The following is a 72,089-nucleotide window of genomic DNA, read 5'->3' as shown; positions in this document are numbered from 1 at the left end:
ATAAATCCATAAAAAGTTTTGGTTTACAATTTAATTGAATTAAAAGTATAATTATTAAATTTGACCACATAGTATTTTAAAAGTGTAAAATACACCCTATACTATATATATAACTTTAAAAGTCTAACATTATATATATATATATATATATATATATATATATATATATATATGTATGTATGAGTAAAATTCAGTCTTACCGTTAGTAGGCCTCATTCACGAAGCTAGTCTATAAGGGGTGTTTAAGGAAATTGCCTATAAAATGGTGATTGAACGGGTATCCACTCTTACACACCGCACTCTTGACTAGTGGAGGGTCGTTAGCCGAACGGGTTGGATAGGACAGAACCTTCCATTATAAGTATAATGAAGTACAAAGTAACCAAATGTTTTACACAATTCCCAATCTTAGTTACTTAGGCAAAAGTGGATTGATGCAATTCCATGAAATTACACTTTGTGCCCTTGCGAAGACGTTAGTGGAGCGTGTGTGGTTTACCGGCACACTAAATGGTTCTAAGAAAAGGTAGCAAAGGGTGACTCAATGTTTGTCATAGTTCGGTGGAGCGTGTGTGGTTTACCGGCACATCGAATAGGTGAATGTAACATGTGAGGGCAGCATGTAGATTTTCATGGTTATTCACACCTGCTTTGTGATCCTCGGCATCCCAGTCACAAACTAGAGGGGCATATCGAGATTTAAACATGCCATTGAAAAGTTCAATGAATCTCAAAGGAACTAGGAGTTTTCATAAATTTAAAACTTAAATTTCTTTTTCGTTTTTCATGGTGGAAATTAGTGAATCGTCATTCACTTACCTTTAAATGTTCTGCAATTTGGGTTACGGCATCCCTCTCCTGAGTTGTAGAATATTGTGTTGGGTCCTAGCCTTAATATCTCATTTGGGTGATTTATTAAGGACTCAATCAATCAACTAACTTGAATTTGTTTTCTCCTGTTTTGTAGGTGTCAAAGTACGACAACTATGGTCTTCCTAAATCCCGTGAACAAGCTTTCCACATGAAGATGATATTCCACGATTCGATCGAGGAACAAGAGATCATGCTTCACTACCTCCACATCCTCCAATTATTCTCCCTAACCCACAAGTTCAAAGGCTTGAAAAGTTCAAGCTCACTCAAGCCCTTTTGGCAAGTAAACATGAAGAAGGAAAGTTGGTGTGTGCACATGTCCTAGAGATGAAGTCACACATTGATAGGTTAAGAATGTTGGGATCCATTGTCTGTGAGGAGCTGGCTATTGACTGGGTTCTTCAGTGACTTCGTAACTCGTATAGTGAGTTCGTAAGAGAGTACTATATGATGAACCACAACATGAACCTTATAGATCTCACCTACATGCTTATTGTTGCTGAATCAGCAATGATTTGGCGCACTGGAAAAGCAAAGTTGATTGGTGAATCTGCCTTCCAGACCTCTATGGATATAGGCAATGGCAACGAAAGGCACGCCATGATCGAAAAGTTTGATCATAAGAGACAGGAAATGTCTGAAGTAGTTCCATGTTATGTTCCAAAAGAGTCAATTTGCTTTTGCCAAGAGAAGGGGCATTGGAGACGAAGCCGCCCTATTTACCTAAGAGATCTAAGAGATGGGAGAGTCAAAACGTATGGCTCTGCTTTAGGTAAAATCCATTGACTAACTCTTTTAAGCTCCTATTCTAGATTCTTAATACATAATGTGATAAGATTACAATTGACGTTTTGTAGGATCGAAGAAAAGAGAGGAAGCTTAAGGGAAGAAATGAGCAGAATCTAACCGTGAAGAAATGGATTTCGATCGCATTACTTAAAGATTAGATTCTTAATCTACTACTTAGAGTTAGAATAAGATTGCTAAGAAATATGTATTAGCATAGTTTTTCAATGAATTGCATTGTAAGGACAAATTTTTCCGCAATAAAATAAATTTTGATTTTATATTATTTATTTATCCTTGCAATCGCGTGTATGAAAAATTGATGTTTGAATGTTTCTATTATTAGCAATAATGGATTTAATTCTTAATTATGTTATTTGTGGAAATGTCGAGAATTTATCAAATAGGGAGAGTTTCTCATCGCCCAAATTTCAATTGGACAGAAACTTGGAATCATGCAACTTGGTTGCACGATGAATGAGAAATTTCATATTTGGAAATTAGACTAATTCGTTGACAAAGTGTCAAGTGAAGGACTAGGAGATAATGTACACAAAGTTGTGTGTTGATCAAGTCCACCACAAGAGTAACAAAGATATTTGTCATGATTTACTAAAAGTTTAGTAAATATGATTATACTTATAAGATTAAGTGTAATTTTGAATTGATTGAAAGAGTTTAAATCAATAGCAGAACGAATAAGAAGAATTAAGTAGGCGGAAAGATAAAAGTTTATCTATTCTAAGAAGAAGGGAGAGTACCTTTTATTATGTTTTATGATAAGTCTTAATGATTAAGAACCATATCTCAATTGATCCTCTAAGTGAGTCTTAGTACAATTGTATGTCTGAGAAGAGGAATCAAGAATTGAAAAAAATGGTTAAATCAAGAAGTCAATCATACTTCGTTCCAAAAACCAGTCTTAGAGTTAAGATTGTGACATTGAGTGACAAGTCTTAAGAAGGTTTATAACATTCATCAAATGTGGAAAGTTGTGATGTCTTGGATTAGACAAAGACCAACTAGGACCAAATTTTATGAAGTGTTTTGTCTTGATAAAAGCTACACTAACTCTTGAATATTTGTTTGTCGAGAAATGTTTATTGACAAGAGAATCTTATATGTAAAGGAGTCAGTGGGAGTCTTAATGGTCTTGAAAGGTTTCAAGAACAAATCAAGAATAAACCTTATCGATCATCACTAGCACACGACTTGAGGTTTATAACCTATCATGTTGACGTTATTTTGTTTCTGTGCCATTCCAGTTAAGTTAATTATGCATGTGAGTTCTATGAGTTCTCATTTGAAAGCATAAAAGGCAAGGACCTTGATCAATGAAAAGTACATTAATAGGAAAGGGTGAGCTACTTAACTGCTTGGAATACATGGTGGGCACTCGTGTTACCATAAGGCAAGAAATTAAGATTAAGAGTTCGGTCCATACGAGTTTGGATTTGTCGCAAACTTTGGTTTTGACAAATTCACATGGATAGGAACACATACATGATTAAAATCTAAGTGTCATAAGATTCCCTCCTTCATGAAAATGACTGTGAGGAAATACTTTCACTAAGAGAGATTTTAAGAAGATAGTGATTGTGAAAATTGGATTCTCGAATTTGATTATGGTTACGGTATCCCTTTCCAAGATTCGAATTGTGAGATTTAGTACTTAGTCTGAATTGTTTAGACACACATATGAGCTATGTAAGGCAAAAGTGTATAAGCTTAGATAAAGGATTATCAAAGCATTAGGTATTAGAAATATGAACTTAAGAAATTCAATTGGTATTGTTTTTCTGGAAGTTAAGCTGGTTTCTGAATACATGTCAAAGCTAGTAGGAGCATAAGAGTTATGCTTATATGATAATAATCATCATGATAGTGGGAGCTTAAAAGTTGTGCTTGTATGATTATTATGGCAAGTATTGCAAGTTAGCAATATTAATTATAGAAAACAAGAGTTATACTTTGCAAAGTCACAAGGGTTGAAAAGTTGTTTTGCTATAATTAAGGGAGAGAATATTATGCTTCATTTCATATCTAAAGGCTTAGGTTGTGGAAAGTTAATAAATTTAGTCAAGGATACATAGTGCGTTCTCAAAATTTCGATTATGAATATGGCATCCCTCTTCATAAATCGAATTGTGAGAATGTGACACATAAAATATTATGGCAAAAGATTGATAAAGTATCAGATCTTTATGTAAGACATTATGCATCGTGTCCTATACGTCATGGGTATAGGATCGATTGCAAATGCTATAATATTCGACCATTCTAAAATTTTCCAAATGTCTAGCGCATTAAGAGGGAAAAAGGACAATAATCGGTTTTGACTGAGATAATTAAACAACTATCAAAGGACGATCCAAAGCTCGCTGAGGATTGGTCACTTGTGAGTAGTTGGAAGTATGGTATTTGATGGACCATATCGACATTATTATGAATAGATAAGATTCTATTAAGAATGAGTTGTCATATGGAAAATATGGAAATGTTTCCATATTGGGAGTTGGATATTGAGAATCTATATCTAGATTAGAAACTTTTATGCAAGAAAGGATGTTCAAAGGAATGTACTTTGAGTGAGAGACATCATATCTATAGAATTGTTTCTTATAGAGATTGACTTTACAAAAGAATCATTGCATAAAATGTTAGAATCTAGCATAAGTAAAAAGAATTTGATATTCTTACAGTTGTGATAGGGATTAGGAGTTGTGAAATGAGTATGATTGGAAATGTGTTCATTTGATCTATTTCACAAAGTAAGGACCATAGGTAAACATTGTGTGCATGCTAAGAGCATAGGACAAGTGTAGTAAAAAAAATTCACATTGTGTGCATGCTAAGAGCATGGGACAAGTGTAGTAAAAATTCAAGTAAGAAGTTGATTACCCGAAACAACAAATAATGAGTAATCGATATGGTGATAAATAAAAGGTGTTTTATTTATACTCAAGGGTTTGGGACCATATATGATTAGTATCATTCTTGTGTTTCACTTTGCATGTTTTGACTTCCTGAATAATTAATTATTTCAGAATAATCGAATTATTCGAACCGACCACAGCCGTTCATATGTTGGAAGTAGGTATGAATGAAGACTGTCGTGATTGGTGAAACGATAATATCTTATATTCTTGAAACCGAGATGTGTGAGTTGTATCTTGAAAGTTGGTTGCACATTGATAATATGTAAACGCACCAGTAACTTGGTGTTATAAAACATATTATTGTGTGTAATTTGGTAAGTAAGTGAAAGTGAGCATTGAGTCAAAGTTTATCTGTTCTTTTTATTCAAAGTAGGATAAAAGCAATATTTGTGGGCCCCTCGATGATTTAGTGATGGCACCTAAGCACTTGGCCAAGCCAGGACTAAATTGATGTGTTCAATTGTAGTCTGTTGTCAGTCGTCATAAATCTGAATTCAGGAAACAGCACATAGACAGAGAGAATGATTTAGATCCATGTCTCAGTCTATACGATATCAAGAATGGAGGAATATATGATCCCTTATCTAAAGGACACACGTATCTGATAAGATCAGAGTTGACAGCGGCTTTAGAAAGCTACGATTGCAGATCAGGATCGGAAGTTATGCGCAGAATAGTTATTAGACTTATCCAAGTGGGAGACTGTCGGATTAGTGTCTAAGTCCATAACTATTTTGGCATGTACTTGACCCGATAGTGCATGGTACTTTTGGGTTGCCTTCACCAAAGCAACTTGATAGGATGAATTATGGAGAGAAAGGATTAATTATGATTTATTAATATATTATGAGAATAATATATTAAAGGAGAAATCATATTGTTTAATTAATATTAGTCAGGAATTAATTGATAATTAATTTTGTGGCTAAAAGAGATTAATTAAACTTAAGGGACTGGAATTGTAATTATAAGATAATTGCAATTGGGCTATGGATTACCTTATAATATAAGGTTGGACGAATTCTATGTAGAAACCCATTAGAAATCATCCAAGGCTTATTAAGGAAGGAGTCCATGGGTTGCTTAGGGCTTAAGCATCCAAATTAGGGTTTCCTTGTTAGATAACCCTAATAGCCTCACTATTTAAGGACCCCTTGGGCACCAAAAACGTGGGCAACTGAATCCTTAGGGTTTCTACACGTTTTTGGTTGTTTCTTCTCTTCTCCTATTCACCCTCTTGCTCTTGGTGTTTGTGAACCATTAGAGGAGTGACATTTGTGACTCTAAGCTTTCTAAAGTCATTATAAAGGACGATTTGAGATTGTTAATGCTACATAACAATCAAGGTATGATCTAAACCCTAATTCATATGTTATATTGATTATCATATACTAGATCTAGGGTTTATAGTCTTGGATGAATTGCATGTACAATAGAGAAACCTAGATCCAAGCATTAGGGTTTGTATGAGCACATAGGATGTTCTTATGGCTAAAACCCATCAATAGCATCATCCTATATACCAAGATACCGACCTAAAACGGGTCACTAACATAATACTGTCCCAATTACCAGGACGCCGATCTAACAGATCAATAAGCACATCAATAGTACAAGTACAGATATCAGATATAACTATCTCACCGATCATCGATCATAGCAATCTCTCATGACCAAGGCATCGACCTAACCAGGTCACCAACATACTAATCCTAACGGATCACATGAGCATAACAACATACTGTCTATTCTGATACCAATCTAACAGATCATAACCATATGTAGCATACTGTAACCAAGATAACAACTAAAAGGGTCGGCCTTGGTGCCTTAGACCCAATTGATATAGTGAGGATAACTCACCTAAAGTTGCTGACTGAAAAGATAAGACCAAGCTGCTCTGACCTCCGACACGATCGCCGCCATTGAACACTACCAAATAACCAATTCCATAAATACCAATATTACCAAAGTACCCTTGGAAGTCAAACCAGTCAACTCTTGGTCAAGGTCCAAGTCCTCAGTCAAAGTCAACCTTCCTGGTTGACTCTACTCGCCGAGTCACCTCGTCGACTTGCCGAGTTCCCCTTACCCAGAAAACTATCATGACACAACTTAACTCACCGAGTCGCCCCAAGACTCACCGAGTCCAACGATCTTTGAGTCCCATCCTGTCCAACTCACTGAGTCGCCAGCCGACTCACTAATCCAAGGCTTTAACCAAAAGAGGTTGGCGTTCTGCGACCTTACTCGCCGAGTCCAAGAACAGACTCGCCGAGTCCAAGGCAGTCTTCAACAGACTCGCCGAGTTGTTCTTCCAACTCGTCGAGTCCATGCACGTGTTCTTATAACTCATTGAGTACACCCATGTGACTCTCCGAGTCTCTCCAGTTCTTAATCCATTCAGAGGCTTTTCGAGCCATGATGAGGCTCCAATCCGTAGATCCACCCTTCTACAATCTATCCCTCACATAAAGTTGCAAACTGTACGTGAAACCAAAGAGATATAGGCCCAAAACACACTATGGCTTGGGTTTTAGACAAAAGGGCTTCACCAACAATTCAATAACTGATGCTTTATGAATTTCTAGACCAATACAAGTTTAGATCTAAAGTAGAAACCTCAGATCTAGACTCCAAACCCGAAGTGGATCTCAATCATACCAAAATGGCTCCAAATCTCATTCAAGAATAAATCTAGAAGCAACAAAGGAAAGGTAACAGCTCATTACTACCAAGATGTGCCCAAAACTGCAGTAGATTCTGGATCTACACTACTTTCTTGATGCAAACCCTTTTTGATCTTCAAGTTTCTTCCACTAGAACACCTCTCAAAGCTTCAATCTCCCTCTAATGGCCTTATACACATGAGCTAGGGTTTACTGGATCTCAAAGGGGCTAAGGGATCTGAGGGGAGGACATTAAGTCCTTTAAATAGGGTGCAAACCCTAAGATTAGGGTTTTTCTCATCCCAGCACCAACTCGTCGAGTCCAGCTTCCGACTCGGTGAGTTGGTCACTTAATTCGCGACCCAAACCCGCTTCGACTCGGCGAGTAAGCGTACCTACTCGTCGAGTCCCTTCTTTTGAATTACACTTTAAACTCTTAAATCGTACTTCTGAAATTCAGGATGTTACAACTCTCCCCCACTTAAATTAGGCTTCGTCCTCGAAGCCTACTGCAACACAACCTCCAGATGATATTCCCACAATGCATCCACTGATCTCAAACCGACCCAGATTCCTTCAAACACTGATATCGAATCCCTAAAATCCACCTCTTCCCTTGCAGGGTCCTAATAATTGCTTCAAGCTGGCCACCGACTACCTTTCTCTGATAATAACACTCATCACTAAGTGCCACCAGAAGAAACTACCTTACTTTCATCTTACGTATTCATCTGCCACCTGCGAAAACTAGATACCATTCTAAACCACCGGGTCTTGACCCAGTATTATCCTGCTATCTCTCGCCCATCTGGTGCCACTTCTATTAACTTGCACCGATGGAAACTCATACTGTTTCCTCCCTGGATCAAATCCCTTACTGCACTGACATGATGGAACATTTCACAGCTTCCGAGCAACCCTCCTGAACATCCAGCCATTACGTTCATACACATCGTACCTGGCCCACTCAGCCTCGGGCTGGAAGACCAGGCACGCCTATGATGGTCCAACCATCCCTAGGATGAAACACCACTACACACATAACTCATGACCACAACCATAATTCGGGATCCAAGGATCTACCCGTGCATCACTTCCGATCTCCCCTAACTCCGCATCAGTTCTAACCGTCCTACAATCTCAACGGGCATCCAACCCGTATGTGCTTCCACACATCTGGTACAATCTCAGTGGTTATCACCATCAACTGGAGCACTTTCGATCATCCATTTACTTTGCTGCCTTCCTTTTAGAGGACTCACACTCCTTTCGGAGCTACATACATTTCCTTTCCAGGAAGTCTACTTAACAACTTTTACCGCACCTATAAGTGCCACTGAGCTAAACTCCACTTTACATTATCCATGTAGAGCAACTACTATTCGCGAACTCCCATATACCGCGAATCCGATCACATAACCAACAAGGCCCACGCACGGCCTCCAGCCAACTCCATCATCATGACCAATACTTAGGGGCGGACCATATCGATTGCTATTGCATGGCGACATATCCACTCATTCTCCGCATACAGATCCACTTAACACATATAGAGTCTTCAGCATGACTGGACCGCCTTACCAGGCCTTCAACCTATCTGGACCACTCTCAGAACCTTCAGCATGTCTGGACTGCCCTCCCGTGCCGTCAGCCTGTCTGGACTGATCCCTGAGCCTTCGGGCTGACTGGTACGCCTTCCGGCCTTCAGTCTATCCGGACCGCTCAAAACTGTCGTACGTCACCCTGAACCATCCTTCCCGGGGATCTCTCCCAAGCAGTCTGTTCTAGCCCTCTTGGGGTTCCGAACTCCAGTTCCATTCCCAGAATCCTTTCCATGGCCTAAGCCCAAGCCTCACATCGACCAACTACCTTTCCTGAAACCATGGTATGTTCCCTGATCCACTTGTCTATCACTTGCTCCAATCATGCCACACTCTCGGCTAACAACACCGTTGGATCCAACATTTTAATTAAAACACCCATTCAGATCCATTCTCGGTCCCCAACTGGAGTATGAAGATGAAACCTCGGAGACACTTCGAACGGATGAGATCACCAAGATTCTTTAAACTCTGTCTGACCCCTAATAATAACTTCCGATCAACCAAGATACACCGGAGTCCTCAGCCTACTCTAGCAGCATGCTCAAAACGTGGAACAAACCTATTGAGTGCTAAAGCGTAGCAGCCTACTCAATACCCGAACATAGATCTACAAACATAAACAGAGTCTTCAGCATGACTCGACCGCCCTACCAGGCCTTCAGTCAATCTCCCACCTTCTCGGAAATCCGAGGTTTGTTCCCTGGCCCGCGTGTCTACCATACACGCTAACTAACCCGCACTCTCGTGCTGAATGCACTGCTGAGCCCTGACATCTAACAAAACCCTCAACCTATCAATCCAAAACCCTCAGAGTCGAGCACACCCTCGACTGAAAACTCGAACTGAACCCGATTCTTGACTAGGACCCCAACATGGTTACCCGACTTCTGCTATCAAGCATCCAGAAGACGTGTTCTTATGTTGGAGAGTTTTGCCGACCCCCAAACAACACGACCCTTAACTAGGCAGCCAATAAGGCCTCTGTTCTCCCTGTCGGATTGTGAAACTTATCCCCGTTTCAAAACCTTTCCACTTCAACATCTCAGGGTAACACTCCCCCACTTAGATTCAACTAAGCCTTCATAATACATGAAGATTGGAGGATTCTCAATCCTCCTCACTTCCCAACGAATTATTCGATGACAACCAACTCTTTCCCACTAGTGTTCCATTGCTAGCTAGACCCGACTCATCACACACTTCTAAGAATCATATGATCACTTCCTCAATCCTAGTGAAACCGACAGCCACTAATGCGTGAATGACTCCACGCTCATTTCCTAAAGACTACCATATAGATGCTCCAACTAATACCTCGGCAACGAGTTACTTCTCTTGGCGCTTTTAATCTGTCAACCACTAATGGTTGCTAACCACTGAATCCTGATAATGATGAATAACCCTATTGTGGGACTCCACCCGTAGTCCTCCCACATAAAACCCTTTTTCCAAAGGTGTTCCAAACAAGCTTCCCGCTTTCGGGCTTTAGAAATCATTCTCTTCAGGGTTCACACCCTGACTCACTCACTAACTCAAACGCCCACAATTGAAACAACCTCTGCCCTAAACCGGGCTACAAACCACTCCCAAGACATAGTCTACAGTCCCAAAAGTGCACTAGGTTGCACAATCAATCATTTCCATCTGATACAAGAGATCCAAGGAAAACTGGACCTAACAACACTTATGCCACGTCGATCGTCCTGAGCTCACCGACACTGAAATAATGTTGCCTATTCCTGTAACCAACTGACCCCAAGCTAGAATACACCTGATCCTGGGGTCACAAGCCTGCTTAATCCTTCGAGCTCGGAAACTGAGAGGGTGCAATCCTTTCCCTACCAAACGACGGTCCAATTCATCAATCAACCATTTCACTTCCAGCTGCAAAACCCCAGCTGAACATAATCATCACTTCTTTCCGGAGTTCCCACAACCCATAACCCGGCCTTGAGCAAACCCCTGAGCCTCAAATCTATAAATCCACAAGATAGACTCTCCCACTCAACCCGCGGAAATATAACGAGTACATGTCATCATCCTGCTCCCAGATAATTGTATCCTTCTACTCATCAGATTATGTACCGATAACATGTCCTAGTCCTGGAAAGCTCGTCCAGCTCCTCTCCCTGCCATCGTTACAGCTGCCAAAGCTGCCGCGACAACCGTCTCAGCAATGTCTGCATGACGCTCGACAAAATACTCAACTATGGTGGTCTTGAAAGACCCAATCATCTTCGGAATTTATCCCCGAACAATCTCGATCATCTCCTCCCAGAGGATCTCCCTGACACGATCCCCTGACAATGCTGGCCTATCCTGGCTGCCAGCTCCCGATCCTAACCTGGATCCGGTCACAAGACGTCTTGTGACCACCATTCTGGTAATACACCAAAAGGTCTCTAATAACCTATATAATGACAGGGAAATAACTCAAAAACCCAACCCTAAGGGTTGTGACTTCCTTGCCACGCGTATAGGTCCTATGCTTTCAGTAGTACGGGCCCATACTACCTTCCACACCTACCCATATTTGTCTCAAGTATCATCACAACACTCTAACAATATACATAATTGTAGCGAGCGATTAAATCCTTACTCCTAGAGGAATGCTAAACATCTCATATCTGGCCTCCCAGCCTCTCACTACCCACCCAATCCATGAAACTTCCACCGACCTTGCAGCATTGGTGTATACTAGCCACACATAACGCTGGACCTGATAGACTTTCGAATATCCAATTCTACCCTAAGGTCGAATCAAACATTATCAGGCTATAAGATCTTGATTATACATAGCCATGATGCATACGCTAAAAAACTACAGTAAGGATGTCAATTTCATATAAGGAAAACCCTAGGCTAATAGGCATCATGAAATCAGGCAATTCTATCATGCAATTCCTGAAGATCCCTAGCCTAGTACTAGCATGCTGTTCTAACATATCACATAATCAAATAACTTGTGTGGTATTTTGGGGCCTACTTACTGGCTCTGGCTGATCGTACCCTCCGCATCCTCCTTTACTTATTTCGAAACCTTTTGAAAACCATTTTATAAATCCCTCCTTGATTTGAGACTGTATTCACATGAATGTTCCCCCAATTCACTCAAACCAAGGCTTTGATACCAACTTGTAACGACCAAAAATTTGGGCCAATTTAAAACATTTTATTTCATTCAAAAACCATTAAGTTCATACATCTTATTTTCAAAATAGTATAAACATCAGAGTATCCCCCAGAACCATATCACATGAATCATAAAACATGAGGAGCGCTACGATCACGACTTCGTCTTGCCACAATCTCCTAAAGTACCTGAAACAATACACTGAACTGTAAGCCTGTAAGCTTAGTGAGTTACCCCCAAAATACTAACCACATACAACCATAATCATAACATATTGTATCACAATATAGAACAACCATGCCTCTCAAGTCTGCAGCGTGACTGGTCCACCCTCAACAGGCCTTCAGTTCACCTGGTCCACTCTCTGATTCTACAATATGACTGGACCACCCGCACCGGGCCTTCAGTCTATCTGGATCTATCCGAGCCTTCGGTATGACTGGACCGCCATACGGGCCTACAATCTATCCGGACCGCTCGTAGGGTATATTGGCCTTTAGCACAAAGCAGGACTGCCTCAACCCAAACATCAAGCAAATAACCATATGTACATATAATAGGAAATCACATAGCAGTCCATAGGCAAACAAATCGATCTAGCAGATCATAAAGCATAACATCATCCTCACCAGGATATTGACCTAACCGGTCACTAACATAGCACCATCCTATATACCAGGATACTGACCTAAACAAGGTCACTAACATAGCACCATCCTATATACCAGGATACCAACCTAAACTAGGTCACTAACATAGCATCATCCTATATACCAAGATACCGACCTAAACCAGGTCGCTAATATAATACTGTCCTAATTACCAGGACGCCGATCTAACAGATCAATAAGCACATCAACAGTACAAGTACAAATATCAGATATAACTATCTCACCGATCATCAATCATAGCAATCTCTCATGACCAAGGCATCGACCTAACCAGGTCACTAACATACTAATCCTAACGGATGACATGAGCATAACAACATATTGTCTATTTTGATACCAATCTAACAGATCATAACCACATGTAGCATACTCTAACCAAGATGACAACTAAAAGGGCCGACCTTGGTGCCTTAGACCCTATTGATATAGTGAGGATAACTCACCTGAAGTTGCTGACTGAAAAGATAAGACCAAGCTACTCCGACCTCCGACACGATCGCCGCCACCGAACACTACCAAAGAACCAATTCCATAAATACCAATATTACCAAAGTACCTTTGGAAGTCAAACTGGTCAACTCTTGGTCAAGGTCAAAGTCCTCACTCAAAGTCAACCTTCCTGGTTGACTCAACTCGCCGAGTCACCCCATCGACTTGCCGAGTTCCCCTTACCCAAAAAACTCTCATGACACAACTTAACTCGCCGAGTCCAACGATCTCTGAGTCCCATCCTGTCCAACTCACTGAGTCGGCAACCGACTCACTAATCCAAGGCTTTAACCAAAAGAGGTTGGGGTTCTGCGACCAGACTCGCCGAGTCCAAGGCAGTCTTCATTAGACTCGCCGAGTCCAAGGCAGTCTTCAACAGACTCGCTGAGTTGTTCTTCCAACTCGTCGAGTCCATGCACGTGTTCATACAACTCGTCGAGTACACCCATATGACTTGTCGAGTCTCTCTAGTTCTCAATCAATTCAGAGGCTTTTCGAGCCATGCTGAGGCTCCAATCCGTAGATCCACCCTGCTACAATCTATCCCTCACATAAAGTTGCAAACTTTACATGAAACCAAAGAGATATAGGCCCAAAACACACTAGGGCTTGGGTTTTAGACAAAAGGGCTTCACCAACAATTCAATAACTGATGCTTTATGACTTTCTAGACCAATACAAGTTTAGATTTGAAGTAGCAACCTCAGATATGGACTCCAAACCCAAAGTGGATCTCAATCATACCAAAATGGCCCCAAATCTCATTCAAGAATAAATCTAGAAGCAACAAAGGAAAGGTAACAGCTCATTACCTCCAAGATGTGCCCAAAACTGCAGTAGATTATGGATCTACACTACTTTCTTGATGCAAACACTTTTTGATCTTCAAGTTTCTTCCACTAGAACACCTCTCAAAGCTTCAATCTCCCTCTAATGGCCTTATACACACGAGTGATATTGCCATATTTATACTTATTTTTAGGCAATATTTAAGTACATTTTTATTAATAAATTGGTAATATGTTTAGAATAATGATACTTATGACTTTAAATTGTTATTTTCAGTCAATATAAAGGATTCTCGAAGAGAGGGACCAAAAGTGACAAAATGGGGAACATGGGAGGCTTGAAAGACAAGAAAATACTAAATTCACGATAAACACTTAATTCACGACGTGGCAATGAAGTCCACGACGTGGCACGGGTGTTCCAGAAGATAGACATCGCAGCGCGGAGGATTTCCTTGGAGGATACGGATTGCTTGAAGCCCACGACGTGACACATCTGGCCACGACGTGGCGCGGGTTTTTGAAGATTATATAAGTGCTCCTGATTATTACGAAAGAGAGAAGCTTTTGGCAGAAGAAAAGAGTTCCAGTAGACGATTTAGAGCGAAAGAAAGGTTTTGGAAGAGGGTTTTCAACACCAAAAGGAGTAAAGGTTTATATTTTAGTTAAATAAGAACATGTCTTTCATTATTTTTAGTTGTGTTGGTTTAGTTGCTATGATGAGCAGCTAAATCTAGCTACTCTTGTTTAGCTAGATGAAGCTTTAAACTTATGAATAGTTATATGCTTATGGATTAAGTTTAGTTGGTAAAAATTTCTTGTTTTTTATTTGAATAACCTAGCATGCTATTATTTGTTTATCTAATTTGTGACATCCCCATTTTCACGGCCAGAAAAGACCGATTTTGTTTATGATTTATAAAAATCAGAGTACTTCTTTTAATAAAAATGTTGCGGAATTTGTTCCCAAAAAAACATGATAATCGTGTTATCAAAGCATTTCTAAAGAAATATATTTTTATTCACTTTTAAAAACATTTGGGATGTCATCGTCAATACAGAAACATAAGCATAAACAGAACTTACATTTATTTACACTAGTGATCTACATCTCTTTTAAATCTCTCAGTGTAATGTGACTTCATATCGACACCTGTGATACAAATAAACTGAGTGGGTCAGGTTGGGAAACCTGGTGAGTACATAGGGTGTTCAACCCACAATAATATAATTATTATGTTTTAACAATCAAACAATCAACCAAATTACCCATCCCCATTATCTTCTTTATTCTTAAGGATCTACCCTAAGAACCAGCTATTTCTCATTCATTCATTCCTAAGGATCACCCTAAGGAAACAACATGAAGTCCATTGTTGCCAATGACACTTTGGTCAAGCGCAGCTGCTAATCTTGTCACTTAGGCGCAGCTGCCAGAATTGGGACATTTCCTATGAGGCGCTTCTGCCAGTATTGACCTTTTAACGCCACTGTCATGGTCATAAGGCTCCTTATTAGGCGCAGTTGCCGATACTGTCCTTAGAGCGCAGCTGCTAGGACGTTTACCGTAGATCTAAAACATCTACGAGTTGTGGCGCAGCTGCCAGTGCCCATCTATAGGGTACTAGGTCCACCGCTGCCAATGTATACCTATAGGGCACTAGGTCCATGCTACCAATGTTCCTATATTTCAGCTTTTATCCCTCATCATTCATCTACCCATGTTCTACCCAACATATTTTGTAGATATAAAATACATATACAATTTAAATCATTGAAAACATGTATAAAACGTTCATCCAGCATAGATAGCAAGTATTCAGATAATATGCACACATAGCACGTAATTTATATAAAATACTTCATATCTATGTGTAAGCTGAAAGTAACTATGCACTCACGTGAGAAGGTGGTGACTTGGTACTCGGACAACGCTTCGTTTACTTTAAAATAATTTCCTTTGACGAAACCTAGTATTATCACCACTAGATTTTAGTCTAATATTACCGTGACTAATTATTAGTCTTATTATTATTATTATTATTATTATTATTATTATTATTATTATTATTATTATTATTATTATATAAGCGTTTAAACAATACTTTCCAACTACTATGTACAGACAGGGGCCAGACATAAAACACCGGAGGGCAGGACCATTTTGGCGTATAGCACTTTTGAAATCCAACAACCCTATGCGGCCCTTTAAACCAGATTCCCCGTACCGCGAGTAGTTAAAAGATATTATAACGACACTTATATAAGTCATAATAATAGCTCAAATATTTATTATAAATTTATAATAACAATACTAATTTTAAATATAAACTATATTTAAAATAGGGTAAGCATAACTTACTTTCAAGGGATTTTAGCTAGGAGTCGGGCTCTGCAGGGGCAGAACTTCGTCGCTGAATCTTTCTAAGAAAGATTCGTGCAGCGCTTCAGCGCTCACCTTACTATACTAAAACTACAGAAAGAGAAGTCGAATCACGAGGGACCGAAATGCTCGGAGGATAAGGAGAGAAAGACTCTTGAATCAAGAGAATGGTGCAAGAAATATGAGAGCCCAAGGCTCTTATTTATACTAATTGAATTTTCAAAAACTACCCTCCATAATTACTTAATGACCTTTTAGTTATATAAACAACTAAACACCCCTCTATAATACTATTTTAAATGGATTTAATGATATTTGTACTAAACTAATGTCGAAAGAACTCAACATTAGTCTTATAATGACCGCATCGTCGATACATTTCTAATGATATATACATATGTATATATATGTGTACGTATACATGATTTATACTTTATTTTAATACGTAAATATGCTATTATAATTTGTAACTCGTTCATAAAAACTCTGTTTTTGACGTTCTTTATATCCACGCGTAGGTGGAGACGTACTCTACAACTTTCGTTTAGACTCCGTCGGCTAATTTTGACTTTATTTTTAAAGTTATATTTTTAACAGGCCGGGACATGATTGGTCCGTTAAAATCTCATAACTTCTTTATATGATGTCCATTTTTGTCTGTCTTTTTATCGTTATGCTACTAATAACGAGATCTTTGATTCTCGTTTAGGTTGTGTCGGCTAAAAATCAATCGATCTAAAATTCAAATTTCGGGCTGTACACCGCTAATCCGAAACTTCGAAAAATCATAACATCTTCATACGAAGTCAGATTTGGGGGTTCTTTTTATCGATGTTCTTAGTTTAACATATTCTACGACTTTCGTTTAGAGCACTAAGGCTAAATCTCGCTCTATCATAAATTTACTATTTACGCTTCCCGGCGCCGTGCCGGTTCCGACGCGAAACTTCGACAGGTCATAACTTCTTCGTTATAACTCGGATTTCGGCGCTTTATATGTACGGAAACCTTGTGACATATTCTAAAACTTGGTTAAGATTATTTATTCTAAATAATCTTTTTGTCGAAAAGTCGTTTTCGACCCCTATTGCCTCTAAATTGACTAGCCCGGATCTGTGGGCGTTACATAATTGCTTGATTGCATGTTCTGTGTAGCTTAGTGACCAATTAACTGCATGAACCTGTTTACCTAATGATTTAGTGAACATTGAATTGTTAGAGCTAGGATTGACCAATCTTAGTTACTAATTAGAATAAATAAAGCTTAGTTGTGCTAGAGAACGTGTATTGTGATCATAATTGCGTTTATACAACAAATCTTACATAGCATATTTACATTCATAATTAGTTCTGTGTTTAATTATGTGTGAACATACATGGTTTGACATGAATTAGTTAATTATTGGTAAGTTAGAACTAAATTACTAATACAACTAAAAACCAACTTAATAATCCGTAATCATTAGCTAACCATAAGGGAGAAGTGGATTCAAACTAAACAAGAGTGTGTTTTTATTGAATTTGATTTAAGTTCATCTGATCTTGTAAAACCAGATAAAACCCCTTTTAAACTTGTTAATAAATTAGGTTAATTTAATAGTAAGTAAATTAATTAAAACACTGTTCCCTGTGATCGACACCCGACTTACCCAAGCTATACTGTAATCTGACTAGGTACACTGCCTATAAGTGCATAGTTAGTTAAGTTTGTTAGGATATAAATATTAAAATTAGTGAGTACTTTTGTGCACATCAACGAGCTAGGGTTTACTGGATCTCAAAGGGGCTAAGGGAGCTGAGGGGAGGACATTAAATCCTTTAAATAGGGTGCAAACTCTAATATTAGGGTTTTTCTCATCCCAACACCAACTCGTCAAGTCCAGCTTCCGACTCGGTGAGTTGTTCACTTAATTCGCGACCCAAACCCGCTCCGACTCGGCGATTATGCGTACCTACTCGTCGAGTCCCTTCTTTGAAATTACACTTTAAACTCTTAAATCGTACTTTTGAAATTCGGAATGTTACTCACTTACAGCGGGTTTTATAGAAAATTGGGCTTTGCTTGGAGCAACGTTCCCGAGCCGAAAAACTCTTCTTCTCGGAGCTGTCAAGCACTCTGAGGCTTCCGCCTCATGCTAGGGAGGTTCCCTAGGCTTTTCGGGGGGTTTCGTGGCTAGAGAGAGGTTCTAGAGAGAGAGGGTAAAGAGAAGAAAGATGAAGAAAATGAGGGTGGGAGAGGTTTTGTTTATAGGGTGCAAAATGGTTGAACTTGGTGCCTCATGTCACCATCTAGTGGCAAGACTTGGGGAGAAAGCAATGGCCAAGATTGTGCCACATCACCCATTTTCGCACAGCACACTTCCGAATTCTAAAATCCGTAACTTTCACATACGACCTCCGTTTTTGACGTTCTCTATATCCATGCGTAGGTAAAAATAAGATCTACAACTTTCATTTTGACTTCGCTGGCTAATTCTCGACTGATCTTGAATTTAACAGTACGAGGAGATTATAATGTTAAATGTCCGCGTAAAATTCATAACTTCTACATACCGACTCTGTTTTCGTCTGTCCTTTTACCGTTAAGTTCCTACTAATGAGATCTTCAATTCTCATTTAGGTCGCGTAGGCCAAAAACTGCTCGATCTAAAATTCGAGTTTCGGGTTGTGTAGTGCAAAGCCAAATCTTAGAAAATTCATAACTTCCTCATACGAAGTCAAATTTGGGCGTTCTTTTTTGTATGTTCTTGGTTTAACGTATACTACAAATTTTGTTTAGATTTCTAAGGCTAAAAAGTCCTCCATCGTAAATGATGGGTTTTGGTCATAAGAACATCCTATGTGCTCATACAAACCCTAATGCTTGGATCTAGGTTTCTCTATTGTACATGTAAGTTATCCAAGACTATAACCCCTAGATCTAGAATATGATAACCAATATAACATATAATTAGGGTTTAGATCATACCTTGATTGTTATATAGCAATAACAATCCCAATTCCTCCTTGTATTGACTTTAGAAAGCTTAGAGTCACAAATGTCACTCCTCTAATGGTTCACAAACACCAAGAGCAACAGGATGAAGAGGAGAGAGGATGGAGGCTGCCCTAAAACGTGTGAAACCCTAGAAGGATGCTTAGCCACGTTTTTGGGTCATAAGGGATATATATATATATATATATATATATATATATATATATATATATATATATATATATAGTTAGGCTATTAGGGTTATCTAACAAGGAAACCCTAATTTGGATGCTTAAGCCCTAAGCAACCCATGGATTCCTTTCCTTAAGGGCTTGGACGATTTCCTCATGGCTTTCCCCATAGAATTCGTCCACTCCTTAATACAAGGCAATCCATGGCCCAAATTGCAATTATCTTATTATTACAATTCCAGTTCCTTAAGTTTAATTAATCTCTTTAAGTCACAAAACTAATTACCAATTAATTATTGATTAATATTAATTAAACAATATGATTTCTCCTTTAATATATTATTCTCATAATACATTAATAAATCATATTTAATCATTTCTCTCCATAATTCATCCTATCAAGTTGCTTTGGTGAAGGCAACCCAAAAGGACTATGCACCATCGGGTCAAGTACATACCAAAATAGTTATGGACTTAGACACTAATCCAACAGTAAATTCACCATTTACGTCTCCCAGTGTCGTGCCCGTTTTGCCGTAAAACTTCGACGGACCATAACTTCTTTGTTATAACTTGGATTTCAATGTTCTTTATATGTACGGAACCCTTGAGACGTATTCTAAAACTTGGTTAAGATTATTTATTCTAAATAATATTTTGTCAAAAATTCATTTTCGACTCCTATTATCTCTAAATTGACTAGCCCGGATCTACGGGCGTTACAATATCCCCGACCTAGAATTCTAGGTCTGAACGACACTTGTCGGCATAGCTTTTCTGCGGACTCTATACAGTCTGGAGCCTACTCCTAACCTATTGGATCCTCTCTATCGTCTTGAGCACCACTTTGGTGCTCCCCATGACCCTCTGGCCAACCTCACCCCAACATATCGGGGTCCTGCACTTTCATCCGTATAACATCTCAAAGGGAGGACGATTGATACTTGCGTGGTAACTGTTGTTGTAGGAGAATTCAGCCAATGAGAGATAAGTATCCCAGCTACCACCGAAGTCTAGCACACATGCTCGCAGCATATCCTCCAGAGTCTGGATGGTCCGCTCGCTCTGACCATCCGTCTGCGGATGAAAAGCGGTGCTAAAGTGGAGATGAGTACCTAAATCATCGTGGAATTTCTTCCAGAACCTGGAAGTAAACCGTATGTCCCTGTCTGAAATCACTGACACTGGTACCCCGTGCCGCACCACCACCTCTCGAATGTAGATGTCGACCAACTTCTCGGCCGATATACTCTTCTGAATCGATATAAAATCTTTAGGGCAAAAACAACCGCCCCCAACTCCAAATCATGTGTCGGGTAATTCGCCTCGTGAGGCTTTAGCTGCCTCGAAGCTTTAGCAATAACATGCCCTCTCTACATCAATACCGCACCCAAACCCGAGATGGACGCATCGCAGTACACCACAAAATCCTCCATGCCCTCCGGCAGGGCTAAGATTGGCGCCTCGCACAATCTTTGTCTCAATGTCTGAAACGCAGCCTGCTGCTCAGGCCCCCAACGAAAGACCACGGTTTTCCTTGTCAGCCTGGTCAGAGGTACAACTATCTTGGAGAAGTCCTGAATGAATCTCCGATTGTAGCCTGCCAGCCCTAGGAAGCTCCGAATCTCAGATGGAGACCTCAGGACCTCCCACCTCATCACAGCCTCCACCTTGACCGGATCCACTGAAATCCTGTCCTGATTGACAAGGTGCTCAAGAAACTGCACCTCGCGCAACCAAAACTCATACTTTGAGAACTTAGCATACAAGTTCTCACTCCTTAAAGTATCCAAAACCTCCCACAAATGCTCCTCATGCTGCTCTCACGTCCGGGGCTCCCAATGAGTCACCAACCCACTCCCACCGATCTATAGCTCGGTCTCTCAAACATCCCGCCGCAAAGCTGACCTTCGACCCTTCCGGGCAGAAGCTTGTCAACTGCGCAGACTCAATGCTTGCGATCCATCTACTGGCAGCGATGGGGTCGTTCACCCCGTGGAAATCTGGCGCACCACTCCCTCTAAAGTCCTTGAATGCTCGGAGGCGATCCTCCATCAGCTCGATGATCCTTTCCTTGATCGACCCGAAAATGACCGGGGTCGCCTCAAGGATGCCTCTCATAATCTCAAACGCGATGAACTCGCGTAACCCATCATCAACCTGCTCGGATCCCGCGCCCGAGCCCGATCCCGGTCCTGACCCAGATCCTGAGCCTCCTTCTCCATGTCGCGTGGTCACCATACTGAAAATAAACACATAAATGTCAGGATCAAAACATCCACTGAGAGGTCTCATGCATTATCCAAGATCCCTGGTTCCATCTCGACCCTCCTTGACTCGAGTACGGATCCTCTGCTTCCAGTAGTACGGGCCCATACTACCTTCCACATCTATCCGTACTTTCCTCAAGGATTGCTTCGACTTCACCAAGTCCCTTAACCAATATCCCTTTCCAACTATTCTCATCCTAGGCTTTCCTAGGGTACTCTCCGACCTACTCTTCGCCATCAGCTTCACCAGGAGTCCTACCATCCTCCCCTAACTAGCTTGCGGATACTGTTACATATCCACTCACGAGTTAGTTAAAGTTAGTCAGGACCACTATAGCACAAAGCAAGCAGCATTCGTGCATCGAGTAACCATATCAAGCATTACCTAACCAGACCATCCTACTGCTGACTAGGTAGTCCTAGCATGCAACTCACACAACAGGCATGTAAGGCATCCTTCCTAGATCCTCAGCCCTAATCTAGCATGCAGTTCTCAGAAACATATATCAGGCATAAAAGGCATCCTCCTAGATCCTTAGCCCTAATCTAGCATGCAGTTCTCAGAAACATATATCATATAACATAACATAATGAGTATGGGTATCTTGGGGAAAACTTACTTGAGCTCGCCCGGTCGCACGCATCACACACCTTGTTCTTTCTCAAACTCCTTTTCTTAGATTTAGAAAAAAAAAATTCTTTGTAAAAATCCTTTAGCCCCACAGTTTGAGTCCAGACACTCTCGAGGGTGTGTTCGAATCCCTCAAACCAGGGCTCTGATACCAACTTGTAACATCCCAAAACTTAAGGCCTAAAATTTCTTTTTTTTAAAATAAATTATAACATAAAACCATCGGTATAAAAACATTCATGATGATATCTCATGTTGTGACATCCCCAAAATCTCGGTCAGAAAAGACCGATTTTCATTTATGCTTTTAGATAATTTCAGAGTAAATCCTTTTGATTTGAAAGAGTTGCGGAATTTGTTCCCAAAACAAAACATGATAAAATAATATTTATCAAAGCATTTCATCAAGAGATGCATTTTCATTATATAATCAAAACTCGGGATGTCATGTTCCGATACAGACCATAAAGCATAAACGTTAACATTACAAGTCATTCAACAAATATATACATATACAGACTTGTAAACAAAACAACAAGATGATCCAACCATCTTATGCCCTCGCGCCACTACCTGTAATACAAATAAAACTGAGTGGGTCAGGCTTGGGAGCCTGGTGAGCATATAGGGTTTTCAACCCACAATAAATAAGTTATATTTAATTTCACCAACCAATCACTATCCCGATTACCCATTCCCGTTATCCTCACTTTACGTCCCTAAAATAACATCTATCTCAAGGGACCTAATCTAGGATTTTCATCGGGACGGACATTACTGCGAAGGGTTTTCCTCAACAATAGATATCCTAAAGGCAACCATGAGGGGGATAGAGTACACCGGTGAACACATCGTTCACAACACCTACAGGTTATGAACCTGCTAGCGTTCCACTGGACTGTCTCGAAGGAGTCCGTGGTCGTTATCCATACTCCGCTGAATAACTAGATCAACAACAACAACAACAACAACATCGAGGCCTCTCATCTGTTTATTACACACCAACTATCTACCCATGTTCTACCCAACATATTAGTAGATAAAAATATATATTCTCATACATAGTTTAAACCTGTATATCATTTTCATTCAATATATATTCCACATAACAGATGAGGCATACCACATAACACGTATTTCATAGAAAACAATTCAGATCTATGAGATGGAATAAAGTGAATATCCATTCACGCATACAATCACAAAATATACACATAACAAGTATATTGCATAAAATACTTCATAGTTACTTGTTAGAAGAAAGTAATTGCTCCCTTACACATATAAACCACAATTTACTTAATACACTCGAACCATACTTGTATTATTATCGTGTTTATGAAAGGTAGTATACACTCACTTGATCAGAAGATGATCGGACAGCACTACGACTTGTAGAAGTAGTAATCCTCAGTAGATCTGGAAGATCTTCACAAAAATCGAACTTCTCGCGGGCAGAGCTTCGACTCGGAAACCGCACTTCTCGAGATCTTCAGGATCTCGGGACTTGCCTCGGGGCTCGAGAATAATACCGGGGCTTCGGGGTATTTCTGGCACGCAAAACGATGCAAAACGGGAGAGAGAAGAAAAAAATTGGCAAAAGACTCGGCTGCCTTCGCATCCTATTTATAGAGGCTGGAGCCTCGGAGTACGCGGGGCGTACAGGCGTACGCGGGGCGTACTGGCCTCCGAAGTCGTCACTGCATTCGTCATCCGAAGTGTCGACACTCTTCAGAGTACGCGGGGCGTACATCAGATCGGACTGGTGACTCCCCCTTCGGATAATGCCGGATTTTTCAATTAAAAATAAATACAACTTATTTATCAAACTTCGGAAATTCATATCTTCTTCATACGAACTCCGTTTTCGACGTTCTTTATATCCACGCGAAGGTGAGACTACACTCTACAACTTTCGTTTAGACTCCGTCGGCTAATTTCGAATTTATTTTTATTATTTATTTTTAATAGGCCGCGACAGAAACTTTCGTTATAAATTCATAACTTCTTCGTTTGACGTCCGTTCTCGCCTAACTTTTTATCGCTTTGATACCAACAATGAGATCTTCGATTCTCATTTAGATTGCTTCGGCTAAAAACCGCTCGATCTCAAATCGAGTATTTCGGGCTGCACACCGCTAAGCCGAAACTTCGATAAATCATAACTTCCTCATACGAAGTCAGATTTGGGGGTTCTAGATATATTCGGAAACCTCGTTTCAACTACTACAACATTAACCAAAGATATTAAGTTTATTTTACACTTAAATTTTGACGCTTATTTTTATTCTTAATTAATCAGACCACATAATTAAGCAATTAAGCACAAAACACATAATACTCAAATAATACATTCTTATTATTTCAAAACAGGTTACAAGGGTTAACCTAGACTATTACATTGCTAAAAATGGCAAGCCCGGAAACACAGGCGTTACAATTCTCTCCACCTTAGAATGATTCCGTCCCCGGAATCACACATCAACAAACAAATGCGGATAGCGACCCATCATGTCACTCTCCGTCTCCCAGGTGAGATTTGGCCCATTCGTGTGTTTCCATCGGACAAGCACTAACCCAACCATCTTGCTTCGCAATTTCTTAGTCTTTCGGTCAACAATTGCCTCTGGTTCCTCAATCAACCTTTTGTTCTCATCAATTCTCAATTCAGAAATTGGAATTATGTCGGGAACTCCCCCGTGAACTTCCTCAAATAACACACATGAAAAGTGTTATGAATTCCATTCAGTTCTTCTGGTAGTTCGAGCTTGTACGCTTCGTTCCCAATCCTCTGAAGAACTTTAAACGGTCCAATAAACCTTGGACTCAACTTTCCCCTTTTACCAAATCTTATAAGTCCCTTCCACGGCGAGACTTTAAGCAAAACCGAATCCCCAACCTCAAAAGTCATCGGTCTTCGCTTCTTGTCAGCATAGCTCTTTTGACGATCCTGAGCTGCTAACATTCTTTCCCTAATTATTTTCAACTTTTCAGCAGTTTGATGAACCAACTCGGGTCCCATAAACTGCTTTTCCCCAGCCTCAAGCCAACAAGACGGCGTACGACACTTCTGCCCGTACAAAGCTTGATAAGGTGCCATCTTAATGCTCGAGTGAAAACTATTATTGTAGGAAAATTCTACCAAAGGTAAATGTTCATCCCAGTTACCTAGGAATTCTAGAGTACATGCTCTCAGCATATCTTCAAGCGTTTGTATCGTTCGTTCGCTCTGACCATCAGTCTGTGGATGGTAAGCTGTACTTAAACACAACTTGGTACCCAATTCCTCTTGTAGACTTTTCCAAAACCTCGAGGTGAAACGGCTATCACGATCCGATACAATCGTTAACGAAACACCGTGAAGCCTCACAATCTCCTTCACGTAAGAATTTGCAAGCTTTTCCATAGACCATTTTTCCTTGGCTGCTATGAAATGCACACTCTTAGTGAATCGATCAACGACCACCCAAATCATGTCGTGACCATTCTTTGTTCTGGGCAGTTTAGTGACAAAATCCATAGCAATGTCTTCCCACTTACCCATAGGCATAGGCAAAGGTTCTAAACTCCTGTACGATTTCTGATGTTGTGTCTTTACTCTCGCACAAGTCACACACTCAGCCACATACTTTGCAACATCAAGCTTCATCGTCGGCCACCAGTAGTAGGGTTTTAGGTTCCTATACATTTTAGTGCTACCGGGATGAATCGAGTACATGGTCTTGTGAGCTTCTTCCATCAGAAGATCTCTGACTCCTCCTGTCTTAGGTATCCAAATCCGATCTTGGAACACCTTCAGTCCGTGAGTGTTTACACCGAACACCAACGTTTTGCCCAAACGTTCCTCCTTTTGGTTATTCTTTTCAGAAGCTTCCTCTTGAGATTTCATTAGGGAAATGATTCCAGAATTCACTCCGCGTTTGTCCCCGCACACCATAAACGAATCTTTCCCAGGCGGGTTTACTTTGACTATTTTCTTCTTGCATAAAATTTCGGCATCATTGGCGCTAAGCCAATCCATTCCCAACACAATGTCGAAACCATTAAGTTCTATAGGCAATAATTCCTCGTGGAACTTATTCCCATTCAGATCAATTAAGATGTTTTTCATACGATGGCTAACAGGTACAAACTTGCCACTAGCAACTTCGACTAATAAGGCATCATCTAGTCTAACAACAGGCAAAGCTAGCTTTCTACCAAATTCATGCGATATAAAGGAGTAGTTGGCTCCAGAATCAAATAAAAATTGGGCAGGCAATTCGTTAACGAGAAAGGTACCTGAAGCGACATCAGCTTCATCTTTAGCAGCTTCCAGTGTCATCTGGAATGTTCTCGCCTTTGGCTTTGGTGGAATGTTGGGTCTAGATGCCTCTTTCTTCTTTGGGTAGTCCCTCGACATGTGTCCCTCCTCACCACAACCATAGCAAACCATCTTAGAGAGGGTACACTCATTGGCATAGTGCCCTGGCTTTCCACTCACTAGGTTCCTTTGAACCCTAACAGAAAAAGGGAGTCAAGTCTCAGACTCGCCGAGTCCCAAGAACAAATCACCGAGTTGAGGTTGTCCAAGTCTCATTTCCCGATTTCTGATGTACAACACCCGACCAAAAGATAGATATAGGATTCTAACATCGAACTTTACGTGCATGCATGGGAGAATAAGCTCAAAAGGCTCTAAAAGAAACTCTTAAATGCATGGGGCTTTCCATGGGTGCAAAGGCAATCCCTTTCTGCCTTCTAACTCCTTAAGGAGCCTGGATTTGAAGCCTCAACCCCCAACCATGCTTGCAATCATGGTTGGTCACTAAGAACGGCTTATAAAAGCCCTAAATCTCCCCCAAAAAGGGATCTAATGCAAGAAGGAGCAAGGTAACGACTTTATACCTTCCAAGGAATGTAGATGATGTGCTTGACTCTTTCTGTTCTCCTCTTGATTCCTCTTGGTTTTCCTTCCTTCTTGTCACCACAAAGCACTAAAACCACCAAAGAGGCCTTAGATCTTCACCAAAGATGATGAGGGTTTGATGTGAGGGGGGTTCTGAGAGCATAAGGGACGATGGAGGCTGAATAAGATGTTTAAATAGGGTGCAAACCCTTGGATTAGGGTTTTGTCTAGCCAGAGTCTACTCGTCAAGTCGTGCCGCCGACTCGACGAGTCCGTCATTTAACCCCCGGGTCCAAGTCGCTACTACTCGACGAGTTGGGCCATCAACTCATCGATTCTCAGTCCAAATTGTGAAAAATACTTGAATGAAATACATACCAGGAACCGGGTGATGCACTTTAAGTAGACCTAGCAATTTCATACACGACACGATTTGCACGACACGAACACGATACGAGTTTTCCATGTATGTGTTTCAGAAATTCGTGTTTCGTGTCTGTTCGTGTCTGACACGTATTTTAAATTCGTGTTCGTGTCTTACATGTGTCAAACACAAATTTACCTGTTTAGACATGTATAACACACGGTACATATTCGTGTTGACACGTGACACGTCCAAACATGTATAAACATATATACATTTTAGGGTTACATTTTATATGTATAAAATACTAGGGACCGATTACATAAAACTTAATAATTAGTTTGTAAGCCTAAAGGCCTAAATTGAATCGTTTCCAAAATCGCCGACATCTTACATCCAAATTCATTCTCAATCTCAATTTCTTTCTGAGACTCTGAGTTCTTCATCTCACGAACACGAAGACACAAAGTCACAATTCACGAATCACGATCTTCGGACAATCGGACATATACATTTATCGCTTGTCGCCGGCCGCATCATCCCACATCATCGGTCCTTTTCCAATCTCCGGTCCTTCAGCCTCTCACGGTCTCACTGCTGCTCACCACTCTTATACCTCATATCTCTTTCTGAAGTGAAATAGAAGTTGCACAAAGCACAATCTCATACCTCGTCGGTCTCCACTCACATATTATCGATTTCTCATCACAGTCTCTCAATTCCATCACACAACAATAGTACAACATAACCATAGCTTCTTCTGAGTTTATGGCTTCTAACACAAACATGGTATATAATATTTTCCTTTGTGATTTTCTGTTTACTTTTTGTTTCCTTTGCATCTTTGATCACAGCCTGTCCATCGATTTTTCTATTTATTTTTGTGTTTCATATCATGTAGTCACAGGTAGTGTTAACTCTTAACTGTTAAGATGATACTATGATAGGAAATCCGAAATTGCACTGTCAAACTGGAAATTCCTTTGTGTTTTGTAGATGTTTGTTTCTATTTGACTCAAACCAGAAGACAAAGTCCCTGAATCTGTTTCACAGTTTGTAACTCTTTAGGCATGGTTGGTTGTTTTTTAGTTTTCTGTATCTAATTCTTGTTTTTTTTCTTTTAGATGGATGCCAATACTAACAATGATGCTAAGGATGATTCAAATGATGATTGTGTGGAGGTAAAGAAGGAGGGAGAAGACAATCAGAATATCAAAGGAAAACGTAAGAGGGAGAAGAAACAAACCTCACCGGTATGGCATGTATTCGAGTTATTAGTAAATGTTCGCACAAAAGATGGAATTAGGAAAGCAAAATGCACATGGTGTGATGAGGTGAAGAACTATGACAGTAGATATGGAACCAGGAACTTACAACGACATATAATTAAATGTTATAGGCCGGATAAAGTTGTTATAGGTCAAATGTTATTGGGGAAGGATAAAGATTCTCTGATGTTGAAGTCCTCAAAATTCAATAAAGATATATTTCGTGAGAAGTTAGTAAGAGCAATTGTCATGCATAACTTACCATTATCATTTGTTGACTATAGTGGTATTAAAGACTTGTTTGAATATGTGTCAGAAGATTTGAATTTAATATGTAGAAACACTATGAGATCTGATATTGTGAATATGCACAAGAAAGAAACAAACAAGTTAAAATCGTTTCTAAAGGAAGCACCGGGCCGTATTTGCTTAACTTCTGATTTGTGGACTTCTATTACTACTGATGGATACATTAGCCTTACAGCTCATTTCATTGATGAAAATTGGATTTTGCAGTAAAGGTTGTTGAATTTTTCTTATATGCCACCTCCCCACAATGGAATTTCATTGAGTAAAAAAGTTTACTCTATGCTTGCGGATTGGGGAATAGAAGATAAGTTGTTTTCCATAACATTAGACAATGCTTCCGCAAATGACACATTCGTTAATATCTTGAAGTTGCAATTGAATGTTAGGAAAGCACTTATTAAAGATGGTCACTTTTTTCATATACGATGTTGCGCTCACATTCTAAATTTGATAGTTCAAGATGGGTTGAAAGAGATTGATGGTTGTGTTTCTAAAGTAAGAGAAAGTGTGAAGTATGTCAAAGCATCTCAAGCTCGCAAACGACAATTTTTGGATTGCGTGAAGTTATTTAGTTTGGATCCAAAACGGGGGTTAAGACAAGATGTTCCAACAAGGTGGAATTCCACATATCTCATGCTTCGAAGTGCACTTTACTTTCGAACAGCCTTTACTCATTTGGAATCCAGTGATTCAAATTATATATTTTGTCCAACTAATGACGAGTGGGATAGGATTGAAGCCCTTAGCAAATATTTATGTAGTTTCTATGACATTACTTGTGTATTTTCTGGGTCAAAATATCCTACATCTAACTTGTACTTTCCTTCAATTTTAATGACACGTTTGACCTTAGAGAAACATAGGGACAACAATGATACAATACTTAAAAAAATAGCTGATTTGATGTTTGCAAAGTTTAAGAAATATTGGTCCGAGTTTAGCTTGATTGTAACGCCCTGTTCTAGAATATTCATTTATGGAGTTCGAAGGCCAAGGCCAGAGGCGTTTTAGTCCTTTATGAAATTTAGAGGTATTATTTGATAAGGTTTCGAGCCGGGGCGTGTTGTTAGAAGCGTAGGGCTTCTCTCCACTCAGTTATAGTAGTATGAAGTATTAAGTGAGTACCGGCAGTAGTGACCAGCACGGGGAGTGACTGGAGTAATGGATACCGTGAAGGGTATGTCCTTCACGGCAATATAGGAGGTGGTTGGTTATAGAAAGTTGCATTGGGAAGGCCAGTGAACGCGCAAGGAAAAGAGGGTGAACCCCTAGGATGTCCAACATGGGTACCCGGGGAGTATCGAAGGAATTGTTGGTTGAGTAAGAGCCGTGTTCTCAGGATTGTTGGTGATCAGAGTGCTCTCGAGGTTATTATCTACAAGGATTAGTTTTAGCCGGGATGACCGAACAGGAGGCCATTGGAGGCAGTCCTCCGAGGATTGGATTCAGCAGGAGATGTATGCATCAGGAAGGCATGTGGTGAGCAGAGTACAATATAGTTGACCGTAGCAGACTTCAAGCACGAAGTCTAGTTTAAGTGGGGGAGAGTTGTAACGCACTGTTCTAGAATATTCATTTATGGAGTTCGGAGGCCAAGGCCAGAGGCGTTTTAGTCCTTTATGAAATTTAGAGGTATTATTTGAGAAGGTTCCGAGCCGGGGCGTGTTGTTAGAAGCATAGGGCTTCTCTCCACCTTTCCGTGGATATAAAGTTCATCAGAAATGGATTTAGAATGAAGGAGTTATGACACTTTGAAGATTTGGCAATAATGTCCCTTATGGAGAAAAGTTTGCATGGAAGGCCATGCATGCATGTTTGGAACACGCGTGGGTACGCCCAGCGTAATCTGGGTTACGCTCGGCGTAATGGGGAAACTTGGTCGCGGATGTTCAAGGCGTACGCCCAACGTACGTGGAGGTACGCCCAGCGTACGCTAAAAGTCATGAACCCCTAATTTTTGGGTTGAGCACTATATAGAGGACATGATGGCTTCAATCCTAGCCCCGTTTCAGCCTCCCCAACCTCAGAAGAAACCCTAGAACGTCCCTACCCTCATTTTGTGAGATCTTGACCTTGGAGAACCCATTTTTGGTGGTTTAAAGCTTGGAAGAGAAAAGAAGAAGGTTGGCAAGGAGGAACCTTGGAAGCTAGAGCTTGTAGATCTAGGTTAAGTGCTTCATTTCGGACCTCTTCAAGGTAAAAAGTTTTGAGCTTGATGATTAATATCTTAGATCTCCTTTAGTTCAAGTTTATGGACTTTTTGGTCCCAAGATTGGGTCTTTGAGACTTAAGCACATTTCTAAGACCAGGGTTGCCTCCCTTAGAGTCATATGAGTCCCATAAGCAATAAAGTTCCAACCTTTATGGTCCTATTAAGTCCATGCATGAGATCTAGTCCTCTTTATGGAAGTAGAAGATTATTTTGGGAGTTTGAGTTGGTTTGGGCCATATAAAGTCACCAAGTCGGTGACTTTATGGCTTAAGACATGGAATAAGGTTTGGATCTGAGTTTGTAGCTTCTGAATCGAGGTATTAAGAACTTAATAGAAAGTTGGCTTATCAGGGTATTACGCTGAGCGTACGTGCAGGTACGCCCAACGTACGCGTTGTCAAACCTATACGCTAAGCGTACATTGGAGTACGTCGCGCATAATTCTGCCAGATGGATTTTGGGCATTTGGGCCTCGGTGTGGACTGTGTGTTGGACTATAGGTCCTTGGGCCTTAGTGGGCCATCAGGAGTCAGTGATTATGGGCCAATAGTGGGCTTGGGAAGCCTACCTAGTGTTGGACCTTTTTATATTAGGTTTTGGGCCTTATTTTTGGACCATTATGGGGTAGGGGTAAAATGGTCATTTTACCCTGAGAGTGACTATGATGTTGGGCTAAGTGATATTATGATCTTAGTAGCTCGGGGAGCCGAAGAAGCAGCAATCGGGGAAGTTCCAATTAGCAGTAGAGGGCTATCAGCAAAGTTCAGCAGTACAGGTGAGTTTCCCTTTGTGTGAATGGGTCTAAGGCCACAATGTCGGCCCATGTAGATATGAGTAGGAAGACCCAGGGGTTAGCCCTAAGCACTGTATGCCAGTATGATATTTAGGACCAAGGTCCATTGATAGTGGGCGGGTGCCCAAGGAATGGTTTGCATGATAGAGTATACTTGTTGTCTGTGTGATACTTGTATGTGCCTGGTAGGGAGGTGAGTGTGGGCGAGGTCCCGTATCTCACCAATAGCAGAGTGTGGATGGTGTTCCACATCTCATTAGCAGCAGAACAGGGGCGAGGACCAAGTTAGGGAAAGAGTGAGTCTGGGTTGGGCCCATATCTCACTATCAGTAGGAGCGTGGATGGGGTTTCATGACTCATCAGTAGCAGGACAAGGGCGAGGCCCAAGATAGGCGAGGCCTCAGGACAAGATTCATTAGTATATGTTAGCTTATGTGTTGTGATATGTTTTGTGTTAGTATATGTTAGCGGGTGAGGCCCAATGACAGGCGAGGCCTAAGTGAAACAGATCTGTATCCGAGCGGGGCTCGAAGCCAGGCGGGGCCTGGAGCGGCGGGGCCGTTGTAGCGGGCGAGGCCCGAAATATCGGGCGTGGCCCAGTATATGTTGTATGTGTTTATGCAGGGTATGTGGCAGGTTGGGGAACTCACTAAGCTTCGTGCTTACGGTTTTCAGTTTTGGTTTCAGGTACTTCCGATAACGGAGGGAAGAGCTCGTGGTGATCGCATGGCACATACCATTGATTAGTCAGCCTGAGATGTTTTACTCTGATAATGAAATCATGATTTGGAATTAATACTCTGACTTATGTTATGCTTTATGATATGTTTTCATAAACATGGTTTTTGTAATAATTTAAAGAAAAATTTTTGGTACGAATTTTGGGATGTTACATTGATTTTGGCTCTAGCTGTGGTTTTTGATCCTCGATACAAGTTACAAAATGTGGAATGGGGCTACACTAAGATTTATGGAGAGAAATCAAGTCAATCTGAAGAAGTGAAAGATACTTTATTGGCTCTTTTTGATATTTATTGTAGTAATTCTGCAAAGAGAAACAATAAGGGCTCAACTTTGAATGATGTGAATGAGGCTAACGAAAGCTTAGATGAAATTGGTAGCGGTATAAATGCCAATGAAGCTTGGAAGGTACAACTTTTTGTTTAATATTTATGTTACATTTAATCATTTATTTGTCAAATTTGAAATCTGAAATGATGGATATGAAATTTGAAATTGAGGATATGAAATCTGAATTGCTGAAATATGAAAAATGAAAATTGAAAACAATTTTTTTTATTATGAAAAATGAAAATTGTTTTTTTTATTATGAAAAATGAAAAATGAAAACTGAAAACTGTTTTTTTTATTATGAAAAAAAATTGAAAATGAAAACTGTTTTTTTATTATGAAAAATGAAAACTGTTTTTTTATTATGAAAAATGAAAACTGTTTTTTTTTATCATATTTATTCAAGATTTTTAATGTTCTCATTTTACTAATAGGAGTTCGACTCGTTTGATTACGAGTATGTTGTTTCAACTAAAAAGTCTGAACTTGACCGATATTTGGAGGAGCCCCGAATGCCAAGAACAACAGAGATAAATATTTTGGAATATTGGAGAGGACATCAGGTTCGATATCCTGATCATACTGCTATGGCACGAGATATACTGACTATTCCCGTTTCCACTGTAGCTTCCGAGTCTACATTTAGTGTTGGGGGTAAAGTTCTTGATCAATATCGAAGCTCCCTCAAATCCGACGTTGCGGAAGCAATTATTTGTACCAAAGATTGGTTATTCGGAGAAGCTAATTATAATGTTGGTGAAGTGGTGAACGAAGTTGTCAGTTTGGATATCAATGAGGAGCCTAATTCGGTTAAAAGTTCAACCTCTTGCACGGTTGATAGTTAGTAATTTAGTCGTTTACTTGTTTTAAAATATTTTGGGATTGTAATCTTGAGTTTGAACTTTGTAGTTTGGATTAAGATTATTTGCATGTTATTGTCATCCTAGCTAAAAAGACATTAAAATCGTGTTTATTCGTGTAACACGGTTAAAAAACGTGTCTATTCATGTCGTGTCACGTGTCACACGAATTTTTTATGTGTCGTGTTCGTGTTTGACACCCCAAACACGTTTTATAATTCGTGTCGTGTTCGTGTTTACGAAATTCGTGTCGTTTAAATTCATGTCTGACACGAATACACGACACGCAGACACGGATTGCCAGGTCTAACTTTAAGTCTTAGCATGGCTAGACAAGTCTAAAACTCATAAACTCTAATCCTTTACTCATAAAGGTCTACATATCTCATGCATGGAAAGATCTTGACGACCAAGATCTCATTTTATGAATCAAAATTTCTAAAAACACTTAAAAGGACAGGTATTATGCTCTCGAGTTCATCAAACTCACAAAGCTTCAAGCTTGGGACATAAAACCCTAAAAATGGACCAAAACATGAACTAATCAAAACAATGAGAAAGCTTTGAGCTTGATACCTCTGGATGATGCACCAACCATAGAGAAAATCAGATCCAAAAGCTTGGACACCACTATTCTTCCTTCAAGGCTCCTTCTTCACAAAAGAACCCCACAAGAACACTCAATAAGCCACAAATGCTCACACAAGTTATGTAAATGAGATTTAGGGTTTGAGGGGAGTTGGAGGCTGGAAATGAGGCCATCATGTTCCTTAGATAGGGATACACAAGGCAATTAGGGTTTTCACTCTGAGCCTAGTACGCTCAGCACACCCTCTGGTACGCCCTGCGTACTAGGTGGCCTCCGCGTTCATGATACGCACACGAGTACGTTGAGCGTACACATGCGTACGCCCTGCGTATTCAACTACCACCTTTTCTTAAATAAGGACTAGTTTTGACAATGCATTAAAAGTTATTATCATCAATGCATACCTTATTTCGGTATGTTACATTGGCTTACAATTTCAATTTATTGTTTCAAGTACTTTTGATGATCGTGGGAAAGCGAAGGCGTGATCGTGCACATCTTCCGATTTTCATGATAATGGATTTTGGGACATCTTAATTATGATTAAAAACTTTTGAAACTTGGGTTATTTGTAAACATTTTGTTAATCGACTGTTTTTGAAAAGTTTTAATTTTTTATGAAATTTATGGGATGTTACAAACGGATCCATCGCCTAAGGCGACTTGGTCGATGATCATCGCTTGTTTAGTTTCGAGTCCGATCCCTTGCCCTCACGGCCTGATACTTATCCCTCGACGCTCTGGTGCTGATGTCGACTCCAGGACAAGAAACCCCAGTCAACAGCAAGGCAAAACACTACCAGTTGCGTCCCAGAGTGACTTGTGTAATGCTCAGGGCGTTGCCATCTGAAGATTTTGCACCAATAGTGGATAACCAATAGCGGAGCACGATCCCCTAATAGGACGTCCCCACGTCCTGTCGGCCCATAAGGGACAAAAAGGTATTGTCGGGATCATGTCCCCATGATGACAAGTATGAATAGAACCCTTCTTCAAGAGAAAGGATCATCTCTTTCTCTATTTTTAGTTAAAACCTAATTCTCTCATCTGTTTACTGACAAGACTGTCGGAGCCTTGTTCCGGGAACCCCTCCCGAACAACGAATGACGTTGTCACAACTAGAAATTTTTGTGCCTTGTAACTACAACACTTAAGCCAAATTATGAATCAAAGACATGAGAGCATGTATGATGCTTACTCTATGACAACAAAATTTCAATCAAACACCTCATACAAGCATTTTAAGTAGTCAATAAGCAATTGGAAACCCTAGAAGTTCTTGTTTAAGTCCATTTTGGACTAGGACTTCCTTATTGGACCCAATGGACCAATAAGCTTCCAATTTGACTATCTTGGGCTTAGAACTCTTAAATGGGCTCTAATTGGACCCATTTCCATTTATTTCAATATTTTGGGCCATATTGGGCCTAGAATGAAATAAATTATTTAAATGAACCATATTGGGCCATAATTAACCTAATTTAGCCCTAAAAGGTCATAAAAATCACATTTATATTTATTTGGACCAAACATCACTTAACATAACCATGAAAAAGGCTTAAGCATACAAGGCCCAATCCATTTCTTTTTCCCTCTCCAATTCTCGGCCCAAGCCCAACCCAAAGAATGAAGAGTTGACTTTCCCATGCCACCTCACAATTGTCCATAGGATTCCCATGCACCATCTCATGTTTTCATGCAAATCACTTCAAAACCTCTCTTCTCTCCTCTCTCTCTTGCTCTCAGCCAAATCCAAACACACACACATTTCACTCACAATTCTCTCAAGAAACTCTCTCATTTCTTCTCCATATTTTCGAGATCTAAGAGGTGTTCAAGGGATTTCTTCCATAAAAATCATCATCTAAGGTAAGATATTGCTTAGATCCATAAGCTAGCTATTTCATTTCATTCAAGAATCATCTCTTAATTCATTCAAACTTATGATCTAGCACCTTAGAAGCATCCAAGTTTGAGATCTTCCAAGAAAGGTTGCTAGAATCGAATTCTTCTCATCTTTTCCTTCCAAAACTGAAACCACACCCAAGGTAAGTTTCATACCCCTTCTTTTTGGTTTTTATGAGTTTTTATTGGGGAGAATACAAGTAAATGTGTAGATCTATGTGTAAATGTATGCTATGTGTGATTTGATGCATGTATGTGTGTGATATCTTGTGTTTGTGATGAATATGTTATTCAAAAAGAAAGTAAAACCGAGATCTAAAACATGGGGAAGGGAATAAAACATAACCTAAACTATTTTATACTAATCAAGTCAAGAAAAATAGTTTATATGGTTAGGATGAACATACTTGAACATAAAACTCATTTTTGGGCTTAAATTGTTAAAAATACAAAACTAAGGGCCCAAACCGACAAATTATAGTTTCTGGAGGGTCAAAAGAGTCCAAACAGTTTCCATAATAATTTTTCTGAAGCAAAACATTTTTGAAGGACTAAAAATGTAAATTTTACACTTAATGGGCTAAACTTGGGCTTTTCGGCCCAATAAGCCTCAATATGTGAGATTTTCAAGTTTGAGGGGCTGAAAAGGAAGTTTTCTGCAAAACAGGGGATTTGAAGTGTATTAAAATTATTTCAATGGTCAAAAATGCATTTCAAATTCAAAAAGGACCAAAAATGTAAATTTTTTCTCTTTTGGGCCAAAACTGTAAAAATTGCGAAATTGAGGGTTCTAACCGAGAAAACTTCATTCTGGAAGGATTTAAGCTGTTTACAAAGCATATTTGGGCTAAAAATGTCTTTTCAACAAGTTTTGATACTAAAGTGTCAAGAAAAATGGTCTAAGGACTAAAATGGAAATTCTTTTATATAAAGGACTAAAAGTGTTAACTTTATAAAAGAAGGATTGTGAAAAGGTAAAATTCTTACTTTTAAACAAATAAATCCCTTAAGACAAAATACGAGATCCATGACTACCAGCGAAACGTAATAACAAATACACTTTCAACAACTAACATCGTTACCAAACGAATTGATTCGGTCTCGAATCAATAACAAAACAAAAATCAAATAATCGTAGTACTTCAATAAACACGCGACAACTATGAGGAGTCAATATTCAATCTTTGGGCTTGAAAGTTTCAAATCGTGCTTGTTGGGCCTTGCTAGCCCAATAACATGATCTTTGGGCCCGAAGGGGACGCGCTTACATGTTAATGGGCCTTCTATGACCTAATTTCATGTAAAAGGACTTTCAATAGCTCTATTGTGTTGTTGGGCCCCAAGGGTCCATTAGTACTGCTAGCGAAGTCGAGAAGTCAAATGCGAGTCGGGCCAAGTGCCTTTCGTATTCCCGATAGCCTTGAATGACTTATGGAAATTAAGGAGGCTTCTTACCCTCCTTTCTCCTTGGTTGTGGGCTATGAGAAACCGAGTAAGCAGATTCGTGACGTTAAACAAGAGAAGTCAGGGTGGTTGGATTATGTGAGTAGTATGGACGACGCCTCAAGGATCGTTCATAATTTGTAGTTACAAACTAGTCATTTTCAATAATGCGTGATTGTAACAACTCACAACCCTTAATTAATCCAATGTCACCTGGGAAATCAAAAACAATCGTCGTATCGATATAACAATAAACAAGTCATGTAATTTACGCATTGGGAAAACATCGGGTTTTCCCGGGGAGTTCAACACTTTTACCTACGTGATGTATACAAAGTTCAACAATTATACATGTTTTCAAAATCGACAAGCATACTTACGGATCTTCACACTTTTTATAAACAATACTCTTTTCAGAAAATATCAGATTTTCTGGGTTTTCAAACTTCACAAAAATCATTTTCCATAACATTACTTATGAACTCACCAACATTTCATATGTTGACCGTTTTCAAAATAACTTGTATTCTCAGGTAACAGGTAAATAGAAGAATATGTATCAAGTTATATCATGGTGTTTTGCTTAGATTGATGATCAAACGGTTTATGTTATGAAATTGTAATGTTAAAACAATGTACTGAATGTAAACAATATCAGTTGTAATATTTCAATGCATGGTGATGAATGATGTTATGATTCATGTATAATCATTGTGATGATATTCAATTTAAGTCACAAGAGCCCTCGGACGTTTCCGCCGTCTCGTTCGGGGGTGTAATAGATGTCTTTTCTTTCTGTGCTGTGATTCTTAGGTTTAACCTTGTCAAAACATCCGGAAGCAGTGTCAAGTCCTAACAAGATATCACAACAGGCATCACGTACTGCCAATGTACGGATCCTTTTACCGCCTGATACCATTAACACTTATCTCTTCTTGCGGCAACAATTCTCCCCCAATCTCTCTGCTTTCATTGTCTCCATATTCTCCTGCCTCACTCCTCTTTGGTAATAATTTGATTGAACCTAGGGTGGCAAATCGCGCCATCGCGTCGTGTTTTTGTCTGACATGACACGACAATGTTTTAAGTAACACGAACACGACACAACACATTGTCGTGTTTTTTTAAATAACACGAAAACGAACCAATTAAAAAACGAAAAACACGACATGACATGACACGGAAAAGATAATTTATATATATATATATATATATATATATATATATATTAAAGATATGAAAGTTAGGAATAGTAAACTTCTTAAGTGTTTGGCAAGATTGGTCCCTAAGGTTATATATGTTTGCTCATTTTTTGTCACTTTTGGTCCTCTAACTTATGTTGGTTTTAAAAAACTACTCATTGACCCTTCACCTTTATGCTTTTGTTCACAAACAACCATTTTCACTTTCGTTTGAATTTTTCATAACCCTCGCCTTTTATTACATATTACTTAACGTTTTTTCTATTGAAACCCAATTTGTATATATTTTGTGTTTTTAATAAAATTTATTTTTCAAACAATTACAATTTTATATTTAGGTAACTTATTTATAATATTATTCGAAATAATTTGAAAAATCATGGGAGTTTCAAATGTATGTGCTGCAAGGCAAATGCTTCCTTTATCGGTCCAAATTGATCAAACTCAGATCGATTCAACTCAATATACCAAACCAAATAACGATTTTTCAACTGAAACTTTGTTTTAACCTAAAAAAATCTTGTTCAAAACCATTTTTGGGATTCTAAAACTTAAATAGACAGTTGTCAATAAATACAATCTCACCAAAGAATACCCTCAACATCCTAAAAATGTAGGCATAAGGAAGTTCTCATAGTTTGGTCCCTTTGAAACATTTCACAACCTTTCCTATTTATAAAAGAGGAAACGTTCTCTTGTTTACTCTCACCATCGATATGGGATGAAGACATTGTAATAAAACACGCTTTCTTGTTAATAAAACATTATTCAACTTAATTAGTAAAACACCTTTCTCTTGTTTACCCTTTCTTTATTGTTCAATAGTTCCATTTTTCTTTAATCTCGTAAGTTGCTATCCAAAAAAGTAAGTTTTTATTGAATAACTTTTTGTTCAATTCTAAAATCATAAATTCAGGTAGGTACTTAATATAGAAAGTTTGTTTATATGTATTTTCAATATGCAAAAGTTTATTATAAAAAGAATTCATTTATAAAATATAATCTGCGTATATATTTCGTGCTTTTATCAAATCGAATTTTGAAACAATTATAATTTTATGTTTAAGTAGATGTTTTTTTTATATTTATATAACATTATGTAACTTTTTTAAAATATCATTGGAAACAATTTGAAAAATCATGGGAGTTTCAAATGTATGTAGTGATAGGAAAATGCTTATTTTATAGTCCAAATAGATCAAACTCGGACCGATTCAACTAAATATACCAAATTACATATTCTTTTTTTCTAGTGAAACCCGATTTGTATATATTTTGTGCTTTTGAATCAAAGTGATTTTTCAAACAGTTATAATTTTAGGTTTAGGTAGATATTTTTTTATATTTATATAAAATTATGTAACTTATTTATAATATTATTAGAAATAATTTGAAAAATCATGGGATTTTCAAATGTTTGTTGTGAACGGAAAATGATTCATTTATCGGTCCAAATTGATCCAGCTCCGGTTCAACTCAATATACTCAACTACAAAAAAAAATTTCTAACTGAAACACTAAATTTAAACTTGAAAAAATTCGGTTCAAAACCATTTTTGGAATTCTAAAAGTTAACTGGACACTTGCCAATATAGACAATCTCACCAAATAATACCTTTAAAATCCTACAAAGGTAGGCATGAGAAAGTTCTCATGGTTTGGTCCCTTTGAAACATTTCACAACCTTTCCTATTTATAGAAGATGAAACATTCTCTTGTTTACTCTCACCATCGATGTGGGATGAAGACATTGTAATAAAACATTATTTCTTGTTTATAGAGCATTGTTTAATTTATTTATAATATTATTGTAAAGAAATTGAAAAGTCATGGGAGTTTCAAATGAATGTGGTGAAAGGAAGTAAAAAAAAGGGGTTTCAAATGCATGAGATTCAAGAAAAAATGCTAGCTTTATAAGTATGTATGATTATTAGTATTTAGTTTTTTGACAGAAATGGTCCTTCATTATTATTATTATTGTTAGACAAAATTACACGATTGGTCCCTGTGGTTTACTAGATTTAACACATTGAGGACAACGATGGAAACCGAAATCACTCTTTTACTCCTAATCCGATTTTTTTTATTAATTTATATTTCTCTTTTTGGTTTTAAATTAATGTTTTATTTATTAGAAAATACTCACCCAATACCATAAAGCCACCCATCAGCTGACATCACCACCACCACCACCACCGCCAAAATTACATAAATGGTCCATATGGTTTACCCGTTGTCACAAATTCAGTCCCTACTACGTTAAAATACCAAATTACCCTCACATTAACGGACAAAAAACAACGGTCTATATTTTCCGGATTGGTTTTCCGGTCGCTGCCATACATGACAATAAAGTTCAATTTGTGAGACCATTTCTTTATTTTCCTCATTTATTGCAAGAAATAATGATTTAGATTTCTTTACTTATGTAATTATATGATATTGTTTATCTTCTTTTACTAGATTATCTCAATCAATTCAACATGCTACTTTACTTTACAAAGCAATACCTTCCGACCCCGACAACGCCGGAGAATCTTTTCTAGTTTAAAATAAAAATTAGTTTATTTAATTAATATTTAATCATATACAACATGACAAACACGGAAAACACGACATACAAATGCTAAATCGTGTCAATTTCGTGTCGAATTTTGAACACGAACACGACACGACACGACGTCGTGTTTTTTTACACTTGACACGAACACGATACGACACGATGTCATGTTTTTTTTACAGTTGACACGAACACGAATTCGAATTTTAGTATTTATGTCGTGTCATGTCATCAATTGCCACTCCTAAGAGAAATGTAGATTATATAAATTAATTCCACAGTGAGAAATCCATATTGAACATAGCCTGCAAGTAACTGCACCGTTAATGGAGATTATAGTTGATCAATTTTCTTTTTGGTTCTAAATAGGGTAAAATGTCCAATATTTTTTTTAATTATATGAATGTTTCCACATCCATTCTGGTGTTTTTAGTTAGGATCAAAGTGTTATACACCTTCTTTTCCATTTTTTTGTACGTTTGATGATTTGAGATAGATACAAACATAATCAATTGAGAATTGTCTGTGTCTCTTGAGTTTGATACAAGTGATATCAAGGAATGAAAATGGTTGTGCATCAAATCACATAAGAATATGGAATCTTATATCTAGTTTTCCATTTTCTCCTTCCTCCCGATCTTATTTTTGTCATGTGTTTGTATATGAAATCACATAAGATGTTTGGCATCTAGTTCTTGGCTCGTCTTTGGTGCAACAGATCTTTTAAGAATTCAGGTTTTTGGTTTGCATTTACATTCAGTGAAATCCATAACACCCACTTCCAAAGTGTTGTGTGGATGTGGTGTTTTAATTCAATTAGATTGATTAGAGAAACACTTAAATGTTGAAGATTACCAGAGGAAGTTTTCAGAGAAGTAGACTAGGGATTAATCGGAAGAGCAACAATAAAGTATATGGAGGGGTATGACCTTAAATAATAATAAAATTAAAAAGAATATAATAAAAAAAATTAGGGGTATATTAGTCATTTTACATGTTTTTAACAGACTATATCTAACAGAGTTAGCTAGAAGGACCAAAACTGTAATAATTGAAAAACACAGGGATGCGACTTATCAGTTTTTCAAAAATTGGAGCAAAATTGAGAATTTGAACAAACCATAAGGACCATTTCTAAAATTTACTCTAACTACAAGAGTAACAAAACTATACATTGATCAAATTAACCTATCTAACATACTCAATTATCATGATGTGACTTATCCTTTATAAATGTAAACATTGACTAATGTTAGAGAAGAAAATAAAGTAGCGTTATGTTTTAGGTGATTCCTTTGAAACGGGTGGCTGCACCTGCGGCCGCGCGTTGCACATTTAAGCCCCAAAATTGATGCATCGCGTCCGTTGCCTCCACCAGCCATCAATTACTTGCCGTGCACCCATCCACCTCCCCTTCTCATCCTCTTTGCCCAACACAATTCCCACATGATTTTAATAAATTCCAAGTTTGCAAAAACATGGCTAGAAAATTCACACCGTACAATCTACCAAACACACTTTACAACTGCCCAATGCACCCAACCCATGTAGTGTTTGGCAAAAGTACTATACTTTATTAAAATTTCACGTTAAATTGTTTATAATTCATATTATATTTTTTAGAAATCATCCTTGGCGAATCCAAATAAACCCTAATATATTTTCTTTTTGCAAGGTAAAATGGTTTCATGTTACAATTTTGAGCTTACTGTTTTTAATAAATTATTTTGGGAAATATATATGATATTTGATTACCAAAATGATTAGTATTTTCATCAAGTTTATCCGTTTGATTCGATTACCAAAGAAAATATAGTGTTTTCGTTTTACATTAGGATGTAATTTAATTGATTTTGTTTGGTTAGTAGTAATAAATACTAAAAGTCCATATTTTGCCACTAGACTATTCTGTAAGTATTATATTCCAAAATTATAAATTCAACAAAACAATATGATGAACAATTTATGGAGGTATATATAAATATAAAATTATAAACTACTCCATTATCAAATACTTAAAATTTTTTAAGATAAAAAGCTAAAACCAAGATTTATTGATGTATTCGTTGTGACATCGAGTATTTCTCATGTCTCTATGTTGAGCGATAAATAACAGATAAAATTATTTATGACTAAGTACCAAATGACTTTTATAAAATCTTATTTAATATTAATAAACTATATAAATAATGGCCATTCGATTTTCCTTTTCGCTAATGGCATTTTGGATAATTAAAAGGCAAAGTAGGGGTAGTTTTGGTATAATACCAACTTTTGTTACAGTCCATCTTCTTCATTAGCAAGCAGCACTCCTATTTCTTTCATTCCCCTCCCCCTCTCTTTCTCTCTCCCATTCTATCACCATTCTTAAAACCAATAGCAGCTGATAAATATAGATACATACACTGATATACACTCACATATAAAGAGATGTGGAGGTGCGTGTCACGTGGTCTTCGTATTCCTTCCCGGAGATCCACCGCCGGCGGCTTTCTCTCACAACGATTCTTCGCTTCCGAATCGGTACTCTCTTATGAATCCTTGTATGTTTTATTGCGTTTTTGAATTAGTCGAAAGTTAGGTTTTTTATTTGGAACTGAAATGGATCTACGAGATAAGCGTTTTCACATCATGCAATTATATTTTCGATTTTTGAATTGATTTATGTATTGTAGCGTGTTTTGCTTTTGATCGGTTGTAAGTCATTTAGTTTTTTGTTTTGTTGTCGAGAGATTGTTGATTTTTTAAAATTTGATTACCACACCGAGGCTTTTTGAGATTTAGCTTGTGAAATGTGTGTCTGTGTGTTTTCTTTTTTTAATCGTGTTTTTGGATGTGGTAAAACAGCGTGTCGGATCATCATATACGATAGTTGATCATACATACGACGCCGTTGTGGTTGGAGCTGGAGGTGCCGGTCTTCGAGCTGCGATAGGGCTTTCCGAGCATGGATTTAATACTGCTTGCATTACCAAGCTGTTCCCTACACGTTCTCACACTGTTGCAGCTCAGGTTTGTTGTTTGTTCTAACTATTTAGTTCTTGTTTCTTCAGGTATTTTTGTTTACATTTGATGATCGATCTAAAAAAGTTTACAGTTTACTGAATGGAGCTAGTTTACATTCTAGGGTTTCTGGTCATCCTACAAACCCTCCTTTAACAATCGACTATGTTTTATTCCTAGGGATTAGATTCAAAAAAGTTGGAACTTACGTTTCCAACACTTCTTTTCAAGTTGTAATTTTGAATTATTGGCCCATTAGCACTTTTTGCTTTTGACCAAAGAAGAAGTTTACATTGTAGGTGTATATCTTGCCTCTGCAATTCCTTGATGTGATCAAGTTAACTCAATAACTTGTAAATATTGAAGTGGATGCATTTCTTATCCCAAGTAGTTTTGTTTTATATTGTTTTGGTGATGAAACTAAGTTGAGTTGCATTTTCTAAATGTATGCAGGGAGGTATAAATGCTGCATTAGGAAACATGACTGTGGATGACTGGAGGTGGCACATGTATGACACAGTTAAGGGAAGCGATTGGCTAGGTACTTCATTTCCTTCTTATTTCTTTTATAATATACCCTGTTCTATCTTATAAAAATATTATTTCAAGATATATTTATTTTTTGTTTTTAAATCATAACAAAGGTTTTACATTTCTATAGGTGATCAAGATGCTATCCAATACATGTGTAGAGAAGCACCCAAAGCAGTTATCGAACTTGAAAACTATGGTTTACCATTTTCTCGAACTGAAGAGGGCAAAATATACCAACGTGCATTTGGTGGTCAAAGTCTTGACTTTGGCAATGGTTGTTAACTTGATATCATCATTCTCTACTTATTCCAACTTATAAAATAAAATAAAAATCTTATCTCAAATTCTTCATGTTTATTTCATAGGTGGACAAGCTTATCGTTGTGCTTGTGCTGCTGATAGAACTGGTCATGCTTTGTTGCATACATTATATGGTCAAGCAATGAAACATAACACACAGTTCTTCGTGGAATATTTTGCTTTGGATCTAATCATGGGTAGTGATGGTATGTTGCCTTTTTCTTTTTCCCTTGAATTAATTATATTTATAATTATATGTCAAAAAAGTGATTTCATTCATATTGTTTATAACTTCATATGATAAATTTCTTCCAGGAAGCTGCCAAGGTGTCATTGCACTGAACATGGAGGATGGGACACTACATAGATTCCGTTCTTCTTCAACAATCTTGGCAACTGGGGTGATTATTTGTTAATGGAGATTAATTTTGTGTCTATGTGGATTGTGGAAAATGAAAATCTACTAATTATTTAATCCCATTTTATTTTGTTTTTCAGGGTTATGGTAGAGCATATTTCTCAGCAACCTCTGCTCATACATGCACAGGAGATGGAAATGCTATGGTTGCACGTGCAGGCCTTCCTCTTGAGGTATTAATATTATAACAAAACTTTATTTCATCATTTTCATATTGATTTATCCATGGATGTGAATTGTCATTTTGTTGTGATTAATTGTTTCAGGATCTTGAGTTTGTGCAATTTCATCCCACTGGTATATATGGTGCTGGGTGTCTTATTACTGAAGGTTAGTGTATATTTCTTTTTGTTCAACTGAAAAGACTGTTATAACCTCGTTCATCTCAATGCAGGATCTCGTGGTGAAGGGGGTATTTTAAGGAATAGTGAAGGTGAAAGATTTATGGAACGTTATGCTCCAACTGCAAAGGATCTTGCATCAAGGGATGTTGTTTCAAGATCCATGACAATGGAAATTAGAGAAGGTCGTGGTGTAGGTATGTTTTATGTTTCTTCACCAATTAAATCTCAAATCAAGGAATGTTTTTTCAAGATCTAAACCCTAATTAATTATATGTTATAGGACCAATGAAGGATCACATTTATCTTCACTTGAATCACCTACCACCAGAGGTTCTCAAGGAGAGACTCCCTGGTATCTCTGAAACTGCTGCCATTTTTGCTGGTGTTGATGTTACAAAGGAGCCTATTCCAGTTTTGCCAACTGTCCATTACAACATGGGTGGAATCCCAACTAATTACCATGGCGAAGTATACATATATAATTAATTATATACTATCATTTCAAATTTTCAACCATTTTTTTTATTCATTATTTTCTTTTTACAGGTTGTAAACAAAAAAGGTGATAATCCCGATGCCATTGTTCCTGGACTTATGGCTGCTGGAGAAGCAGCATGTGCTTCCGTTCATGGTGCTAATCGTCTTGGAGCAAATTCTCTTCTTGACATTGTTGTGTTTGGTAGAGCTTGTGCTAATAGAGTTGCAGAGATCCATAAGCCAGGTGAAGTTTTTTTTTTTCTTTTAAGTTTTACATATATAAGTAATAGAAAATATGCATGTCATATTGACTCAAGTTGCTTTGATATATACAGGTGAAAAACAAGCACCATTGTCAAAGGATGCTGGAGAGAAGACTATTGCATGGTTAGACAAAATCAGGAATTCAAATGGTTCACTTCATACCTCTCAGATTCGATTGAACATGCAGCGAATCATGCAGAATAATGCTGCTGTGTTTCGCACACAGGAGACATTAGAAGAAGGTGTGTTTGTGTTTCTGTGTATATATATAGTACATTATATACATATATTTTTCCTTGTTACCATATTGACTGAGTATATGAGTCTTGTAATACAGGTTGTGATCTGATTGACAAAGCATGGGAGAGTTATCATGATGTCAAATTGAAAGATAGAAGCTTGATATGGTAAATTCAATTGGACTTTTAAGATTTAGTATTTTTTTATTATTATTATGGTCAGATGTATTTATGTGAAGACATATTTCAGGAACTCGGACTTGCTAGAGACGATAGAGTTGGAGAACCTTTTGATCAATGCATGCATCACCATGCATTCAGCTGAAGCCAGGAAAGAGAGTAGAGGAGCTCATGCTCGTGAAGATTTCACGGTTTGCTCACTTTCACATCTCCTTTTTAATTAATTTCCTTCTTTTCTTCACCTTTTCTCATAAATGTTCGATCTGATGCTTTTTCAGAAAAGAGATGATGAGAAATGGATGAAACACACACTCGGGTAAATATCTCTCTATTTCTCTCATAAATTCAAGAGATAACATCTTGCTTTTTTTCTTGACATTATATGATGATCTTAAAATATGTGCAGATACTGGGAGAATGAGAAGGTGCGACTAGACTACAGGCCGGTTCACATGAATACTCTTGATGATGACGTGCAGACTTTCCCACCAAAGGCTCGTGTGTATTAATAAAATCCTTGCACATGGATTGAATTTGCTGGGTTACTATTATCAAGAATTATTTTATTATGCAAAATTTTGATAATAAATTGTTGTTGCATTCGTCCTTTGATGCAAAACGCTAAAAACCTGCACATAAGTTGTCTCTGGTAGATTGTGTTTGTAACTTTGTTTTTTAGACTTAGAGCGTAATGATTTATGCTTACTGCTTTGACTTGACATGGATAAAGCCAAAGTGTGTCTCAGTTGACAATAAGATTGTAGTTTATAAAGTTAAAGATATCTCATATGCGTGTATGAAAATGGTTATATATTACATCTTATTATTGTGTTGAAACAAAGTATTTGCACCATTAGTATGTGTGAATGTCATGCAAAACTCAAGTTTATACCAAGAGAAAAGAAGTTGCCATTGGTGCTTGATCACTGTTCTTGGGTGTTGCTATGAAAAAGGATGTTTGGTTTGGGATATCGATTGATCGAATGAGAAAGCAAAAGAATTGACTACAAAGAGGAGTAATTGATTCGTCTCTTGCTAGTTTAATTTATGGTTGTAAGAAATCACTAAATATGTGATCATGATGGATTTGATGTTATACAAAAATACACCATAATCCAACAGTACAAAGATTTGTGGATATGACATGGATTTAAATTCCTAAACTATAATCCTTCAAATCCAAATATGCCTTCGAAACCACAACAAATGTAGTAGCATCCCACACAACACTATCTCTTCATATAGACATGAAAACTTCAAGGGATTTCCAACAACTTCAATTATGTAAGGACCCTGACAAATGCATTAAAACAAACATCTCCTGATCAATACTCGATAACTCACTTCCAACATACCCAGAAACCATAGCGTTCCAAGAACATAGTCTCTTTGAGGCATTCTATCGAACACTTTATGGGCATGCTCCATGTTCGAACACTTTATGGGCATCTAGATTAAACAATTCGTAATGAAAACAGTGGGTTCGATTCTGTTCCATGATAAGAGCCTTTTTGATGTGAACATTGTTGGTATATGTTGGAGAATGTTCATTTCACTGAAATGGTCAAGGGTTTGGCAATAGTATGTATCTGGGTAGAGTATTGTTTGGGAAAAAAACAGGACAACGACACTTAGAAAGCAGAAGTGAGAGATGTTGTCTGACATGAACATCTGAACCGAGATTGTCCATGGTGAATATGGACCACCGAAAAGATCGCGGATTTCCCTATTTGCAGAGCATCTGTGCACCCATCAGACTCCTCTGTTGATTTCTCTAAAACATGGATGATTTTGATGGAATTTTGAAGTTGTGCAAGATGATCAGTAGCAGCCGGTGGAAGTAGTGGAGGTCTCCCGGGTGGCAGAGTTTGCTAGTGGAAGTGGGAGAACCGATGGGGTGGAAGAAATAAGAATGGTGGGATGGGGGTGGTATGGTGGACTATATTCTATTTTTATTTCTGTATCTTTTAAAGGTTTATCTTGAGAAAACTAAAAGGATAACCCAGTTATCCCCTTATGCCACCTTACAAACTTTTATATTTAAATAATTAAAAAAAATTAAGAGGGGCCCATAAAATCTCTCTCTCTCTCTCTCTCTCTCTCTCTCTCTCTCTCTCTCTCTCTCTCTCTCTCTCTCTCTCTCTCTCTCTCTCTCTCTCTCTCTCTCTCTCTCTCTCATATTTTCTTCTATACCGTAGAAAAACACACACAAGCATACACACTAAAACCAGTTTCGAGATGGATCTAACGCCTTGTTTCCGAGTTTTTTTGTAAATTTATTAAAAGAAAGGGAAGAAAAATTTTGACGAAAAGAAAGGGAGGTGAAGGAAAATATTCATTATTCCGTGTTCCCGAGTTCGAAGGAAATGAAAGGAAATGGAAGGAAAATTTTAAGTTTTTGTGTTCCCGAGTTAGGAGGAAAAAGAAAATAAAACACAAAATTTTCCTTCCCCTCACTTTCTTCCCAAATCCGTCCAATTTGGGAGGAAAATTTGGAAGGAAAATATGACTCCAAAATCCTTCCCTTCCCCCCACTTTCCTTCCATTAATGAACCTCAGGAACACGATTTTCCTTCGACACCCCTCACTTTCCCTCCGTATCCTCCAATTTCTCTCCTTAAGTAGAACTCGGGAACAAGGCGTAATGGTTTCCAAAGCTTTAAATTAACTTCACATATGAATCAACTCAGAAATCATATACAATAACATATGTTTTAAACTTGGATCAGTTTCGGAAAGAAAAAGACGAGATGAACTAGAGAAAGGTCCACGAGATTTATCGGAGGCACCGGAGACAGAGGAGACATCGTCGTCAGAGATAACATAGTAAAAAAACAACATTTTCGACCTGAGGACCAACACATGAATAAGGGTATGAAATCCTTTGGAAAAATGAAGCAACAACCCAAAGCCTTGACATCACCGATCTTATTTTCTATCGGTGGAACCAAACCTTCACTGTGAAACAACAATCACCACCACATGAATTCATAAACGGCAAAAACCAAACTCGTTGCCATCCATGGGCCTTCATATCCACTATCGTACCCACCGTTCCGGCCGCCTCTGTAAACCACCAAAACCAACCAACCACACCGACCGCCACCTTCACAGAAATACCCATCACCGTTATTTACTCCAGTCGAACTTCCCTCGTTGATCAAACCCACCTGCGTCGACCACTTTCAACAACCACATACCACCACTAAACCTTCATCACAACCACCATATACACCACCATTGCCGAGAGCCACAACCCTTTAAAACACCCGCTCGGCCGGAACCACCACCGTCAACAATAAAGATGAATAGAAGAAGATAAAGGGTTGTGTTGTTGTGAAAAGGAAAAGGGATCTGGGGTTTAGAACACCACCACCTCTGCCACCCTACACCTGACACCAACCTCCATTGGAGCTACCATCGAGCACCACCTTCAAAGATTTGTTAAGAAGAAAAAGAAAAAAAGGATATGGGGTTTGAAGAATCGAAAGTAGCTAGAGAGGATTATATATATATATATAAATATATATATATATATATATATATATATATATATATATATATATATGTTGGTTCCCTTGAGATAAAAAAAATTAGAGATTGTGAGATATGTGTATAACCGTTTGATTTACTTATGTTTGTTTCTGAAACTATGCGGTGGCATATTTGTAATTATAATTGTAACTTATTAAACTAACGTCGTTAGTTGACGTTTGTAGGGCTATTGTTGTAATTTTACAAAGATTGACATGAATTTTGCAGGCTACGATACTGTAACCGCCTATTGTTTTCTTTTCTTTCTCGATCAAAGTCTCAATTCGAACTCTCAGGAAACCTTCTTTTTCTTTCTTTATCTCATTTTGCCCTAGTTTTCGTTTCTTACCTGTTATTGAGAAATCAGTAAATATCTTCAGGAGAAAATATAAACGAAGTCGCATCTTCCTTAATCGAAATGAAATGTTAGAATGCGGGTTATTTTTCATTTTATTGATAATGCATGTTTTCATTAATTAGTTAGCTGTCGTTTTATGTTGATAATGTTGTTTTTTTTGTTTTGATTCAGTAGGTTTTTCGTCATTTTAACTTGATTTTGATGATTGTCTCGTTTAGAGTTGATATCCATACTATATTATTAAACATATTGCCTCTTTCTTGAAAATTAAGAGTTACAATATGTATTACCTGGTGTACAATAATATTAAGCATATAACCAATCATATACGTATGTTACCTTACCCTAATCTCCAAAACACGCACAACAGCCGCCATCAAATCAATTCTCATCCGTCTCCACCAAAGATGCAGTTCACCTTTTCTGTCACACACAAATAGCCCTAACCCTTGAAAACTTAGATCAACCACGATCAACCAAGATTATCGGGGAAGTTAAGGAAGATCATCAAGAAAGAAAAGAGAAAATCCCAGATCAGAAAAACTGGAATCGAGATCAATAATTTCCCCGGTGGGTCAGATGGGTTTGAACTGTTTTCAAGATTCTGCTACGGCAATGGCAAAATCAATATCTCGGTATCCAACGTCTCCCACAGAAGACGTCCCATCATCCAAAAATGAAGTTAAGTAAAGAGCTTTTTGTTGTGGGAATGTCCTGGATTCGCTGTGGTTCAAACCAAAGAAGATCGAAAAATCCTTAAGAGCTCAGGGCCTGAAAGGAAACTCCTACAGATTCCTCTTCGGAGACCTGAAAGAGATGACATAGATGACACAACAAGCCAAATCTAAACCCATTGATTTCAAAGATGATATCGTGCCTTGGGCTTTGCCCTTCATCCATTAATTCATTGCTGCTTATGGTACGTTTGAATGTCTCAGCGCCTATGGGTTTACTCCTCCATCTCTCTCTCTCTCTCTCGCCTCTCTTTCTCTCTCTCTCGATCGCCATCAGAAGGAAATGGAAAGCCTTTTCTTTCCGTCTCCTTCCTAATCAATTTGATAGGTGTTTCTACTCATGCCTTTCTGTTGATCCCATCCATTTCAGGGAGCCGGATTGAGAGGGCTCTGCCGAAACCCTAATTTCGAATTATCAGCGATGGCTAAGCACGAATTGTCAAGCACATTGAAGAACTTAAATGTAATTATAAGTCGATTCTTGATTTTTTTTTTCAGATACTTTTTCAGTCTTTACTATGCATAACCTTGTTCTCAATCCACGAATTTTGAGTTAAGGCTCAATTACGTTGTTTGTTTTTCAAAATTTTAAAAATACTTTCTTTTTTAGATTTTCTCTGTGAAATTTGAGGTGTTGTTTGTCACACCCCCAAACCTGAACGACGGAAACGTTCGGGGGCGGATGACTTCATGTAGTAACGTAACAAATGAATACATAGTAAAGAAAACAATACAACCATAATATATATACTTGAAAGTTTACATTTGTCAAAAGTTACATGTTCAAAACCAATTACAATATGATGTCAAAATATGAGATTAAACTGGCGCCGCAACATCCCTTCTTCAAAAGCATTTTGATACCTGAAATTACTGAATCCCTGGGATGTAACAGCCCGGATTTCCAGGTATCTTTTATGTATATTTTTTTGGTGTTATGTGAGGGGACTCGGCGAGTTGGAGCTCAAACTCGCCGAGTAGGATCGCGGTTCTGGACGCGGGTTCGCGCCTGGACTCGGCGAGTCCAAGGGATGGACTCGGCGAGTCCGCGCTGTTTAATGAAACCCTAATTTCTCGGGTTTGGGACCTATTTAAAGGGCCTTAAGGCCGTCATTTGTGCTCACAAGTCCCCTGAGTGAAACCCTAGCGAGCTTGAGCGTTTGGAGTAAATCAAGGAGCCATTATTGACCTTGGAGGTGTCATCTTGCAAGGGAAAGGAAGCAATAGCCAAGGGGGAAACAAGAGGAGCCACTTCCTGAAGTTTTGAGGTCCAGAACATCACATTTGAGGTACTACCTTCGAGCCATTCTTCGTTATGTTGATGTTTATATTGATTTAGGGCTTATTGAGCCCTTTTGTGGCTAGATCTAGTGCTTCCTTGGTCCCTTAAGCGTGTTAGGTTCTAGATTTGGACCCTTGGAGGTCCAGAGTGTCCCTTTGCCCAAGCTTTTTATGAATCCATGGGGGTTTTGGATTGGGGTCTTTGTGCTTGAGGTCAAAACACCATTTATGAGTCATGGGGTGTGTTATGAGCACCAAGACATGGACTTTACGTGATGAATAAGCTTAGGAGGGCCAGATCTATGAGTTGTTGGAGCGGATCTGACCTCAGAAGCAAGTTTGAGTTGATGCATGGCATGGACTCGCCGAGTCTGAAGAACAGACTCGGCGAGTAGCATGAAGATTGTCCTTAACCACTCAGTGAGTGGTCCTGCCGAGTTATGGGTTGACTTAGTGAGTCAGGGAGAGTTAGAGAGGGTTGACAGGTGGACTGAGTCGAACTGGAACTCGCCGAGTTGTTCTTGAGACTCAGCGAGTTGAGTCGGAGTGGCCCCGCAATTCATACCAGGTGGAACTCGTCGAGTCAGGGGAGTACTCGACGTGTCAAAAAGGGAATCCTAGAGAGTTGGTGAAAACGCTTAGACTCGCCGAGTCACTCTAGTGCACTCGCCGAGTCCGGTCAAAGTTGACCGTTGACCATTGACCAGAGTTGACCAAGTATTGACTTGTAGGGGTAGTCAACCTTAGTGGTAAAAGTGTTAATTAGAGACATATGATGTTATAGGAGGATTATAGCTCGGAGGATCGAGCACGAGTGATTCCAGGATTCGCGAGTTATCGAGATACACGTGGTGAGTCTTCTCACTATACTATACCCGGAAGGGTTTGACTGTGTGACCGGAAGGTCGGATATGGTATGAGATATATGTGTTATGTGTGATAAGTTAATCGTTATATGTGCTATGTATGATATGTTTGATAAGGGCCGGAAGGCATTATGTTATGGGCCGGAAGGCGAATATGTTATGGGCCGGAAGGCGTTGTAATTGTTGGATTAATGTCTAAGTCCATAACTATATTTGGTATGTACTTGACCCGACCCGGCATGGTCCATTTGGGTTGCACTTCACCGACACAATTTATATGGATAATCTTTTGAGAATAGTATGTTTATGATTAATATTAATATATTATAAGTTCTAATATATTAATATGGAATCATATTATTTAATTAGTATTGATCAAGAATTAATTTATAATTAATTAAGTGATCAAAAGAAACTAATTAAATATGGACTCTTATATATATGGAATGGGCCAAGTTCATTTAGGTTGGGCTAAGCTTTCATGGATAGTCCATGGAGTGTTTAACCCATGGATCCTAGGAAATGAAAGGTCATGTGTATTAGGGTTTAACCCTAATCCTCCTTACTATATAAAGATGTCCTTGGTTGGTGAAATTGGTACTAGTGTGTGGTACACTAAGAAGGGCTAGCCAATTTCACTAGAGAGAACCAAGTATCCATATTCTCTAAAGTCTTCCAAGGTGTTTTGGTGATTTGTGATTCCATTTGAGGCTTCCACACTATTGGGGATAAACTCTTAAAGCTTGAAGACATCAAGCTACATCAAAAAGGTATGTCATCTAACTAGTACTTTGTAGTATAAGAACTTCATAATATGCTAGTTAGGATTAAAGCCTTGGAAAGTTCTTATTTGCATGTATTATAGAGAAAACATAGATCCAAGGTTTATAGGGTTGCATGTACACCATAGGAGTGTTAGAATGCTCAAAACCCAACAGTAATGTGGACCGTAAGGTTGGCGTGGGTAGGACCGGAAGGTTTACCTAGTCGGGACGGAAGTCCCCTGAGACACATGGACCGGAAGGTCAGGGCCTGGAAAGGCGTATGTGCGTAGGTTGTATTTTGGGGAACTCACTAAGCATTTATGCTTACAGATTTTGTGATATGTGCTTCAGGTACCAGCGAGGACCGTGGGAAGGCGCCGGCGTGATCTGTACACACTGATGGAGGATTTATGATCTTGGGATTTATATGATTTGTATTATGACATGATACATTGGATCTTTATGACTTATTTTGATGGAAATATATTTTAAGAAATGAAAAATTTGTTTTAAAATTTCCGTTGTTACAAGTTGGTATCAGAGCCTTGGTTTGAGGGATTCGGGTACACCTTCGGGCGTAACTGAACTCAAACCGAGGATTTGAGGAAATCTTTCAAAAACAAAGGCATGAAATTTTTGTAAAGGATTTTGTGGTAAACAAGGATGAAGCAGTGTGTACGATCAGCTAGCGCCCGAACAGTAAAAATCCCCAAAAATACCCTTACAATATATGTTCTGAACTATGATATGATATGATATGATATGATATGCATGCTAGAAGACTAGGTATTCATATTAGGACTAGAGTGACCTGATTTGTGATGCCTTAGTCTAGGGGAAATCTGTTGCTATGAGATGCTTTGAGAGCGAGCGGGTAGCTAGTGCATGGCAAGAATAGAGTACTCAGGATCCGGGGTTTGAGGAGGAGGACTTTGGGTGAATGCTGATACGGTGTAGTCGGTAGTATTGGGCCCGTACTATCGAAGACACCGGGTCAGTGGGCAACCCAAGTAAGAATCCCTGGGTATCGGAGACTGAGTAGGGTTGCGTTATCGAGTGCGATTATGCTCGATAGAGTCTCTGATATTTCTATGTTGTATTTCAGAGGCATCATGGTTGGACCACGCCACAGACCTAGTACGAGCAGTGTGAGTGACGAGGAGATTCGTCAGATGATTCATGAGGAGGTGGCTGCAGCGATCCGGGCTGAGATTCCGGAGATGTTTGGGTCTATTAAGGCCACTCTGCTGGAGAAATTTGATGAGCGGTACGCCGCGTTGACTGAGGCTGCAGCCGCTGCAGCTACCGCAGCTGTGGCCGCTGCCAGACCACAGGGAGGTGACTTGTTGCTGTTCCGGGAGTTCAGCAACACGAAGCCACCTGAGTTTGACGGGACTCAGGATCCGATCGCTGCGATGAGATGGATTGTTGATATCGAGGGATGTTTCTACACTTGTTCATGTCCGGAGCATCTGAGGGTACGGTTCGCCTTGAACCAGCTCCGCCTGGAAGCAAAGGATTGGTGGAAGTTCGTGACGGCGAACTTCACTCTGGCAGAGGTTTCAGCTGTGACATGGGAGAGGTTTACCACTACGTTCAGAGACGAGTACGTTCCCCCGGTGGAGAGGGAACAGTTGGTTCAGGAGTTCTTGACCCTCAAGCAGGGTAATGATTCTGTCACGGTGATCACGCGGAAGTTTCATGAGAGGGCGATGTTCTGCCCCGAGCAGGTGTCCACGGAGCAGGCTCGGATGAGCCGGTATTTGGGTGTGTTGAGGAGGGATATCCGTGAGTTCGTATCGAACTTGACATATCAAACTTTTGCTAAGCTTCAGGCGAATGCCAGGAAGCGCGAGATCGAGTTGGAGACCCAGGCCAGGGAGGAGGCCGAGTCTCAACGGGTGGATCGGCGGCCGGCTCAGTCTCAGCCGACAGCCAAGCGGACTAAGTCCGCCGATTCGAGGACGGGAGGTCAGAAGGGCCGCACTTGCGGAAAGTGCGGCAAGGGTCATGAGGGGACATGTCGATCAGGTGCTTGCTACAAGTGTGGTGGACTGTAGCTAACAGTCAAGGCGCGGGTTGTCAAGCCCGTATAGATCTATACACAAACACCATGCTCCCCCTCCAAGGGATTCTGGTATATAATACAGGACTTGAAATGTGTACTCGAACGTACGTGAAGTTAATGTCTCACAAATCTTAGTATAAAAACAGATTTACGTGTTAAAATGTTCGTTTGTTCTAGTATATGAAAGTGACTTCTTGAAAATTTTGTTTCTAGTATGTAAAAGTTAGCAATATCCTCATAAAACTATACCTATTATAGTTTTCTAAAAGTGTGTCTCGTTTGTTTAGAAATACCTAGAAAAGGAATCACTTGTTATGAAAGTATAGATTTTTGTAAAGCCTAAGATAGACAAGTATACATATAATATAAGAAAATGTTTAGTTTATACATGCATTAAAACAATTTATATTCCAAAAGATAGAATGCTATTGTAACATATTTTATATACGAGAGTTCCCTATAAAGTTTATAAATCACATATGATTCTATTTAATAAAAATGTATAATAAAACTTTATATATAACACCCGGTAATAATCGTGTGTTTTACTTGTATTCCCCCCTTGAAAGCATATAAAAGCATTTATAGAACATTTAAAAGGTTAATTAAGGGGTATGAACTCACTTGAAAGTTTGAAGAAAGCGAGATGGAAACTGAGCAGAATTTCGTCTCGGGAAACAGATTTTTCTCGGGATTCTCGGGAATCTCGGGAGTAAAAACGATCTTCGGGACTTGAGCAAAATGACCAGGGCTTCGGGTTAGCACAGGCACGGAAAACGAGGCAAGAACGCAAAAGAAATGAGAGAAATGGAGCCATTTCTTGGGAACCCTCGCATCCCTTTTAAAGGGGTTGGGAACCGCCTCGGTACGCGGGGCGTACGCGTACGTCATGCATGACCGAGTCCTCGACTGCCTCGGACTTCGGATGGGACAAGGCTAGTTTCGCATAGACCGGGAAGTGGACGATCCAAGGCCTTGGCTTTGAGTACGCGGGGCGTACGAGGGTACGCAGGGCGTACTTCGGCCCTATCTGCTGACTCCTCTTCGGATATTACCAAGAGTTTATAATTAAATTTATATTTAATTTAATTAATAAACTTCTAAAATTCATATCTTCTTCATACGAATTCCGTTTTCGATGGTCTTTATATCCACGCGTAGGTGAGACTACGCTCTACAACTTTCGTTTAGATTCCGTCGGCAAATTTTGAAATTATTTTTATTATTTATTTTTAAAAGGTCGTGTTTAAGGAATTTCTTTAGACATTCATAACTTCTTTATCTGATGTCGGTTTTTGCCAGACTTTTTACCGCTGAATTACAATTGTCGAGACCTTCGATTCTCGTTTAGGTCATTCCGGCCAAAAGTCGCTCGATCTCCGATTCGAGTTTTTAGCTGTCTGCTGCTAAGCCGAACTTGGAAAAATCATAACTTCAATATACGAAGTCGGATTTGGGCGTTCTTTTTACGTACGATCACGGTTTAATGACATCTATCATAGTAGGTAATTAAATAGAAACTTTTTGGACATTTTATTTTCGAAGTTAATTTCATTATCACAAAAGTGGTTACAATAATTGACTTTTTAGGTCATTACATAGAGTTGAAATATTGGGTTGTCACATCATCCCCCCGTTAGAGGGAATTTCGTCCCGAATTTTAAAGTAGTAAGGATACTAGTGAATATGAAAAAGGTGAGGGTACTTTTGTTTCATCTGATCTTCGCGTTCCCATGTGAATTCAGGTCCCTGCTTGGCGTTCCAACGAACCTTCACGATGGGTATGCGACTTTGTTTTGTTTGTTTGACCTCTCGGTCCATGATTTCTACTGGTTCTTCCACAAAGTTGAGGCTCTCGTTGATCTCGATCTCGTCGAGTGGAATAACAAGAGTCTCATCGGACAGACACTTTTTCAAATTCGAGACATGGAAGGTTGGATGTATGTTACTAAGTTCACGCGGTAGGTTAAGTTTGTAAGCCACTGGGCCGATTCTAGCAAGAATCTCGAAAGGCCCTATGTATCTTGGATTTAGTTTCCTACGCTTCTCAAAGCGTATTAAACCCTTCCACGGTGAGACCTTCAATAAAACGTGGTCTCCTACCTGGAATTCCAAAGGTTTCCTCCTTTGGTCAGCGTAGCTTTTCTGCCGGTCTCTGGAGGCTTTCAACCATTCACGAATCTGAACGATCTTCTCTGTCATTTCTCGTATGATTTCCGGACCGGTGAGAGTGCTTTCAGGAACTCGTCCTCTAGCTAACTGGGTATCGCCAACTTCAGTCCAGCACAGAGGGGATCTGCACTTTCGATCATAGAGGGCTTCAAACGGAGCAACCTTTATGCTTGTATGATAACTATTGTTGTATGAAAATTCGACAAGGGGTAAATGGATATCCCATGCCTTTCCAAAGTCAATCACACAAGCTCTCAGCATATCTTCCAAAGTTTGTATCGTTCTCTCACTTTGCCCGTCTGTTTGTGGGTGGTAGGATGTACTCATATCTAGCCTAGTCCCCAGGGAACTTTGTAGTGACTGCCAGAATCTTGAAGTGAATCTACTATCTCTATCGGAGATAATGGATATCGGAACACCGTGCCGTCGCACTACTTCCCTTATGTAAGTTCTTGTAAGTTTTTCCATTTTGTCAGTCTCCTTGATTGGTAGGAAATGCGCGGATTTGGTCAATCTGTCGACGATGACCCATATGGTATCAAGTCCACCCGTCGTCTTGGGCAACTTGGTTATGAAGTCCATAGTAATTCGTTCCCATTTCCATTCTGGTATCTCTGGTTGTTGTAGTAATCCTGACGGTTTTTGATACTCGACTTTAACCTTTGCACAAGTAAGGCATTTACTTACAAAGGTAGCAATTTCTGCTTTCATGTTAGGCCACCAGTACAGTTTCTTAAGATCCAGATACATTTTATCTGAACCTGGGTGAACGGAATATCTTGTGTTGTGTGCTTCGGTCATGACTACGTCTCTGAAACCACCATGTTTCGGTGTCCAGATTCGGTCCATGAGATAATATGCTCCGCCACCCTTGACTTCTAGATTCTTTTCCATTCCTCGCAGGGATTCACCTGCCACATTTTCAGGTTGCAAAGCTTCCATTTGTGCCTCCTTAATTTGTGTGGATAAGTGGGAATGGATAGTCATAGTCAGAGATTTGACCCTCCGACCAGTGTATTCCTTTCGACTGAGGGCGTCAACCACCACGTTGGCCTTGCCAGGATGATAACGAGTTTCACATTCGTAGTCATTGAGTAACTCAACCCATCGTCGATGTTGCATGTTGAGTTCCTTCTGATTAAAAATGTGTTGAAGACTCTTGTGATTGGTGAAAATAGTACTCTTTGTTCCGTATAAGTAGTGTCTCCAAATCTTCAGAGCAAATACTACTGCTCCTAACTCAAGATCGTGGGTCGTATAGTTCACTTCGTGTGTCTTAAGCTGTCGGGAGGCATAAGCAATAACTTTCCCTCTCTGCATAAGAACACAACCAAGTCCTTGGTTTGATGCATCGCAATACACCATGAAATCTTCTATCCCTTCGGGGAGGGATAGTATCGGTGCGGTGCACAAGGCCTGATTCAGCGTTTGGAACGCCTTCTCTTGTTTCGCTTCCCAGTCAAAGGCCATGCCTTTCTGGGTTAATGCAGTAAGAGGTTTCGCAATGCTAAAGAAGTTCTTTATGAATCTGTGATAGTAGTCGGCGAGACCTAGAAATTGACGAATCTCTGTAGGTGTCTTTGGTGCCGACCAGTTCTCAATGGCCTTAATTTTGGAGGGGTCCATGTGTATCCCCTTCTCGCTAACAACGTGGCCCAAAAATTCGACTCTTCGAATTCAAAATTCGCATTTAGAGAACTTCGCATAGAGCTTCTCCGATCGCAATGTTTCTAAGACTTTTCGTAGGTGCTGACTATGCTCTTCCTTACTTCGGGAGTAGATAAGTATATCATCGATAAAGACGATGACGAACTGATCCAAGTAAGGACGGCACACCCTATTCATTAGGTCCATAAATACTGCTGGTGCGTTGGTTAATCCGAACGGCATTACTACAAATTCGTAGTGTCCATAACGAGTTCGGAAAGCTGTCTTGGGAATATCCCCCTCTAGTACTAGTAATTGGTGATATCCGGATCGTAGATCTATCTTTGAGAAGTAGTTTGCTCCCTGAAGTTGATCAAATAGGTCGTCAATACGGGGTAGAGGATAACGGTTTTTGACAGTAAGTTTGTTCAGTTCTCTGTAGTCAATGCACATACGGAACGATCCGTCTTTCTTCTTTACGAACAAGACCGGTGCTCCCCAAGGTGAGAAACTTGGTCTGATGAATCCTTTTTGAAGGAGTTCGTTAAGCTGACTGGAAAGTTCTTGCATGTCCGCCGGTGCTAGGCGATAAGGCGATTTTGCTACAGGGGTAGCCCCTGGAACTAAGTCGATTCTAAACTCGACTTGGCGTTGTGGTGGTAATCCCGGTAGTTCTTCTGGAAAGATATCGGGAAAGTTGCGTACTTCTGGAATGTTCTTGATGTCCTTCAGTTCCTGACTCGTATCGACGATGTGCGCTAGGAATGCTCGACAATCCTTCCATAAACACTTTCGAGCTTGGATGCACGAAATGATACGAAGGTGTGTACTTGATTTGTCGCCGTAAATCACTAATGTTTCGCTGTTAGGGAGATTAAGACGAACTGCTTTCTCAAAGCACATGATGTCGGCGCGAAGAAGACACAACCAATCCATGCCGACTATGACGTCGAAACTTTTAATTTGGACCGGCATGGGATTTATTGGGAAAGAATGACCGTCTAAAGTTAACGTACAGTCCATGTATATGCAGTTAGTGTTTTCGGTTTCTCCATTGGCCATCTCTACGGTGAATGATTTTTCTAACTTGCTAGGTTTTGGTTTAAGTAAGTGAATAAAGTTTTGGCTCACGAAGCTTCTCTCCGCTCCACTATCGAATAATATGCATGCGTATGAACTATCTAGAAGGAACGTACCAGCAACTACAGTCGGATCAGCTACGGCTTCATCGTGGCCTATAGCCAAAACTCGTCCCACCCCGCCGGTATTTGCTGCCTTAGGACAGTTTCTCTTGTAGTGGCCCACCTCGCCACAACCGTAGCAAGTTTGGCCTACACCCGTGCTGGGAACTTGAGTGATCGGCTTTACAGGATCCTTGCAGAAACGGACAGTGTGTCCCTTTTTGTTGCAGTTGGAACACTGCATTTCCCGACAAGGTCCATGATGGTGATAAGTGCATTTCGTGCACTTTGGAAGGTTACCCCCATAAGACTTTGTTGGGTAGGGATTCGTAGGAACGGTGTACAGTGGCAGCATTCACTGAAACCAGTTGTTTCTTCGCGGGTTCTTGGGAAGACCCTCCCTTCCCTTTATTCCATACCCTCTTCTTGTTATTTTTGTTGTTGTTGTTTCCTTTTTGTGGTTCTGGTGTAGCAACCGTTGAGTTCTGATGACCTCCGTAGTCAACAAGAGATTGTGCCAGTTCCTTGGCACTTTCAAAAGTGTCAGGTTTTGAAGCTAACACGCTTGACCTAATTTGGGGCGACAGTCCCCAAATATATCTCTTTATTTTCTTGCTCTCAGGAGCAATCATACCTGGACAGAGGATTGCCAGATCACAGAATCTGTTGGTATAAGTTGCGATGTCAGTACCAACCATTCCAAGAGTCCAGAGTTCGTGCTCGAGTTTTTGAATCTCTCCTCGTGAACAGTATTCTCTCATCAGCATGACTTTTAAGCTCTCCCAGCTTATGGAGTTTGCCACTATCAGGGTAAGTACCTTAACGTGGCCATTACACCAAGCTAAAGCTCTATCAATAAGGGTGAAGGTTGCAAACTTGACTTTGCTGTGCTCGGGACAGGAGCAGATTTCAAAGACTGGTTCTGTCCTTTCGATCCATTGCCTCAGAGCCATCACGCCACCAGTTCCATAAAACATTCAGGGTTTTGCATTAGTAAAGTCCTTATAGGTGCATTCTCGGGGTTGCCCATGACTCTCGCCATGGTTGGATAGGTGTGTGCCAGTTCCCGAGCCAGTAGTACTCGAGTTATTGATCTGTGACATGGTAGCTGCTACCGCTGCGGTGACTGCTGCTTGGAACATGACAACATCAAAATGAGGTGGTGGAGGTGGTGGTGGTATAGGTGCTTCCCCACCGTTGTTTCGCCTTGGGTTCCTACGCGGAGGCATCCTTCAACTATAGGTTGAAAAGATAAAGATAAGAATTCCATAGCATAGAAACTGTATGTGTCTCATGAACTATATTGCTATAGCCCAACAATAGATGATAGTACGAGTCTCAAATAGAAGAATGAAAGTTATTTGTAAGACTGAAAATACGAAACAAGCATTTTGTTTTTCCATAACTTTTTAGGGATTGAATGAAATACTCCACGTATTAATAATAGTGCCACTTATATTAATATAATAGTTGATACAATGATCACGAAAATTTGACTCCTATAAGGGTCTCCGATTACAAAGTTTAAGAAAAATTAAAAACTTTTAGCCGAGGTCCTAACTTATAACAAAATTTGAGATTTTGGCAAGCACTACTTGCGACGTAGGTTGCGCTTGGAGCTTGACTCCGCATCCAATTGCTTCGATTCCATAAGACGCCTATCAAAAGCGGCTTGTTGTTCCCTTAATTCGGCTAGGGCCGCAATCCTTTGCGCTTGGAATGCCTCAGTTTGGAGTTGGGCATTGTCCTGAATTTTGTCCAGCCTACGGATGTCAGAAGTATGAACCTGTACTTCCACGTTGACATCCCGAATCCGGCTAGCTTGAACTCCGAATTGGTAGGACTGATTGGCTAGTTTGCCAACCATTACTGGGAGTGCCCGATCAGCCGAACCTCCGCCTCGGACATCGTAGAAGTCTCGACACATGCCGCAGGGAGGGTGTAGGTTTTGTTGTTGGCTCCAGTGGTGGAGGTGACTTCCCCAGACGGGAGTCGGTCCTTGAAAGTTCCTGACGAAGACGGGAGGTTGGGCGGGAGGTGGATTGATCACTTCCGGCTCTGAGTCGGTACCAGAGTCATCATCCAATTCTATGGGTTCTTCGTCCTCCTCGGGATCATCTTCGATCCATCCCCCGTTGCCTTGGTTGGGATAGTAGGGGTCGTCGGGGTAGTGAAATCCAGCCATTTGACTGTACGAGAATAGGGTTATAAGAATTGAAATAAAGTTGGAACATGTAAGAATTAAACATGTAAGTTAAACTAGTTTATGTAGTAAATACTCCTATAGTATTTAAATTCTTGTGTTTGATTCTTGTGATGTTTTGGTAAGTTTTTACTTGTTGCTTACTACGAGCAATCCTCGATATATATTGGTCCGATCTCGGACAAATATAGTTGATCATGCTATATTTTTCCCAAATCCGATTACATATATCGAGTCTTAATCGTAGTGTCCAACTTGTCTAAATACTTCTTGTATAGATATAATCATGAAAATAATTTGTTGTATGCATGTACTTGTACTTAAATGAACTAACAATTTAAGTTAAACGAAACGCTGATCAAGCGTAAAAACAAAAGAAAAATGTTTTGTCAGAGAGTATAAGTCCCTTAAGCATTTATAGTTTGTATATCTTATGTGGTTCGATATACTTAGTTCACTATAAACATTGCTCTGATACCAATCTGTCACACCCCCAAACCTGAACGGCGGAAACGTTCGGGGGCAGATGACTTCATGTGGTAACATAACAAATGAATACATAGTAAAGAAAGCAATACAACCATCATATATATAATTGAAAGTTTACATTTGTCAAAAGTTACATGTTCAAAACCAATTACAATATGATGTCAAAATATGAGATTAAACTGGCGCCGCAACATCCCTTCTTCAAAAGCATATTGATACCTGAAATTACTGAATCCCTGGGACATACAAGTAATTTTGAAAGAGTAGATCAGCATTTAAGCTGGTGAGTTTCATAATTATTAAATGATAATGTTTGTATGAAATGAAATGTTTTGTCCTTGTTTGTTTGTTTCTAGAAAATCCTATATTTTCTACTAGTATAAAAGTAGCCTTCTCTCAAGACCAATGTTTGTTTCTAAAAATATATGTAAGTGTAAAATAACCAACGTGTTTGAAAACCTCGTAAATCAATGTATTTTTAATACCCCATGTGAGTTTTATAACCATACTATTGACTTGGAATGCCTATACACAACGTTCTTCAGGCGTTGGAATGTTATGACGTTTGTCACCCCAAATGGTGGACTGTAGCTAACAGTCAAGGCGCAGGTTGTCAAGCCCGTATAGATCTATACACAAACACCATGCTCCCCCTCCAAGGGATTCTGGTATATAATACAGGACTTGAAATGTGTACTCGAACGTACGTGAAGTTAATGTCTCACAAATCTTAGTATAAAAACAGATTTACGTGTTAAAATGTTCGTTTGTTCTAGTATATGAAATTGACTTCTTGAAAATATTGTTTCTAGTATGTAAAAGTTAGCAATATCCTCATAAAACTATACCTATTATAGTTTTCTAAAAGTGTGTCTCGTTTGTTTAGAAATACCTAGAAAAGGAATCACTTGTTATGAAAGTATAGATTTTTGTAGAGCCTAAGATAGACAAGTATACATATAATCTAAGAAAATGTTTAGTTTATACATGCATTAAAACAATTTATATTCCAAAAGATAGAATGCTATTGTAACATATTTTATATACGAGAGTTCCCTATAAAGATTATAAATCACATATGATTCTATTTAATAAAAGTGTATAATAAAACTTTATATATAACACCCGGTAATAATCGTGTGTTTTACTTGTATTCCCCCCTTGAAAGCATATAAAAGCATTTATAGAACATTTAAAAGGTTAATTAAGAGGTATGAACTCACTTGAAAGTTTGAAGAAAGCAAGATGGAAACTGAGCAGAATTTCGTCTCGGGAAACGGATTTTTCTCGGGATTCTCGGGAATCTCGGGAGTAAAAACGATCTTCGGGACTTGAGCAAAATGACCAGGGCTTCGGGTTAGCACAGGCACGGAAAACGAGGCAAGAACGCAAAAGAAATGAGAGAAATGGAGCCATTTCTTGGGAACCCTCGCATCCCTTTTATAGGGGCTGGGAGCCGCCTCGGTACGCAGGGCGTACGCGTACGTCATGCATGACCGAGTCCTCGACTGCCTCGGACTTCGGATGGGACAAGGCTAGTTTCGCATAGACCGGGATGTGGACGATCCGAGGCCTTGGCTTTGAGTACGCGGGGCGTACGAGGGTACGCAGGGCGTACTTCGGCCCTATCTGCTGACTCCTCTTCGGATATTACCAAGAGTTTATAATTAAATTTATATTTAATTTAATTAATAAACTTCTAAAATTCATATCTTCTTCATACGAATTCCGTTTTCGATGGTCTTTATATCCACGCGTAGGTGAGACTACGCTCTACAACTTTCGTTTAGATTCCGTCGGCAAATTTTGAAATTATTTTTATTATTTATTTTTAAAAGGTCGTGTTTAAGGAATTTCTTTAGAAATTCATAACTTCTTTATCTGACGTCGGTTTTAACCAGACTTTTTACCGCTGAATTACCATTGTCGAGACCTTCGATTCTCGTTTAGTTCATTCCGGCCAAAAGTCGCTCGATCTCCGATTCGAGTTTTTAGCTGTCTGCTGCTAAGCCGAACTTGGAAAAATCATAACTTCAATATACGAAGTTGGATTTGGGCGTTCTTTTTACGTACGATCACGGTTTAATGACATCTATCATAGTAGGTAATTAAACAGAAACTTTTTGGAGATTTTATTTTCGAAGTTAATTTCATTATCACAAAAGTGGTTACAATAATTGACTTTTTAGGTCATTACATAGAATTGAAATATCGGGTTGTCACATTGTTCTTATTTATCTGTATGATAGTTCATGCAAAGGGGAGCTAATAAAGAGGAGAAAACCAAAAAGGAAGAAGAAGTTACTCCTAATGGAAATTTCCCATCCTTTATTACTACCAAAAAAATTGTATAACTCTTCGTTATAATACTTTGGTTCTTTGACTTGTTTGACTCTGCATACCAAAAGAAACCACACTTTGCTTTCGGGATCCATGAGCCATATCACCAACTTATGCTAATATTTTAAGTTATTTGCACAAAAGAAAAATCTACCTGTATTGAACATCATAACATGTTCTTGGTGTTTTGCTTTATATTTTTCACACTTCTCATATTTGCACAAAAGAAAAAATCTACCTGTATTTTTCATATTTAGATACTCTTTTATATTTTTCAAAAGAAAAAACCATAACCAGTAACCCTAACTTAACTATATGTGTGTATATGTTTACACGTATTGAAATGAGAACCATTGAAGTACCCATGTTCAAACCATCATGGGTCATGTTGATCATGGAAAGGTAATAAGTAATAGTTAGTGGATTAAATTGTTTATAAAAGACTATTTCTTGCTAATATCATCCTTAAATATATATGTATATATGACCAAAATGAAACGTTTTTCAGTTTTCTCTATCACAACATCATGCCTTGGTCATTTTATTAAATTATAACTTTTTTTCATTTTTGTCTATTTACCCTACTTTCAGTTCCTTTATAGGAGGTTGAATAGTTGTAAAGTGTTTTGGGGGCTTTAACAGGAAGGATATGTTGTCAAAAGTTCAATAAGGAGAAAGGGTAATTTCATCTTATTATTTTTAGGTACAATATTGGGATTTTACCATTGGATTGTAATATATTAAGAAGAGATGGAGTGTGGGGATATGAAAAGGGAATTATGGTCTATTTTGATAATATGTAAGAAAAAGGCATTATGGATTTTGGTTGCAGTTAGAGTAGAATCTATGAGAAAGAAGAAAAAAGTCATGAATTCCTAAAACGACCTTACAAGTGTAGAAGGGATTTTATATGGACATTTTGATAGGTGAGGCCTCTGCCACTGTATATTAATCAAGAAGCATTCAAGCTCTTATTTTTGTTCATATTTTAATGTTTTTATGAATGTGGCAGTTCGCTGTGTCATTTGAACTTCAGTGGCTTACAATGATCCTAAGCCAGAGTGGAAATAAGGTGTTTCAAGCTCTTATATTTCTATCCTTTTGATATGTGTTTTGTCTATTTCATTTTTTTACCAGGAGCATATGTCGAATTGTCCAAAAGAACCACAACGTGATGTCATTATGGTATTTTTTTTGCTGCTGGATTAGACCTATATGATGTTATAGCCATTGCTGGAAACTAGAAAGTATGCGCATAAACTTGGCTAAAAGTATAATTACAACTTTTGTGCATTCTTTTTTGTGATATAAATCGGTGTTTATAGTTAATCGGTGGAATTACAATTACAACTTTCATGTGTGTGTTTTGTGTGCTGCGTGTGAGTATGTGTTTGACCAAAATACCCGGTTAATATTTCTTTAGGTTAATTCAAGGAAAAACAACTTACTTTAATTATTTTTTTGTTATATCATCCTACTTTTATTTTTTTTCATGTTAAAATTTTATACTTAATAAATACAGTGTTGTAATAGAAAGAAAAGAAGTAGGATGCTATAATATAGTAAAGAACGAAAGTGTGTTGCTTAATTGGAAGTATGACAGTTTAATACAAAGCCCTAATAAGAAAGAGAATTGGAAGTACGATAGTGTAATAAATAAGAAATGAAAGTAAATATCATCAAATTGTATACAAGCTTGATAAACCAATCTCTAGGATTGAGGTGAAAGTTTGGGTTCTCAAGGTTAAATTTGTCATTTTAACCATATCGTTACGATTGACTTTCACTGTTGTCTAACACTATCCAATCCTGTTTTTATACTTTTTTTTTCTAAATTTTTGAAGCCTTGAAATTGTAAGAATTCATATCAATGATAATGCATGTACAGTCTAAATTCTTAATATATATATATATATATATATATATATATATATATATATATATATATATATATATATATATATATATATATATATATATATATAACTATCTTTTTGCATATACGTACAGATTAATGAAAATTAAGCAATGAAGCAATTTGAAAAAACATGGAACCATTACTATTAGAAAAACATTATAAGCGAATTGTAATTTTAAATAATGAGTGTTTATAATCCAATTTAATCATTTTTTTAAAGATAGATGCAAATAGAATTGTAACATTTACATCTACTCCTCGGGCCTAATCAAATGATCCTTAAAGTGGTCAAAGGCGTGAATTTAGCTTTGTCGAAAATGGGATTTGGGCTATTCATATTTAACATTAGTCATATTTCTTTTTTTACTAAATTTATTAAACATCAAATATAAAGATACTTATTACTTTAACAAAATAGTCAAAACATAACATCATCACTTTCAAGAAAGAAAAAACGATGGTTTCTTGAAAATGAAGACGAATACAACAATCAATTTTATCTAAATGCAATTTGAAGTAAGTTCTTTTTTTTTTTAACTATGTAATTTGACCATCATGATAAAAAATAATCTAATTAATAATTTTTGTTTTTAGTAACAAGTAACTTATAAATTTGGTGCCAAAGTTATTATTGTTTATCATATTAGTCCAAGCTTAAAAAATATACGAATTTAAAAATAAAAAAGAAAGCAGTTAAATATAATTAACAACTTTGCAAAATGAACCCACAATGACTTCTAGACAAAATCAATTTATTTCTACAAAGTGTGATTTTCAGCAAGCAAGAAAGAAAATGTGTAATTTCAATATTGTTTAATCTTCATTTTTGGTTAACAAAATATCTATTGTATTTTGGTTGAACTATAAAATTTCAAATCTATTGTATATTCGTTAAACATTATATTTTTGTTGCCGGTCGTGAGACGTGGAACACAAGCACGGACCGTGGATTCTAGCATATAAATGTTGCCTCTTTGGTCTTCGATTATCAAGTTACGGTGAACCATAAATATGAGTGCACTAACCGATCCATGATTCTTAGACTATCTATTACGTGTCAGCGATGGAGTTGAATAAACGATGCACGAAAACTTTATTGAGATCTCTATGATATGGTAATTCCCTTTCCTAAAATAAGAAAGTCATTGAATCTTTTGATTGATACGATATTTCCATCATTGGAAATTAATAGACCTGAATTAGATTATATTATTTAATGTGCAATATTATCCACAAGAAATGATAGTGTCGACGAGATTAGTAATTATTTGATCGGTTGATTCCATGAAGAAGAGAGAATTTACTATAGTTTTGATGAAGACATAAACGATATAAACTACTTATACATTGTGGAATACTTGAACACACCCTGTTTACCACCTCATTACTTACACTCTAACAAAATAAGTATATAAAAAAACTATCATATTTATTAATTTTATTAGGATTTAGAGTGTTGCTTAACCTCACTCAACCGCTTAGACCGATTATGGGACTCCTTTGCGCCAATTTATCAATTACCCTTCTGTTGTGACAAAATAACACAAATCATTATTATACTGTAAAAATGAAGATTTAATCATGTTTAAATAAAATAGTACATTTATATTAAAAAACAAACAATGTACATTTATTTTTAATAGAAACTAATTAATGTGAGGTCATTTGGTTTCTTCTAATCCCGTTAAAAGAGGAGTGATGATACATTCACTTACTTTTATTGCATATTAGTGGCTTTACATATTCTGTCAACAATATAGAACACCAAACTATATGTACAAAAGAACTAATCGTCACTAGAAAACTAATTTCTGACTTAAATATTCACACCCGGCGCTTGGCGCGGGTAAACGACTAGTGTTTTTTATTATGTTTGTTTGTGGTGGTTTTTGATGTACTTTTTTGTTTATATTTTCACAGATAAGGATTACAAAAGAACCTATGTTCGAAAAAAATTCAAAAATCAAAAAAATATCGAATGCGGTAAAAGTGTTGTTATTTCCGAATGTACAGTTCAAAAAAAAATCATCTATGATTAGAAGTAGAAATAAACATATAACTTAATGTTTGAAGTTATTTGTTGTAATCATAACTATTTTTTTTATTTTTTATTTTTTCAGTGTATTGAACATAACATTTAGTTATATTTTATTTCTACTTCTAATCATAGATGATTTTATACGTTTGTTTATAATCATTGGTAAATAGTAATGATAAATGTATTTTTATGTATGAAACATGAATATAAAGTTATTTTTGTAATCATAACTGATTTTGTGGTTCTTTTGAGTGGATTGTATATAACATTTAGTTGTATTTTTATTTATTGTTCTAATCATAAATGATTTTATACGTCTGTTTGTAATCATTAGTGAATAGTAATGATAAATGTATGTTTTATTTTTTACTAACACTATGTTTGTAATGAAAATTGTAGTTAAAAAGGGGAATATAGATAGCTCAAGGAAGACACGGTCATCTTCCAAAAGAGAAAAGGCGAATAAGGTGTCGCAAACACGTTCAAAGACATCCAAAAAACAGTTATTGAACAACCAAAAGTGAAGCTAAGGGTTAAGGTCAAAACTATAAGTAAACATGAACTATCTGATGAACATGATTCAGATTTTCAGAGTCGTCCTGGATCTTCAAAGAAACCAAAGAGAAAAACTAAAGTTTTGAAGAAAGATAAAAAAAGTTGTTGTTATAAAATAATTTCCTTCATTGAAGAATAGATGTTCACCTGGGTCATTGTTGGGTGTTATTCAAGGTTTAAGTAGAGAACAAAAGGATTGTGTTAGGGTTATGGGATTTGGTAGTTCGTTAGGGATGAAGATGATTGTTTATTATGTTCTTGATAATTTTAATTTTGAATCTTTGAAGGTGGAGTTTGATAATTGTGAAGTTAGTGCT

General features: G+C 38.4%; 1 protein-coding gene and 1 long non-coding RNA gene across 3 annotated transcripts; both read left to right on the top strand.

Moving 5' to 3' along the window:
* Positions 1-44,176: 44,176 nt before the first annotated feature.
* Positions 44,177-48,411, top strand: LOC145097353 (succinate dehydrogenase [ubiquinone] flavoprotein subunit 1, mitochondrial). Of its 2 annotated transcripts, none has more exons than XM_079034882.1 (16): positions 44,177-44,388; positions 44,713-44,877; positions 45,322-45,409; positions 45,530-45,676; positions 45,768-45,908; positions 46,018-46,103; positions 46,201-46,293; positions 46,387-46,450; positions 46,515-46,658; positions 46,745-46,932; positions 47,011-47,185; positions 47,277-47,447; positions 47,543-47,612; positions 47,695-47,815; positions 47,903-47,940; positions 48,031-48,411. In XM_079034882.1, the coding sequence occupies exons 1-16, from the start codon at positions 44,296-44,298 to the stop codon at positions 48,131-48,133; spliced, it is 1,887 nt and encodes a 628-aa protein (XP_078891008.1). In that variant the 5' UTR covers positions 44,177-44,295; the 3' UTR covers positions 48,134-48,411. The 2 variants fall into 2 exon arrangements, with proteins under 2 accessions (XP_078891008.1, XP_078891009.1); XM_079034883.1 differs by having other exon boundaries at positions 45,768-45,912; positions 46,022-46,103.
* Positions 48,412-67,153: 18,742 nt separating this feature from the next.
* On the top strand, positions 67,154-68,623 carry LOC145100693 (uncharacterized). The gene is made up of 2 exons (XR_013705202.1): positions 67,154-68,187; positions 68,274-68,623. It is a non-coding gene; the product is annotated as an uncharacterized LOC145100693 (long non-coding RNA).
* The last annotated feature ends 3,466 nt before the right edge of the window (positions 68,624-72,089 follow it).

The sequence above is a fragment of the Lactuca serriola genome, chromosome 4 (assembly GCF_051521515.1).
Source record: "Lactuca serriola cultivar US96UC23 chromosome 4, Lser_US96UC23_V15, whole genome shotgun sequence".
NCBI lineage: Eukaryota > Viridiplantae > Streptophyta > Magnoliopsida > Asterales > Asteraceae > Lactuca > Lactuca serriola.
The sequence above is the reverse complement of the archived record's forward strand: the minus strand, read 5'-3'. Positions and strand labels throughout refer to the sequence as shown.

Bases quoted from the DNA above. Each gene is read 5' to 3' on its own strand.
- LOC145097353 (XM_079034882.1), top strand. From the start codon at position 44,296: ATGTGGAGGTGCGTGTCACGTGGTCTTCGTATTCCTTCCCGGAGATCC. The intron at 46,104-46,200 runs GTGATTATTTGT...TTTGTTTTTCAG, and splicing joins CAACAATCTTGGCAACTGGG to GGTTATGGTAGAGCATATTT. The intron at 46,933-47,010 runs GTATACATATAT...TTCTTTTTACAG, and splicing joins CAACTAATTACCATGGCGAA to GTTGTAAACAAAAAAGGTGA.